The 72089-nt window shown below is 38.2% G+C and overlaps 5 protein-coding genes, 1 long non-coding RNA gene and 1 pseudogene across 9 annotated transcripts; 3 read left to right on the forward strand and 4 right to left on the reverse strand.

The window, feature by feature from the left end:
* Positions 1 to 5419: 5419 nt before the first annotated feature.
* Positions 5420 to 8011, reverse strand: LOC126633077 (AT-hook motif nuclear-localized protein 15-like). Its single transcript, XM_050303628.1, has one exon. The coding sequence runs from the start codon at positions 6753 to 6755 to the stop codon at positions 5787 to 5789; it is 969 nt and encodes a 322-aa protein (XP_050159585.1). The 5' UTR covers positions 6756 to 8011; the 3' UTR covers positions 5420 to 5786.
* Positions 8012 to 19527: 11516 nt separating this feature from the next.
* Positions 19528 to 32721, reverse strand: LOC126595754 (ARF guanine-nucleotide exchange factor GNOM-like). Of its 4 annotated transcripts, none has more exons than XM_050262244.1 (5): positions 32562 to 32721; positions 32319 to 32440; positions 30998 to 31762; positions 23857 to 23919; positions 19528 to 23710 (listed from the first exon to the last, which is right to left on the reverse strand). In XM_050262244.1, the coding sequence occupies exons 3-5, from the start codon at positions 31667 to 31669 to the stop codon at positions 20030 to 20032; spliced, it is 4416 nt and encodes a 1471-aa protein (XP_050118201.1). In that variant the 5' UTR covers positions 31670 to 31762; positions 32319 to 32440; positions 32562 to 32721; the 3' UTR covers positions 19528 to 20029. The 4 variants fall into 4 exon arrangements, with proteins under 4 accessions (XP_050118201.1, XP_050118112.1, XP_050118045.1 ...); XM_050262155.1 differs by having other exon boundaries at positions 30998 to 31766; XM_050262302.1 differs by lacking the exons at positions 19528 to 23710; positions 23857 to 23919 and adding an exon at positions 26392 to 30789 and having other exon boundaries at positions 30935 to 31766; positions 32562 to 32720.
* Positions 32722 to 34786: 2065 nt separating this feature from the next.
* LOC126626629 (thylakoid lumenal 15 kDa protein 1, chloroplastic-like) lies at positions 34787 to 37268 on the forward strand (annotated as a pseudogene).
* A 914-nt stretch (positions 37269 to 38182) lies between these two features.
* Positions 38183 to 42424, reverse strand: LOC126626622 (uncharacterized). Its single transcript, XM_050295999.1, has 3 exons — positions 41179 to 42424; positions 38778 to 39320; positions 38183 to 38512 (listed from the first exon to the last, which is right to left on the reverse strand). Exons 1-3 carry the CDS (start codon positions 42034 to 42036, stop codon positions 38399 to 38401), a joined length of 1515 nt encoding a protein of 504 aa, XP_050151956.1. The 5' UTR covers positions 42037 to 42424; the 3' UTR covers positions 38183 to 38398.
* LOC126626635 (uncharacterized) lies at positions 39700 to 40942 on the reverse strand. Its single transcript, XR_007624749.1, has 2 exons — positions 40514 to 40942; positions 39700 to 40483 (listed from the first exon to the last, which is right to left on the reverse strand). It is a non-coding gene; the product is annotated as an uncharacterized LOC126626635 (long non-coding RNA).
* Positions 42425 to 58699: 16275 nt separating the features above from the next.
* LOC126601407 (zinc finger protein 10-like) lies at positions 58700 to 59659 on the forward strand. Its single transcript, XM_050268146.1, has one exon. It carries the CDS (start codon positions 58700 to 58702, stop codon positions 59657 to 59659), a length of 960 nt encoding a protein of 319 aa, XP_050124103.1.
* Positions 59660 to 69932: 10273 nt separating this feature from the next.
* On the forward strand, positions 69933 to 71177 carry LOC126601328 (zinc finger protein 10-like). Its single transcript, XM_050268052.1, has one exon. The coding sequence runs from the start codon at positions 69933 to 69935 to the stop codon at positions 70932 to 70934; it is 1002 nt and encodes a 333-aa protein (XP_050124009.1). The 3' UTR covers positions 70935 to 71177.
* Positions 71178 to 72089: the final 912 nt, after the last annotated feature.

Genomic DNA, 72089 nt, shown 5'->3' on the forward strand with positions numbered 1-72089 from the left:
ATGATGATGGAGTCCATTGGTCTCCACCAAATCAAGGAGTTGTCAAGATCAATGTGGATGCCAGCTCGGTGGTAAGCGAAGGTGGGGGATTTACGGGAATGGTGGCGAGGGATGAGCATGGTCGTTTCTTGGCTGATTCTCGGCACAAAATGATGGATACTGGTGTTGCAATGGCGGAGACATTGGCTATCTGCATGGGTGTAAGCTGGGGGTCAATAAAGGATGGAATTCAATAATCGTTGAATCGGACTCCTTGGAATCAATCTCTTGCCTGAGGGATTTGGCAAAGAATGGCAGTTGGGATGCTTTTCCCATTCTCAAGAAGTGTTGTAGTTTGGGATTGGCTTTTCAAGTTTGTCGCTGGTCTTAGGTTCCAAGACTGGCCAACTCGGCTGTGAACCATTTGGCTTCACAGAAATGTAGGGAAGCATGTGATCATACTTGGGTCGATAAACCCCTATCTTCCCTGGTTCATGTTTTATGCAACGATGGTCTTCCATGCCCCCCTTAAATGTATCTAGTAGTGTGAGAAGAGACGTTATAGGATTAGATGCTGCGTCATGGTTTCCTTGTACCTTCTTGCACTACTTTTCTTTAGTAGTTGCTTCTGTTTCTTTACCTCCTTGTAGGCCTTCATGTAACCTTTTGGCATCTTTGCCTGGATAATGCACTTCCAGTTTCCAAAAAAAAAAAAAACTATTAGTAAAGGTGGAAACTATAGCATCGAGTTTCCCATCAATTACTTTCACCGATGGTGATGTTTTAATGTGGTAGATAGTATCACTTAGTACCACAGTTTAATGGTATTCTTCTTTACTTGTAAATGAGAAACATCTTAGTTTCGAATCTCGTAAACGATGAGTTTGAAACCAAATTATTTCGCCACACCTTAGTAAATATATCATTGTATATAAAATTTGTGATAAATAGTAAATAAGTGCAATATTCGACTTTGGTTACATCCTTCCAAGTTACTTGTGTAGAATATCCCATGTCGGCCAGAGAAAGGAAAAAAGAAGAGTTTAAATATCACAATTTTACTCTAACTAATACCAAGGTATTTTGTGATTAAACCCTACACCTGACGGATTGTATGGGTAATAATTATCAAGTTGAAGACAATATCAATATTATTGCAAGTAGATATTTAGCCCGTCTCTCTGATAATTTGACAACCAAGGTCTCTTGTAGTACTCATGATTGTATTGAGTAGCACTAAGGTTGTATAGGACAATTTTAATAACCACACAATATTAATATTTTGCATAACACATTTTACCTATATATATATATATATATATATATATATTGCATAACACAGGATTAAAGAGCTAGATTAATTGAACAATATCATTTTAATTTGCGTTTTCATATCCTAGGTCCGGTCTTCGAGTGCTAGGTGTTAGGTCGGAGTCTCAAGTGCCTAGTTAGGAAGTTTTGGGTTCGAAACTAGAGTTCAAAACTGTAAGATTGAGCCTTGAGTACTAAACATAAGATTACATTGAAGGTTAACCAATACCATTACTTATCCCCACCAAATGGTTTACAGCTTACCTAGAACGAGTGAAACATTATCGTAATATCTTGTACCGACGTCATGACAACGATATACCCGTTTCATGAAAATCCTTCGTCAAAAGAACCAATTTAATGCTGTGTAACCTACTGTTTGTACTATGACCAAGTCTGCTTAATAATGCTCTTGAGAGAGAGAAAGTTAGGCTAAACAAGATGATTTCATACTCAGAACATTATTGTTCTTGTCTCACCCGAATTAGGTCCAACTTACTCCGGAAAAAAAATGGGGATCATTGCTTGGTTACTCAAAGATAAGTAAGAATTTCTACTCAAATTATAAATTACTTTGTAAAGATCATCTCTGCAAAAAATAAATCAAAACTAAAGTCGTTTAATTAATTTATTGTAACAAATACATAAACGATTCGTAATGCTTTTATCAATTTTGTTCATATGTTTTTATATAATTTAATAACTAAACGAATTAATTTTAATTAATTTTTTATAAAAACGATTTTTATAGAATGATTTATATTCTGATAGTAAATATAAAATTTTATAAATCAACGACAAATAATTTTATGTAGACACTCTTACACAAACTTATTGGGCAGGCCAAAATTAGGTCCAGCCTAACCCACCTCTGTCAACCTCTCAAAGCTGCCTGACCACCAGACCCACGCTTTTTCGGGATATCCAACCAATTGCACTTTGTGTTGAGGTGGGCAAGAATCTATGCCAACTCTCTTCTGTTGCGGTTTTTGTGAATTTTATTTACGAGAATTAATCGCTTGAGTTTGATTTGTATAATACTTTTATTGTAATAGTATGAGCTTAATTTATGTAAAACTGTTCTTGTAATGATATGAGTTTAATGATTGTACAACAATATTGTAATAATGCGACAAAAAATACTAAAAAGACTTTCAAAATGAGGATTCTGACTCTCTATGGATTATTTGCTACCTTATATTTTTTGCACAATATTTTATAATATTAGCACAAAAATTAACCATAAATTATGTGATGATAGATAATTCATCAAAAGTCTCATTTTTTATAGAATCCCTTTAACATTTTCCTAGTGCAAATTTGATTTGTACAAACATTGTTATTGTAATAGAGATTTTGATGATTGTAGCCCCGTCTTCGTAGGGATCAAAATCAGGAAGATGCATCTCACTCAACTGAAAATTGAATTCAAATTTCTCGCTCCAATGTGCAAGTTTCATCCATTTTCAAGAATCAAACTCAAAATTCTCAAATTGTGAAAGTCCTTAAATACTTAAAAGGTTAGATATGCCCAAAACATAAAGGAACTTTAATGAAAAGCACCTGGTACTGTTCACGTTAACGAAAAACCACATTTTTACATTAAAAAGTCAATCCTGGTACTATTCACTTTACCCTTTATTTTGTCCTTATCATTAAAACTCAAAGTTTTCAAGCCATTTTCATTAGTTTTCCTAAACATCATATTAAAGTGAAAAATGTAATGCTAACATTAAGTGGTGGATTGGCTTATAGATAACTTTTCTCTTCAACCTACCACGTCCTGAATCCAAATTATCTCCATTTCCCTAATTGCTAGCAACCTTTTCATTGAAACCATCATTTTAAGTGTTGCACCATTATGACACATCGTCTATCTTCTAGGTTACTCTTAAAGATTACAGAAAAATTAACCAAATCTAAATGACTTAACCATTTTTGAAAAAAATGTACGATATTCATTAATACACGTATATCATTGAGGATAGGGTCATACAATGAGAAAATTAGAAAGAGAATGTCCAAATAGAAGGTTGCTAAGGTCATCTCCAATGGAGAGAGCTAAATGTTTAAAAGTAAAAAAAATAAATGGTTTGATTTATCCAAAAACTCATCTCCAACCAATGACTAAGCTATAACTCTATGGAGCCAACCAAACTTTATTTGGCCAAATGTAACCCCTTCTTAGCCCTTTTTTTTTTTGTCAGCTTCCCAATTATAATAATTGATTCAAATTCAACGACTAGATTTGAAAACATTTAACGGTAGTTTAACTAGGTTAACCAATAAATTTAAAGAATAAACATAAAATTAATACATTATTGAGAAGGCTATATTTAACCCCTTCAGTTGAAGATGGTATATGAGTATAACCCAATACTATTCATTTAAAAATATTTTTTAACAGAGCTATAGTTCTGGACTGATCTATATTTAACCCTTTCGGATTGGAAATAGCCTAACAACATCCTTTGCTATATATCCTGAGTCCTCACACCGACTCATTCATCTGTCATGTTATAATAGAGCACACCATTTATTTCCAGCAACTGAATTCTGTTCAATTCAGTTCATGCTGATATAAAAAATAAAAATAAATAAATAAATAAAGAAAAACATCTTTCTCCAAACAGTACAAATGCAGCACAATTCAATTGAACACATGGAGTTAATAACTGCTCCTTATCCTGTCCCTACTTTTCAATTGAGTTACCAACTTGGAGAAGAAGACTGTTCTTGTTTAACCACCCTTAACCACCCTTGTTTAGCCAAAAAAGGAAAACACCTCAAAATTTTGAGAACTACGTCCATGCCCCCGGAATGCTCATAGAATGCACGTATCTGTGAGAAAGTTAAAACGCATAGCAATGTATGACTAATCGAAGATACCGCTACAATTTTACATCAAATTTTCTATAGACTATTATATTAGGCCTACCTGCCATCCACACCAGAATAAATGAAGTTTTTCGAAAAACCCCTGCTAGTGGTGACAAATGTAAGAAAATTTTCCATCTTTTTTATGCCATCACCTACATAAATATATTACTTTAGAACAATTAAAAAAAATCCTAACAACTTCTAACAAATGGTAGTCTGTTTAGGAATTAAACGTAGTTTATATATGGAGAGGAATTTAATTCCAAATTTAGGTCGAGTTTGTTACAACACCTTCAATTATTTCTTCCACATTTGATGACCTAAAACAGTCAAAGTCTTGCTGCAACACCTTCAATTTTTTCTTTCACACTTGCTTAAAGAAACAAGTGTCAGGAAAAAGGAGTGCGCCAAAAACTGAAAGATATAGTTCCAAACCAAACTCCATCTAAAATTCACCTAAAAATTCTCACATCCATTTGCACAATGATCCAAAGTTTCTTGGTACTCAAACAACAATATTTGACCAATACTGCAAAAAATTGAAAGGAAAGCACATGCAATCAAAACTGAAGGATTCTATTAAAAAAAAAGGCATGCAAGTAATTTGCAATCGGCGTAGGCAAGTTCGCTAGAGCTCCAATCCCTCTCCCGTAAATTAATTAGAATACCGCTCCAATAAAAGAAACAACCAAGTAATTTGGATCAATGGAATCTGTGAACTATTATCTCCATGATCCTGAAGTGTCTCTAAACAACTTAATTAAAGCTATGACACTATATACTAATTCGTGTATGAGCATATCCTTTTGTATAAACAAGATAAACTCTCATGAATAAAAGAATCAATTATGTAAACAGTTCTCTAAGACCAAATGGAAAGTCTCTGCACTCTGTCAAATTGGTCGATCGACCCATCAAATCATACAACCCTAAACCCTAAAGTCCTGGCAAGCATAAAAGCATCCATACCAACTTGCTCTCAAGCTATCCACTATCCAGATGGACCTCAATTGATATTCTTGTAGGAGCATGCACATAACTGGAAACTCAACTTTCAATTAATTATGCATGAAACCACCTGTTTTTGGCATACATTATTGAATTTAACGGTTGCATACGCACTTAAGAATTCAAGGGAATTTATTAAGTGAACATTCGAGTGAACCGGAGACACTAAAGCAATGTATAGAAAAATTCTTGTAAAGCTTACCAATAAGGAAGAATTTTCACAAACATTTTGCAATGGAAATTTCAAGAGCTCCAAAACCCCTCCATTTCTTGACTATTTTCTTCTCCATTGCCTACACAATGATCAATATATTCTCCACAGAAGATTAAACCAAACAACGAACAAAATACATTCATACGATCCACCGGTTTTGAAACATAGCTACTGAGAAAGAAAAAATAAAACCTAATAACAAAACTAAAGAGATTTGAGATTTCACAAGCAAAAGATATAAACAAAATAGTCCTCCTCCTACCTTTGCTTGCTGTGCCTACAAAAGCTGTCAAACATATTTTTTTTCACAAAACCAAAAACAGTACCAAGTCAGTGATCAGACCAAGCATCTTTCTTTCTCTTTCCTTCTCTCGATCTCTAAATCTTTGGTGTCTCAGTAAGATGGAGGAGGAGGTCTTGGAGGGGGAGGACCCCAGAATATATCATGAGGGATCTGACCACCATTCGCAAGTAAATTTGAAGGCAAATTGTAAACAGCCATTGCACTAGTATGCTCACCCAAACCTTGGGAATTTGAATTTGCTCCTGTCCCTGCCGAATTCACACCTGATTGCTGCTGCTGCTGTTGCTCCAACTGCATTCCCTCTTCTCCACCTTGTTCCTCCTCAAGCGGCAGCCTCTCATATGTCGCGTTTGTGAAGGTAGCTGCTATAACCATCACTGGACCGGAAGCCACCAATGCTCCCATCACGGTGCCTCCCACCACCTGCCCCTGGCCGCCTGCCAAGTACACGGTCAGCCCTGTCGCCCCAGGTGGGGATGGGGAAGGCAGGAATGCTCCTGACATCGATAGTATCTCGAACCTTCCGTGCAATGTGATCACTCCAGTTGGTGCTGCTGGTTGTCGGAGAGTGACATTGGCGACAATGCCACTTCCGCTGAGAACCGAAACCCCTCTATGCCGCCTTTGGGCAAAGGTGGCAATGCTGTCCACAATGTCGCTGCCGCTACTAATTTCCAACACATGGCTTCGGAGAGCGTTGGGGCTCTCTTTGGTGATGACTATGGGGGGTTTAGGCTTGTTCTTCGACCCGGGCGGCCGGCCACGCGGCCTCCGGTTGCTGCTTCCAGGCTCGAGGCTGTCATGGCTGCCGCTACCAGTGTTGGGGCCCTGATCGTCGCCTTCCTGATCATTGTTGTCCCGGTCGTCTTCGTGGTGTTTCTTGTTCTGCTTGTGAGGGCTGGTGCTGCTGTTGGTGGGAGTGGTCGTGTTGTTTTGGTCGTCAAGCTGTTCCTCAGTGTTCCTGAGGTGGAGAGAAGGCGGAGTCGAGGAGATTGAGTCCACATGAACTCCTCCTCCTCCCCCCATGGAAACATTTCCAGCCCACCATCGATTCGCCATGGCCTTCTTCTAATTAAATCTTGTAAAATAAGTATAAAAGAAAAACCAGAACCCAATATCCAAATCCAAGCAAGGAAGGAAAGAAATCCAAATCCAAGCTCTTGTTTTTACACACTTTCTGTTTTTGGGTGGACAACGACAACCACCTAGCAAGCTAATTAAGGAAGGTAGAGATAAAATCTTTATCTTCTCTTTAATATTGCACCTCTCTCCCTCTTCTTCTTCTTTGTTTGTTTGCAGGAACAGATTGAAAGATCTCTCTCCAATAAGTAAATTAAAAAACAATCTCCAAATCCAACAGATAGAATCCAAAAACCCTTATCCCTTACTAGAAAACCCACCTATGCCTAATCTTCCTTTTTTTACTTGAAAACCCTAAAAGCTAAAAACCCAGAAATATTAGATCCAACAAACCGCATTTAAAACCCAACAACCCTAACCCCACTTCTTCAAAAACCAAATCTAACCTCAAAAATCTTCAAACCCCACCTCTTAAATACCCAAAGATTCACATATTTGAGCTCAAAACAGTAACATATATATAAGCGTATGTATTTTATTGGGTACCCACAAAGTGCATGCCTTGTGTACTTCTCTGATAAGCCTTTTGAGTTTGCAGCAGCATCTAGTTTTCTTCTTTCTTCCTTGGAGCTTGGTTTGCTTTCCTTTCTCTCAAGTCTCAATCAATGGGAAATCTTGGGTTGGTTAGTACGAGCAAACTAACCCAAGATTTTGTATTTTTGGTAGGGGCTTCTTTTCCTCTGTATTTTCAGCTCTCTCTCTCTCTCCTTCCCTCCCTCTACTGCAAGACTGTACCTTTTTACCACTTCGGAGGCTGCGGGGGGCGTACGTTAAGGGTCCCAACACTCCCTGGCGTCCGGTAACAATTCGTGCATCGAATCTCTCTTTAATAAAACTTGTAAAACAAAAAAAATATAATCCGAGAGGAAAAAGAAAAAGGCGGGTTTGCAGAGAGTGCCAGGTTTTTTCTTGTCCCTCTGGCTTTTGACTCTACAAGTTCCGAGCTTCCAAGTTGAGTGAGCTTTTCTCCTCTACAGCCAACACCAACTAGACACTCCAACTACAATCAACCACCAGGAAGAAAAAAGCATCTTTGTGCATCTAAATTTACCGTTGTGCCCTTCTGAGGTGACGTGGGGAATTTGATTTGACGGGAGGAGGGCAGAGGCGGTGGAAAGGTGTAAGGGGAAGTGTGCAAGGAAGCTTAAGAAATGGAGTTTATCTCTCCTTGTAGGGTTTTTACAGAGAGAGAGAGAGAGATAAAGAGGGGGGTTGTGGGTGCGCACTGCACATGGAGTAGTGGGAACACGTCATGGTCTGCCAGTCCCGACAAGGAATCGAGTGCCAATGTCTGAAAACATCACCGCCAAAAACCGCGCCCCATGACCCCCATAAGGTCCACGAGAGCAAGAGAGCACGTTTTAGCTCTCGTTTTTTAAGGTATTAATATTTTAATAAATAATACAATGTTATATTTGTCTTCATCTTCAACAGAGGATCAAAAGATCATAAGGCTCGTTTTAGTCATGTCATAAAAAACTGTTTCTAATCGAGAGCCAAAAGATCAAACATAATTTATTATTTAAATTTAATGTTATTTAATGTTGTTTCATATTATTTAATGTTGGTATAATAGATTAGGAAGTTATAAGAAAAAAAAAATAGAATTTAAAAAATTTTGTAAAAAAAAAAAAAAAGGCATACCTGACACGCTCCGACCCTGATATTCCTCAAATACCAGGATAGACACGTGATGACCGACACCCGAGGGTGACGAAAGCCATTAATTGATACAAAAGCTAAGAATAAAAAGTAAATAAAGGTTATGAATGTAAAATTCAAAGAATGAACAATTTAGGAACGTGTTCAGAACATACAACTAAACATAATCACTAAAAAGAATTAAGATAAAATTGAATGAATAAAGAAGTGGACCCTACATTGAGAGGATTCAAATATGCTGCTGCGGCAGTGTCTTGACGCTGGGATTATGTGCCTTGATCCTAAGTCCTAAATAGGGGCGTAAAAGAAAGGTGAGTGGACCAAATTCATATATACAATAATAATAAAACAATTATCAATGTACTAACCCCCATAGTTTTATATATAATGAAAACTACTAGCATAATAAGTTATGGATTTAATAAAAATCCTAGCATGCCAAAATATCTCAAAAGTCATAATGCAGAATAATATCGTAGAAATCAAAACAGTAAACGTCTCATAGATCGTCTCGTAAGCGCAGTGTGCTACTAGAAAGATCACTGAATAAATATAACTCTCGGCCCAATGCCTGCTCCGTGGTCTCTGCGCCCGTAGCCAGAGATTACCAACTCTCGGCCCAATACCTGTTCCATGTCCCTCAGCCCGTAGCTAGGGATTATTTCTCCCGGCCTAAATGCTAACACCAGATCCTCGTCCCAGACGGCATAGTGTCCTCTAGGTACGTACAAATAGTTACGCCTCTCATAAATAACCACCTCATAGTATAAAATCATCCATCGTCTATACTATAAAGATGGGTTTCTAAAACATGTTCTAGCATCCTATCGCCATCCATCAGATAGTCTACCAGATCATGGTTTTTATAGAAAATACGATATATTAAAATATAGCTCAAAATAGGCTAACAATTAATTCCTCACCAAAAACACGAGACGAAAATCAATAAATTCAGTAAACAGGCTTAACATAAATCGAATCATAAATTCATAGGCATGATAATCATTTATGCAATTAAATTATAAAATCATGTAATTTTAGAAGGGGTCCACTCACAAATACTCATCAGCAGAAGAGTTGTGCGAAAAAGGATTAAGAATTTCCCCATTCGCAACTTCACCTAAGCACCAAAAATGTAAGAAATAATAAAAGGGTCTCTAATGGATGAGGGCTTGAAATAAATAAAATAAAGGGTTTAGGTTGAATGGGTTAGAGCTTAATGGGTTTTTAGGGCTCTAAGGGTTTTGGGGTGAGGAATGGGATTTGGGCTTAATCCAAACCCATACACACACATTCACGCACCAGCCCACATAAACACACATGTACAGCACATACATACACACCCACACGTGCACAACACACGCACACACACACCATCAACACATCACACACCACACAAATGCATGGTATGGCCCAAAACAATCACACACATCCATGCACGGCCCACAGCCCAATTAACCAAAAGGGAAAATAGGCCAGTTCCAGGATTGGGCTAAGGCCCATGATGTTTGAGAAGGTCGAATGGCCTGGTGGCTTTGGGTGTGCTCGGTGCAAATCGGGGAAGAACACCAGAAGGGAAAATGCTCTGGTTGACGGCGAACAATTTAAACCACTACTAAAAAACAAGTACTAAAATGAAGAGGAAAGAGAGTGGAGTAATTTCCATACCCTAGTTTCGCCGTGAACGCTGTGAGAGCTTGGAAAGAAACCTCGAAAGTCACGGGTTCGCCGGAAAATATGGGTGAATTTCCCCCGTGCTGTTCCCATCCACAAAACCTTGGAAAAAACACATGGTTTTCATCACACAATGTCCAGAAACTAAAATGGTAAATTAAAAAGGTAATTAAACTTACCTAGTCGAAAGAAATGGAGAAATCCCTTCTCTGAGTTCCTCGACCTCACTGTGACGGAGAGGGAGAGACACGGGAAGAGGAGAGAGGGTTACGGGAGAGGTGAGGTAGAAGAGATAATTGAGAGAGGAGAGTGGAAGACCGGAAAACACAAAAATAAAACAAGGTGGGCCCCAAGGGCTCACCAATTAAGGACTAAAACCATTATTAAAATAAAAATAAATAAAAAAGTTGGGGTGTTTCAATACCATTCCGACAAGAATAAGTATAATGTTGTCGGATATAACCGACAGGAATAATGAAAATTCTGGCCACCCAGGGGCTGGCTGACTGACTGAGTTGGGCCAACCGGTTGGCCCTTTGACCCTTTTTTGTCCAATGGGGCTCACGAACCCTCTGGCCTAACCCTCAGTTAGAGACGATTTTCAAGCTATTTTTTGCCCTCTAACCCTTTAAACCTTTTGGTTGGAGATGGTCTAAGAGTCATAAGACCTGTTGGTCATTTACCAATCTTAAGAATAAGGCGATGTATACGTTGTTAAATTTAACCATATAATTTCTACCACAACTTTATGAGAATTAAAACATCTAAAAGTTGTACATGTGTACTTGCCATGTATTGTAAGAAAAATAATGTTGCTCGGCAATAACACGTGAATTATTGTAGGCATAATTTACTGAACAATTATGGAGGCCAGAGAGATAGGGAAGGTGCTGCAATAGTAGAGAGAAGAAGAGAGATATGTGTAATTATGGGTGTGTTCTATTCCATCTCATTATGCCTTTATTTATAGTAGTAGGGAAGGTTTATTCCTTACCCTTTAGGAGTACAACATTTAATAGGTAATCTACTCCTAATAGGAATATAAGAGATATTCCAAGATATACTAGGATTTACACAATCACATTCCTAATCTAATAGGACTGCAACATTCCCCCTTGAGTATGTAAATACTCAAGTAAATGGCGCATCAGGTCTTCAATGATGAAGTAAGTAAAATTGATGAAGTCGTCGGCACAATTAGTGAATGCGAGTCTCAAATCAACGGAAGAATGTATAAAAAGTAAAACTCACAAAATCTCACTATGGTAAAACCCAAGGTGGAAGAAAAACTCATAGACTAAGGAGAAAAGTGAGAAGTTGCATTAAGTCAAAACTATACGTTTTTTGGACGCAAGTATAATAGCTCACAAATGTATGATCAGCCCAAGATGAGTGCCTCCTTAAAACCTAGTTAGGTAGCAAAAACCCAGTGGGAAAAATGCTCCTAATCGTAGGGAAAAAGAGAACATTAAGATCAAGTGAGTATATTTCTGGATACTCCCCCTGAGTTTGACATAACTTCCCAATGAAAACTACAAACATTGCATATGACAGTTAGGCATACCAATTCCTCGGACAAGCTTCTAGAAGGTTGACTTCCACAGTGATGTCGTGTAGAGGTCGGTAAGGTTGTCTGAGATCGGGTTACATGACTTCAATCTCTTGATGCTTTGCTGATGTAGACGCAATATGTCTTGGCGTTGACTTTATTGATGTATCATGTCTTGGTCGGATAGATTCATGCAACATAATCTTCATGGATCGTCGTAGGGATTCAACGATTGATGAAAACACAGCAAGTACTTCGAATATGCCCAACAAGAACTTATAACCATGTCTCACTTGTGGCGTAATGAAGTAAGCTGAGTCTTGGAACGATTCGAAGATTTCGCAACATAGACCTCCAAGATATTGAGATATCCCTAACAGTAAAGACATAACCATTTACGGATTTTGCCTTGTGCAAGTTTGATAAGTAACATGCGTCAACATAACAAACAAGGCAAGCATCATTCCGAGGATTAGGGGGGTTATATCCACTCAAGATGTATTGGGATTTGCCCATGTAATACCTTCAGGGTAGTCTTTAATACCAATTTAGTGGTTGCGTGTAGGCGCAGTGCTGCATCTTTACCAAGATCAACAGCGAATGAGATGTCCTGTCTAAATACAATGAGCTAAGTACAACGAAGCACAAAGTTGAACTTTAGATATGGAATTTCAGATTCCATAACCTCTTCAAGGGTCTCATTTGCATATAATGTATGGACGATTATAGGTATACTCAAAGGTAACACATTTAGGTGTAGTTTGATTGGTAGACCAAAATACCGTCAGAACAATGTTTAAACTTCGGGTCAAAGTATAAATGAGTTTTCCTAAAATCCTTCATCTCATATTCCATATTCAGGTGCAAGGCAGTTTTCTCAAGCTCTTCCGGAGTCTTAGTGAGATTCGTGTCAACGACATAAACTGTAACTCTAACAATTTGGAATAAGACTTCATAGTTTAATACGTAAGGGCATAATTCATATCCCTGACTAATCAAATAATCACTTACACGGGTATATCACATCCGTCGGATTGTAAGTAAACGCCTTAAGCAAGTTAAGAGGATGTTCCGTGGTTTTAAAACTATTTGAACTAGTCCATGTAAATCTTCAAGAACTTATATGTAAATCTCTGTATCTATATCCTCATAGAGAAAACACTAACCACATTTTATAATGCTGCTATCAATCACAAGACATTTTGAGAGAAACCTGCGCCGTAAGGCGTGCATCATATCGCACTATTTCATTCATCTCAATATGCTTTCTTTCCCACTTGTAACACAACAGGGTTATCTTAGGCAGTGTAAGGACGGCAAGTCCAATACACACTTTGGTAAGGAGTTTGCCCTAGATTGTAACTTTAGTTGTCCAATCAGTTCTACATTGTCACTTAATCAAATGAACACGGTTAGATATTGTCGCTTTTCATTTATGTCGGTAGCTACCATATAATTGAAAACAGCATCGATGGTGATCTCATTTCAATTCCATTTTCTCATCCAAACTAGTATACTGGACCAAGAACTTTTAAGTATTGGGAGAAATCCAGATTAATCTCATGAGATGGAAATGATTTGAGACAGCGATTGAGTTTAGATTCATTGTTGTGTCGTATCTTCCTCTTATATGGAAGTGAATCCTACGAACCGAATGATCTGTTGTATTCCAGGCCAAGACAGATTGAATGGCTATCCACCGGTGTACTGGACCATCCAACAGTGGCGGCACACCCTCTAAGGATGTTGACTCAATGTTCGTTAAGTACGTATATCCTTGCAGGCATATTTGCAGCTGGTATATAATCTCGTCACTTTAGCAAGATTAGAGGAATATGTCTGGAGCAACATTCTGAAAACTATAATTTATCGCACTTGTGCGATATGGGGATCGAGATGAGACATAGTGGGCAACGTCCATGCAAATTCACGTCGTTCTACAGGAACGTTGACGTTCTTATCTCCACCTAACGGCGGGAAGACTGTCTCATTAAAGTGACAACTCGCAAATGAGCAGTAAAGAGATCATATGCAAGGGCTCTAAGAGAGCTAATACGAAGGAGAATCATGATCGACAAAAAATACACATCCTTCTTTGAGAACCCATGGTGGTACGTTGCGGCGGCGCAACTTGGCACATGGAATGCACACCCAAATGGGTAAATACGAAAATCGTCAGGTTCGTACCCAGTAACCAACGGTAATGTCATATAGGTTGGGTGGCAATAGGCCTCAATGCGAACCAACATAGATGCGTACAAGATTGCATAGCCCTGGGCAAAAACCAAAAAACTTGGTACATTTAACAAAATTCAAGCGATCATTTAAATTGCGTTTTATGATCGATAGGCGAGGCTATTTGGGGTGAACATGGGAATTCGATGTTCAATTATGAACCCAAAATACATGCAATACTTTATCGAAAATTGTTGATATAAACTCTCCGGCATTATCCAGTCTTCTGGACCTTAACGGATAAGTAGAGTGGTGAACCCTTAATTGGCCATAAGGTTTAGCAGCAATGTATGTGGACAAACATGTGACCAGTTTGTCGATTCATCAACCAAAATCATAAGTATTTATATGGTCCGCATTTTGGTTGGATTAGTCCACATAATTCCCTTGAATCCACTGTGAAAAGATAGTCATGTCGTATCTTTGCGAGGAATGATATGGAAAATCAATTTCCCTAATGAGCATGCTTGGCAAACTGTGCTTGTAGGCACAAGATCCTTACTTCAGGTAAGGAGATGCGTTGTAGCATCATTGTTCGACCTAAGTGTCCCAAAAGGTCATGCCAAAGCAAGTAAACTGCTCAATCATCATGCTCCAGGTCGACCATATATGGTGTATTCCCAGTTGGGAGACAACTTATTGGCCTCAAATCAAAGCTTCAGGCTCATTTTTGGAGGTGGTGCAAAGATATTTCACTCTATTTTCTTCAGTGGTTTCATTTATGATCATTGTCATCTCGAATATCCTTAAAAACTCAACGTCAGGGAGAATTTAAGGTCCCTTAAATGGTGATTTGGTACCATTCATACAATGAGGAGCGTGCCAATACTCTTAATCAGGTGGGATAGACATGAAGTCGTTGTTAGAGATGTGATTTAGGTGTAAAGTTAGTGTGCATAATACGCATTCATCCAAACAACTAACTTTGCCACATTCCTACCTAATCACGTGTTTAATTGAATCGGTCACATGTATGGAGAAACATGATTCAATTAACTCATATTCAAGGACAATATCAATAAGAGTATCCATAAGTAAAACATACACCAAACTTGAATCCAGGAACATGGAAAAATGTTCACAAAGTAAATGGTTTACTAAGGGGATTCGGCCAACAAGGCCATCCATGTCAAAATTTTACTCTTCCAACGGTGTTTGGTGGAGCAAAATTAGTCTCACATATTGACTACTAGAATGGTACTTCCTTAACAACATTGGTAGGGGCACAAACAGATGCATAACTAATGGTCTATTCCATCGAGACGGTAATAGATTATGCAGGGTTAAGGTTCAGGAATATTTTCCCTTATTCTTGAAGTTTTAGGTCTTATGTACCAAGGTTCATGCTATAGGCATCATGCCACATCTTAGCAGACCCTGATTCTACCATATGTTCATGGTAGTAATCAAATCCAAGAATTTGGTAAACTTCTGCTATCTACACTGCTGCTTCATGGGTAAGTTAGAAATAAGGAAGGACGAGAAAAATATTCTCCAGTCAAAATTTGATCAAATCTATAAACTTCAAAATTGTACTCATTCATAGACGTAATCATGGTGTGCTTCAGGCAATGTCTTTCATGATTAGACGGTCTGTAGAAGCGAGCCAAAGAGCCATGGAATCCTCGATCGGGAGGTATTTCCTTTTGTAATGCTTTGAGCATAAGTATTCGAATGAAGATCATAACAGAGGCTTATTCAGCTCTTCCATGCCATTGTTGGCTTTAATGGTTAGTCAAGTGGAGATTCACGTCTTATACCCTACATAAAGTGGTTTATATTAGAAACGTCCAAATCAGGAAAATCAAACTTGTGCCGGTTCGATAATCCATTGAATTTGAGGGAACAAGATTGTGATTGGTGCTATGGGAATGAATCATCCATAAGCATCAAAGTTAGAACACTCGAGTTCTAAGACATGGTTTTCATGAAAAAACATCGGGTTTTCATGGGAGTATTGTTTTATGAAAACTTCGGGTTTTCATGGGAGTATTGTTTTATGAAAACTTCGGGTTTCAAAGGCACTAAATTTGAAACTATAGGTTCAATTTAGTTTATGAACATTTAGTTCATAAAAGAGAGGTTCCTGCAAGAACACAGAATGCAATATACAACTAAGTGTAGTGGATTTGGGGTTGTTTCAGGAACTCAAGTGTGAGTGCTTCGGGACTACGAAAGTGGGTCAACGGTTCAAAGAATATAAATAAATTATTGAATCGTTAATGTCCAAAAGTGATATTCAGGTCAATAATTTTGGATTCATTATCAGATTATTGGACTGCAAGTCACTTTTAATTAATTCAATAAATTGGGACCAAACGGGATCGATTGTAGGAGCAAAAATAATAATAACATTCGGGTTAAAATAATAGCATAGGGTCGAAAAAGAATGCAGCCCAACACACTTTGGTTGGCTGCAATACACAGCCCTGCAAAAAAATTGCAAGCCTTTGGGCTTGGGTCAGGCTGCACGAGGGGGCAGCCTATGCAAGAAAGCAAGCTGCAATTGCAGCAGGAAAATGGCCGAGACAAGGACAAGCCTAGTTTGCAAGGGCTGCTACAGGTATGCCGGGTCACATGTGGACATAGCCCAGCCGCTTGGGCTGCCTAAGGAGGGACACGGGTTATGACATGGGGGCCTAGCAAGCAAGGCTTGCTAGCAGTGGACTTCGGTTTTGGACCAAGAACTTCTGGCCCATGCGAGTTCAACCCAGACCGAGACCTGATTGTGGTGCGATGGCAGCAAGCCTAAAGGGCTGCTGCAGGGGTCTAATTGCACTGCACGGCTAGGCTTCAAGCCAACAACGGTGCCAGCTGTGGTGCCCACGATGGTGTCGCAATGATTTTTTTTTTCGACATCCCTAGGGTTTGAAAAACCCTAAATTGCTTCTAATTTATTTCGAATTTTTGACTCATATATTCCACATAGCAATTTAATTGCGTAATGCATGAAAAAATATATATATATTGAAAAATATATGAACATATACAATATATATATATATATATATATATATCGGAAGGTAAATATAAATGTAGGTGGTTCGTGCATCATGGGGAATGTTTTCATGCTTCAAGGTCGTTTCAAATATCTTACTTTATTTTAAGCATACCTGATTGTCAGAAAATAATAAAAGTCTTTGAATTTGTAGAAGTTCCTTCTCGGAAAGCCGGAATTACATCTCCAATGCGTTGTATCACGTTCAATAAAGAAAAATTAAATTAAATCAATAGCATGTAGATCAATTCAAAACAATAAATTAATCACAAAAAGAATGATTAAAACGTAATATTTCCTTGATTGAAGAATAAATTTTCTTTAGCACAACGTCAAAAGCATGCTGATAACGTGTTGTAGGCATAATTTACTGAACAATTATGGAGGCCAGAGAGAGAGGCAAGGTGCGGCAATAGTAGAGAGAAGAAGAGAGATATGTGTAATTGTGGGTGTGTTCTATTCCACCCCATTGTGCCTTTACTTATAGTAGTAGGGAATGTTAATTCCTTACCCTTTAGTATTACAACATTTAATAGGTAATCTACTCCTAATATGAATATAAGAGATATTCCAAGATATACTAGGATTTACACAATCACATTCCTAATCTAATAGGACTGCAACATGAATATATTATTAATATTAAATGGTCGGACTAACTAACCGTTAAATTATTTTGTTAAATCATCTTACCTAAATTTTAAATGAATTTGGATTCTTTTTAGATTTTTTTTTGTGAAAATCCCAGAAATTCTTAAACCGTATCCGTTTATAGTATATCGTGCGGTTAGTTTTATCAAGTACTATTTATATTCAGTTTAAAAAAAATTAAAATAATCTTGATTTATGTTTGCTCTGCCAATGTTAAGCCTAGCAAGAAACTGCGGACAGTCTTTGGCCTCTGGCACTGTCACAAGTTTTTACCATCTTCTAGTATATACCCCTTTACCCTCTCTCTGGCCTACTAAAGCATTTTTACTCGTACCAACCTAACGTGATAAGATTATCTTCCTTCTCTTTCCGTCTCAATTTCCCTACTTTCACATTTTACTTTTTGTCTTTATCTTTATAAAAAAAAATCAATATAAAAAATTAAAATGATTTAATCGTAACCGTTCAAATAAAAGAAAAGAAAAGAAGAGAGAAACTAGGAGGAAAGATAATTCTCATCTTTCAAAATAACCCATCTTTTAGTATCAAGAATTTTTTATTTGCTCATGAGATTTCAAAATTGCACTAGTTGGAATTTTTTTTCTTGTCTATTTGACTGTCTAATTCTCCCGTTACGGTGACGAGTGTGAAATGTTTGACTTGTTTATAAACTACATTTGCGCCATTATGATCAAACTTTGCATCTAATTGTCGTTTAGGGATACGAAACATCAATTGGATAAAAATTAATGTTTCGTGATAACTTTCATCAACGTAGTGTAAAGGTAACTTCTATGTCAACTCAAAATTGAAATCCGAAATCGTTATATTATCACATCATCAATGTAACAGATAGCAACAAAGTCAAGCTAATATAAAACATAAATTGTTACGATTTTAATATCCCGCAAAACCTACTTATTACTCCATACAAAACAAAAGGTCATTTTCTCAAACCCTTAAATTCCCAACAATTCGATCTACTATTAAGCCTGTAAAAAAGCAATCAAACTTTCAAGCCTTGTGTGCATGGAGTCGCTGCGTCAGCTAATTAAGTGGATGGAGAAGGGTGAGAAAATGCAGCTGCCGAACAAGCTCAGTTATCCATGGTTGTTTATACTCCTCCCTCTTACGAAAAAACCTAGTTTTAAAACGATATTACGAGCATTTCCGACAAATTCTTTAACATTATGTTTGATGAAGTTTAAAATTATTCAGGAATTTTAAAATGATGAAAATTAAATTGACGGGATTTTATTTTCTATAATTTATGAATTTTCTTGTTTGTTAACATAAAAGAACAATGAAATTAATTACAGAATTTGTTATTTTTAAGCTCTCGATCATATAAATTGAGAAATGACACATATTTACATAAAATTTAAATTTGGGAATTTGAGGTCCCAAATTTCAAGTTTTTTTTCCACGCGGAAAATTTAAATTCCTATATTTGTGAATCCAAATAAGGAAATTAGTGCATGTCAATTTATAAATTCTGACTTTTATCCAAATCTCAAGTTTATTTCCCTTATCCAAACATAGTGTAAATATCTCTTCTAATACAAATTTGTTGACCTTTACAGTTTGAAGACCAGAATTTACTACTTCCCAATTTTACGTTCCAACATATTCTACAAATTTCAATATTTTAGAGGCCAACTTGGGAGAAAAAACAAAAATCGGGGTTAAAAAACGGAACAACCCTTCATGTTTGGAAGGCAAATGTGCAATTAGTCCTTCAAACATAAAATCGAAAAATATGAGCAAGGTGAAATCACCAGCGGAAATCAGGTAAGAATTTTGCCTACAAAAACAGATCCTCTGGTAAACACAATAGTCTCTCAGAAATCCATTACAAAATCCCGACGATGTCACGAACTTGCAGTTCATCAAACAGAACATATCAATGTCAAACACAAGCACAAAGAACGGTACCGCGCCCGAGTAAAAGTACTAGTTAAACTAGCAATCAAGTTCTGTACATTGTTCGACAAATCAAACAAAATATTTCACCTTTCTCTTTGGCAAGAAATGAATCATTCCCTTCCGGATTTTCTCGACGCAACAAAAAATTAGGGTGTGGGGAGTTAAAATAAGGGCATAGGTACCCTACTACAAAACACGACATATATGACATCTTTAGACAACAAAGTTATAGATGGAGGAGGTAAAGATGAAGATAGTATATCAAGAAAGTTGAAGATGATTACTAAGATAAAGTTCGATCTGCTTGGGTTTCCCGACCACCAGATATAGCAGTTCCCACTGTGCTAAATCCCGCATCTTGCAGCTATACGGCCAAAATTAAGAGGTCGCCTGCCAGAACAAGACCACCTCCCTCTGTACTACTCAATGGTCGCGACCATGTGTGCTTACTAATATGCCTTAAAAAACCAGATCCAGTTGCAAAGACTATCCAGCATTTTAGCCTCCACTGCTGGAACCTTCAGCAGCAGCTGTTTCAGTTGGAATTAAAGTGCCCGTCGCATCAGAAACTCGCCCTGATTCACCCTGCTGCTTAGTATCTGACTGCTCTAAAATTGGATCACGGGAAATTTCAGACTGCAATAATGGAGCAATTTTATTTACATGTAGCCACGTCAACTCCCACAAGCTATCATCTCCTCCGTCACTTTTCTCCACAAGAACTCCCCTTAAAATCATTACAAGTAAGGTGTTCTTAAGTAGCTCCGGCACTTGGTCCCGTAGCTTCTCACATTTTCTCCCTCCAACTTTCACCTTCATATAATTTTCCATTCGATTGAGAACACCCAGCCATAGTTTGCTGAAGTTTGTTAGCTGTGATAGCTCGGGTAGTAGCTCCAGAAAAACTTTGGACAGGAGCTTCAAGGCTAGGATAAGCGTGCCTTCCATGTTGCGGTATTCCTTTGGGGAGTGTCCCTGTGCAATTTCAAGCAAGTCATCAAGCATTGTGAAGATCACCATGTCAAAGCACTGTAACCATAGACCATGTGGAAGAGGAATCCCATCCACTCCAGTCAAACACCTCCGTAAGATGGACAACGCATGATTCCTAACCTCTTCTCTCTGGTCCAAACAAACTTTTCTCAACCCTTGAACAAGCCGCAACCACATTTGCCCAATATCCTGAGACATTTTCAGAGCTACTTCCTCATTCATAGATTGCTTAGCGTCGCAGGCCCACCTTGCTAGACAATCAATAGAACCTGCCATAAGATCCAGTGCGCACACAGATCGCTCCACCTCTCCAACACGAGACTCAGCAAACTGCCTTGACGCATCAACACATAGAACATAATTGGCAGGCAACAAGTGAGTTCCTTCAGACATAATGAAGAACAGTGCATCGAATCCAGCCTCTGAAGCTTCTAGGTGCCGAGCAGTAATGGAGAGTAGTGATGTAACTATGCGCCACCCCAATGGTGATCTTATGTGAGAGGCATTTGCTTTCACAAGGCGACCAACTTCCTGCGTAATTTGCTCACAGTACGCATCAGCAACCCGAGCATCAAGCTTTAAAACAAGTTGCAATGATCGCAAGAGTTCATCAGCAAGGTCCTCTTTATAAGGAAGCAGCCGCTGGCAAATCTGAATAAGTCCAAAAACAGCCTTCTCTACCAGGGCACAAGGCATCACAGTAGACTGAACAATGTTCGATATGTGCTCATACACAATCTGCCAAAGAAGCATAATCCTATCCCTATTATTTAGGGTAATAGCTATCAGCAACTCCAAGCAAAAAACTGCAGTATCTTCATCCTCAGGTGAGCTGCTTCCTTTCTGGGGTCGTCCTCCAGCCCAGATCAGTGCCTGTGCAAGCTGTAACAGGGATTCAGCCTGCAGAAACTTGCTCTCTGAAAATATGCCATCAATGTGGCACTTTTGAATTGTCTGAAGGGTGCGCTGATGAGCAGCAAGTTCTTCTTCAGTAGGCTGTGATCTCGGCTCCTCTGTGTCAAGAGATAGGAGCTGACTAAACCGGCCCATAAATCCAGAGGATTTCCTAGGAGTACTCACAGGAGGCATAGGAACAGATGATAGAGAATTGGTTATGGGCTTGCCATGACCTGTGTCAGCAGAAGACTCTGAATCACCAGCTGCTTCACTGGCCACAAATGCCGACAGAAGACCAAGTTTGTGTAATCTTAAGATACATTCGAGAACATTTCTCCAGCCTGTGCGAATGTAATCACCATATGTATTGGCAAACGTGAAAACTGTCACAGTTGACATTCTAGCTTTTGGGTCATCACCAAAGGCTATAACAGGTTCCTCATAAGATGATGGGTTTAAAAGGGTTGTAAACTTACAAAGAGACACAACCAGATCGTCGAGCACATCTTCAAGATGGTAGCACGCTGCAATCTTTGCAACAGATAAAAATCCATCAATGCATGTTTGGTAAATCTCTTCATGTTCTGCATGATCAAATACCACAGAAATGGCAGCAATTGTGGGGCCTGACATTATAGCAAACATATCCTGGTCAAGGTAGGCTCTGGTATCTGATACAATGAATGGAGCACTCTTCTTCGATTTGTGTATTAAATCAATCCAACGGCTTGGGTTCATTTCAGGATAACCAGCACCTTGTTCTGGAGTTGTGCGGATCTCATTCTTGCATATTGAGTGGTAAAGCTCTGAAAGGAATTCTCGAGGTAAATCATCACCTCCATTGATGTGTCTATTATTCCGAATGAAATCCTCCTCTGTCATCTTCTTCTTCACCTGAACATTGTGCTGGTCAGTGTTGAGCATTATGATTGAATATGATAACAGGAGAGCAGCATCCTTGTTAGCAAGAATTTGTGGTGATTGCTCATAATATCTCTCTGAGAATGCTTCAAGCACCCTTTGTATCTTTTGTGATTCTCCAGGCAATCGAAACGTCTCCAGAAACAGTCGCAGTGCAGTATCCAAATGCATGTCTTGAAAATCAAAGGTACCAGCGAATTTATTAAGAACCTGAATGCAAAACTCATCATGGTTTCCCAGGAAATCCCCAACAAGATTCTTGTCCAACCCAGCAGTGTACCTGAAAAAACAGGCCACACTTTCAGGATCAAGTTTGTCAGGCAAGAGATGGGTTCCTTGGAGGAACTCCAGCCCTTTCTTTGGGTCATGGTTAAAATGATCGGCTCCAATCATCAGCCTTCTCTTTATGTGCTTTCTTCGGCGAACAAATGGAACCCAATGATTCGGATCACTGTAGTTGTCACATTTCATCAGCCAAAATGGAGTATACTCATCAAGATTCGTGGGGGGAGCCTGAACAGCACTAACTGAGCCATTCCCTGCCCTCTCTGCCATTCCCTGAATAATAGCAATAAGACCATCCAAAGCAAGAATGTGAATTGAAGACAAAGGCAAACTAACAGGGAATGCACTCTTTGACAACAGATTAGCAAGCTCTTCAAAGACATTATTGCATGTTATGTCGCAATCCAAGTTCGCGTACATCTCCACCATGAAAGTTTTCTGCCGGCAGAAGTCCACAACGGCCTCCATGGCAACCTCCTGCTGCTGATAAGAAGCCCCATACCTGCTTTGCACAAGCCTCAATATCACACATGAAAAGAAAGCCTCAAGCTGTAGCTTAAGTTCAGTGCGGAGATGGTGATACAGATTGAGGACAATGCTGCATACCATTGAAAGAATAAGTGGACTTGTTGACAGGCCAAACTGCATCAGATTTTGAAACAATTCATCCTGAACCAAACTTAATAACTTGGGGTGATGCCGAATGGAGGACCCACTTAACTCTATAGCACAATTAACCAAACCCAATGCAAAAAGGGGTACATCTTCATCAAAAGCTATGGTATTAGACCTGGGACCCATTCCTACATGCTCAACCACATTTAATAAAGAGCACAGGAAGTTAAATATTTCCACCATGCAGGGAACCCCAAATGGCTCAGCCATGAGTTGCACGTCATATTGACCAGCCTCCTTCCCACTAGAAGCACCAGCTGTCTTTTCATCCATCCCAGATTCTACAAGACCTGAGGAAGTGTTCAAAGCAGGATTTGTAGATAATAGCTGATTATCAAACTCAGAAATCATGTTGCCATTCTCCAATTGTCTACTTCCAGAAGCATGCTCATTATTTTTCCCTGCAATCTGCACAACAGCAAAAATTCGTGAATAAGAAGAGTATTTAAGACTGGACATCCGCAAGTACAACTTATTGTTTCACTCTCGAGAATTAACAGACCACCTCTATGCTAAGACCGAATAATACTCGTCAATTTTGATATTAGTAGTACCTCTCCATTGATGGTACTGCTTCCATTTGGCAATGCACGTTCAGCAGGTTGAACATCTGGAAGGTGTGAGAAAATGCATCTAACAAGTTCATGCATTGTGTGGCGAGCTATACGCTGCAACAACTCACCTTTTGTTCCCGCTTGATGGACAATACGGAAACATGTGTTCACTAGAGTGCAAACATGCTGATTGGTCAATATAATAGATGCTTTACTCTTCATGCAAGCTAGAAGAACCTGCAGTATCTTCATCAATACCACTTCTTCTGATGCAGGATCAGTCACCTCAAATCGGCAGCCAGTGATCGCATCAACTAATAAGTGCATGGCATCTTCAACATTTAAGGAATTTTGATCAATTACATCAAGTGTTAAGATATTGTAAACAGAAGACAACGCCACACCAGTAATTGGTGCACCAGTTTCATCCGACCTAATCACATCCAGAAATGGCTGGAGATATTCAGAAGGATTGACGGAATGCATATGGTGCTTCCATGAAAAGATTTGCTTGCGCAGTGCCTTCAAAGACTGGATTAGAGGGTGTTCCAGCTGATCATCGCCAGACATATAGCGTCCTCCCCATCTCACATTCCTCCTCATAACCGCTAATACAGTGCCTATTTCCGAATTAATGATGCATGCTAAAGTAGCATGATTAGGATACGTTGCATCACATTCCCCAGGTTCTTCCCCAATTGCCTGGATTCCACTTTGCAGCTTCAGACGCCCCATCTTTCAACAGAACCCAAGTTCTTTCGGTATTTACCAACTTCAACGCACAGAAGCAAACAAGTCTAAAGGTATTGCATACCTTCACGGTCTACGAAGCTACTAAAGCATACCTAGTAGAAATTCAACACATCAAATAAGCTGAAGAACCAGAAATCAAGAAGCCACATTTAAAACTCCCCCAATCATATCATAAGCAGACAAAGAAACTGGCCATAAGTTCACAGCTATTAGTCCCAAATTCGAACAACCACTCCCACGACCCACACTCATTGCCAATCTACCCAATTCCACACCCATAACTTGGAATACAGTATATTTATTTGCATAACACAAAATTTAAAAGAAATGACAAGAAAAGTATGATTCATGCATAATCTCAACCAACAATTGAAAACAAATTACAACAATAACAACAAAAATTAAGATTCAATGGAATCCTACAATGAAAAAATGAAGCTTCGCACAGCCTTGAATTATTCGAGAATTTCGATTCTAAAAACCCAAGATTTGATGATTAGAAAGCTTTAAACTAAATTAAATGCTAATCAGCTCAAAAAGAAACGGGAGAGAAAGAGAGGGGGAAGAGAAGGTGGAGATTCGTATTGATCTTGTCATTGGCGCGGCGCTTCCAATGTCGAATCCACAGATTTGGGTGAGAAAAAGGGGAATTTGAGTTGGGTACTTACCCGATAGTTCTCCTCCCTTCGAGGTCGACGGCGATCTCATGCCGGAAGCCTCTGAAATCCGGTTTCGCGGCGGTTGCCGGCCCTAATTGTCAACTTCTGGTTCGACCCGTTCACCAACCCACTTTTGGTACCAGATCGGCTGTTGAACTGTAAACAAATACGTTCCGTTCTTTTTTGGGGGGCATAAAAACGAGATCTTCCAGTATATAGACACTCTTCAAATGTGGACCGTCTGATTTCTTTCATTTTTCTTGATTCCCATCAAAATAGTATTTTCGTTTAAATCAAAAAATAGAAAATAAAAAAATATTGCTCTACAAACTCAAAAGGTGACTAACAAAGAGAGATGGCATCAAGGAAGAGTTTTTGTGAATACTTTTAAAATGATTGAAAGTATTTTTGGTGAAAATATTTTGAGCATCAATCTTTAGTAAAAACGTAAGTAAATTCTTGTAAAACACGTTGAAGTGCTTTCTGAAAGAAATATCAGTCTTTTCATTAGAAACTAGACCACTGTTTTCACACAGCTTAGTTTTAGACTGCTCTAAACCTTGATCACAGAGAACCTTAGATGGCAAGGATGGCACAATGTTCTGTGCTTCTTCCATGAAGCATTTCAATTTTCAAGTGCTTTTGAAATCCAATAACTTTTTTTTAAAGTGTTTTTAATCATTTTAAAAGCACTTCCAAACAAACTTTTAGTTATTTCAAAGATATTTTATCAAATGACAAAAGCTCTTAAACTATCAAGTTTTTGCTTTGATTTTTCTTGGTTAAAAAATTGTTTTCTTTGTTGTATATTGGGTAAAAAACAGATAAAATATTAGGAAAACTAATGAAAAATACTTGAAAACTTTGAGTTTTAACGACAATGACAAAATAAAGGGTGAAGTGAATAGTACCAGGATTAACTTTTTAGCGTAAAAATGTGGTTTTTCGTTAACGTAAACGGTACCGAGAGCTTTTCGTTAAAATTCCCTAAAATATTTGCTAAGATTCAAGAAGTCTACAAGGAATTACGGAAACCAAGTTATGTACAGCAGTGTGCTCGCCTTTTACACTCAAGTATGAATCCATCTCCTCGTAGTTTAAATTAGATTCGAACATCGCTTGATTCTGAAAGCATCAAAAGTTTAATTCAAAATTGATTACATTAAGGTCCAAAAGTGGATGGAGGGGGAGAACAAGAAGAAGATGAAAGGTTAAATGACAAATATGATGGGGGAAGACTATATTACACCACATGAACCTGTAATCGGATGCTCCTCTTACACAAGGCTCAACAATGCATCAGCAAATACCAACTTTCGCAACAAAACGTCGGCAATTTGCGATGCAAGAACTCCAAACTATGTCAAACATGGCACGATTAGATGCCGAGTACAAATACTAGTTAGAAGCAGCAATCGTCGAGTTCTGTACATTGATGAACAAGGCAGTACAAAATATAGAAGGATTCACTAGCAACCGCCTAGGAGGCCAAACACACATGCTACCTTTAGACAAAAAGTAGTATTTATCCGGGGAATACGCTGCAACAGAAGTATCTGGAGGCGAAGTTGAGGACACCGGTTGAAGGAAGATGAAGATGAGTACAAAGAAACGACCAATCCGCTTGGTTTTTCAAACAACCAGTATGTATAGCAGCACCCTCTGTAATAATCCACATCTAGCAGCTCTACAGAAAACAATCAAAGATGTCTTCTGCCGGTTTCTGCAAGATAAAGATTTCACAACAAGATGCCTCCTAAAATAACTATTCAGAATCCGGGATCATGCGTGCTTATTAACATGCACGAACAGGACCAGTTCTAGTTGCAAACAACCATACAACATGCTAACCTGCAGTGCCAGAAACTTCTGTCGAGGCCATTTCAGTTGGAAGTACATTACCCTTTTCTTCAGAAACTAGACCTCCGTTTTCACCCAGCTTAGTCGCGGACTGTTCTGAACCTTGATCAGGGAAAACCTCAGATTGCAAGGATGGCGCAATGTTATTGACATGTAGCCATGTCAGTTCCCACAAGCTATCTCCTCCTAGAGCGCTCCTTTGCACGAGCACTCCCTTTAAATTCATCACAAGCAAGGTATTCTTAAGTAGCTCGGGTACTTGGTCCTGAAGCTTCTCACTTTTTTTCCCTCTAACTTTCACCTTCATATACTTTTCCATTCGACTGAGAACACCCAGCCATAGTTTGCAGAAGGTTGTTAACTGTGATAGGCCAGGAAGTAGCTGTAAGAACACCTTGGACAAGAGCTTCATGGCAAGGATAAGTGTGCCTTCCATGTTGCGGTAGTCCTTTTGGGAGTGTCCCTGTGCAATTTCAAGCAAGTCGTCAAGCATTGTGAAAATCACCACATCAAAGCACTGTAACCACACACCATGTGGAAGAGGGATCCCATCCACTCCAGTCAAGCACTTCTGCAACAAAGACAAAGCATGATTCCTGACATCTTCTCTCTGGTCCAAACAAACTTTTCTTAGTGCCTGAACAAGTCGGAACCACATTTCCCCAATATCCAGAGACATTTTCACCGCTTCATCCTCGTTCACAGCTTGCTTAGCCTCACGGGCCCACCTTGCTAAACAATCAACAGAACCTGCTATAAGATCAAGTGCACAAACAGATCGTTCTGCCTGCCCAACGCGAGATTCTGCAAACTGCCTCGAAGCATCAACACAGAGAGCATAGTTGGTCGGCAACAAGTGGGTTCCTTCTGACATAATGAAGAACAGTGCGTCAAACCCAGACTCAGAAGCTTCAGGGTGCCGGGCTGTGATAGAGAGTAAGGATGTAATTGTGCGCCACCCCCCATGGGATCTGATGTGAGAGGCATTTGCTTTCACAAGGCGACTGACTTCCTGTGTAATTTGCTCACAGTAAGCATCAGCAACCCGAGCATCAAGCTTCAAGACAAGCTGCAGGGACTTCAAGAGATCATCAGCAAGGTTCTCTTTATAGGGAAGCAGCCGCTGGCAAATCCGAAGAAGTCCAAAAACAGCCTTCTCTACCAGAGCACAAGGCATCACAGTTGACTGAACAATGTTGGATATGTGCTCATACACTCCCTGCCAAAGAAGATCAATCCTATCCCTATTATTTAGGGTAATAGCAATCAGCAACTCCAAACAGAAAACTGCAGTATCCTCGTCCTCAGGAGAGCTATTCCCTTTCTGGGGTCGTCCTGCAGCCCAATTCAGTGCGCGTGCAAGCTGTAAGAGGGATTCAGCCTGCAGAAACTTGCTCTCGGTAAATATGCTGTCAATATGGCACTTTTGAATTGTCTGAAGGGTGCGTTGATGAGCAGCAAGTTGTTGTTCAGTAGGCTGCGATCTTGGCTCCTCTGTCTCAAGAGATAAGAGCTGACTAAACCGACCCATCAATCCAGAGGATCTCCTAGGAGTACCTATGGAAGATACATGAACAGAAGAGAGAGAATTTATTATAGGCTTCCCAGGCCCTGTGTCAGCTGAAAACTCCGACTCATCGGCTGCATCACTGGCCACACGAGCTGGAAGAAGGCCAAGCTTGTGTAATCTTAAGATGCAGTCCAGAATATTTCTCCAACCTGTGCGAATGTAATCACCATACCTATTGGCAATTGTAAATACAGTCACAGTTGCCATTCTTGCTTTTGTGTCATCACCAAAGGCTAGCACAGGCTCCTCAACAGATGATGGGTTTAAAAGGGTGGTAAACTTACAGAGAGATACAACCAGATCATCCAGGACATCTTCAAGATGATGGCATGCTGATATCTTTGCAACGGCTAAAAATCCATCTATGCAAGTTTGGTAAATCTCTTCATGTTCTGCATGATCAAATACCACAGAGATAGCAGCAATTGTAGGGCCCGACATTATAGCAAACATATCGTGGTCTAGGTAGGCTCTGGAATCAGACATGATAAATGGAGTGTTCTTCTTAGATTTGTGCATTAAATCAATCCACCGGCTTGGGGTCATTTCAGGATAACCAGCACCTTGTTCTGGAGTTGTTCGGATCTCATTCTTGCATATTGAGTGGTAAAGCTCTGTCAGAAATTCTCGAGGAAGATCACTGCCTCCATTGATGTGCCGATTATTCCGAATGAAATCCTCCTCCGTCATTTTCTTCTTTACCTGAACATTGTGTTGATCTGTGTTGAGCATTATGAGTGAATATGACAGCAAAAGCGCAGCATCCTTGTTAGCTAGAATTAGTGGTGATTGCTCATAATATCTCTCTGAGAATGCTTCAAGCACCCTTTGTATCTTTTGTGATTCTCCAGGCAATCGAAATGTCTCCAAAAACAGTCGGAGTGCAGTATCCAAGTTCATATCTGCGAAATCAAAGGTACCGGCAAATTTATGAAGAACCTGAACACAAAACTCGTCATGATTTCCCAAGAAATCCCCAACTAGATTCTTGTCCAACCCAGCAGTGTACCTGAAAAAGCAGGCCACACTTTGTGGATCAAGTTTGTCAGGCAACAGATATGTTCCTTGGAGGAACTCCAGTCCTTTCTTTGGGTCACGGTTAAAATGATCAGCTCCAATCATTAACCTTCTCTTTATGTACTTCCTCCGGCGAACAAATGGAACCCAATTACTAGGATCACTGTAGTTGTCACACTTCACCATCCAGAATGGAGTATACTCTTCAAGATTCACTGGCGTATGTGCAGAAACTGATCCATTCCCCACCCTTTCGGCCATTCCTTGAATAACAGCAATAAGGCCATCCAAAGCAAGAATGTGAATTGAAGACAAAGGGCAATTGACAGGGAATGCACTCTTTGACAACAGATTAGCAAGTTCTTCAAAGACATTGCTGCATGTTATGTCACAATCTAAGTTAGCGTACATCTCCACCATGAATTTTTTCTGCCTGCAGAAGTCAACAAGAACCTCCATAGCAACCTCCTGCTGCTGATAAGAAGCTCCATATTTACTTTGTGCAAGCCTCAAAATCACACAAGAAAAGAAGGCCTCAAGCTGTAGTTTAAGTTCAGTGCGCAAATGGTGGTATAAATTAAGAACAATGCTGCATACCATTGAAAGAATAAGTGGACTCGTTGACAAACCAAACTGCATAAGATTTCGAAACAATTCATCCTGAACTAAACTCAATAACTTGGGATGATTCTGAATGTGGGATCCACCCAACTCTATAGCTGAATTAATCATAACCAAGGCAAAAAGAGGCACATCTTCATCAAATGTTATGGTATTAGATCTGGGTCCCACCCCCATATGCTCAGAAACATTTAACAAAGAGCACAGAAAGTGAAATATTTCCACCATGCAGGGTACCCCATATGGCTCAGTCATGATATGCAAATCATATTGAACAGCCTCCTTCTCAGTAGAAACCGTGAGTACACTTTCATCAATCCCAGGTGCTACCAGGCCTGAAGAAGCATTTGAGGGAGGACTTGTGGATAATGTTTGACCATCATACCCAGAACTCAAATTGCCATTCTCCAATTGTCTACTCCCAAAAGCATACTCATTATTTAGCCCAGCAATCTGCACAAGAAAAAACCATCACATATTCACAAACAAGTTCTTGACATTGGACGCTTGTGTATCAACTAATAAGTTTACACTACGTAATCAGCAGATCACATCTAGGCTAAGACCTAATGCATGTAAACTTTGATAGTCACAGTACCTCTTGTTTTCTTGTAGTACTTCCATTTAACAGTGCACGTTCAGTGTCGTGAACATCAGGAAGGTGTGAGAAAATACATCTAACAAGTTCATGCATTGTGTGGCGAGCTATTCGTTGCAACAACTCGCCTTTTGTTCCTGCTTGATGAACGATACGAAAACACGTATTCACTATAGTGCAAACATGCTGGTTACTCAACATAACAGATGCTTTACTCTTCATGCAAGCCAGAAGAACCTGTAGTATCTTCATCAGTACCACTTCCTCTGATGCAGGATCGGTGACCTCAAATCGACAACTAGTGATGGCATCAACTAACAAGTTCATGGCATCTTCAACATTTACGGAATTTTGATCAATCACATCAAGTGTTAAGATATTATAAACAGATGACAAAGCAGCACCAGTGATTGGTGCACCAGTTTCATCAGATCTAATCACATCCAAAAATGGCTGGAGATACACAACAGGATTAATGGTATGCCACTGATGCTGCCATGAAAAAATTTGCTTGCGCAATGCCTTTAAAGACTGGATTAAAGAGTGTTCCAGCTGATCATCACCGGATATATAACGACTGCCCCATCTTACATTCCTCCTCATAACCGCTAATACCGAACCTATTTCTGAATTGATGATGCATGCCAACGTAGCTTTATTTGAATTGGCTGCCTCACAGTCCTCGGGTTCTTCCTCAATTGCCTTGATGCCAGTTTGCAGCTTTAGACGCCCCATCTCTGAACAATATTCTTTTGAACAGAACCCAAGTTCTAGCTGTATTTACCAGCTTCTATATAGAGAAGGCAAAGAAGCATAGGCAACGCATACCTAACTGAAATTCAACATACCAAGTAAGCTAACTGATGTATAACAATTAATCGAGAGGCATAATTCAAGACATTCGTAATCAAATCATATGCAGACATTTAGACTCCCATAACCACTCCTACTAATTTTCAACAACCATAACTTCCCGTCTCGCTCTGTAGTTTAAATGTCTTTACAAGTACACATACCATCTAAACACACTATAAATGACACAAAAAACCTACACTACCTTCACTAATAAAAACATAGGTTAAACTTCATACATAAATTCCAACTTAAGAGTTGAACAAAATTAAGCTTTCACGCAACGGAGAATTACGCAGTCAATTTCCATTCGAAAACTAAAGATTTGATTCTAAACAACTTAAAACCTAAAACAACACTAAACAGCTCGCCCCAAGAAAAAGTAAACCAAAATTGGCTCTGTTTGGTTCCATTGATCTCGACATTGGCCCTTCAAAAGCCGAATCCGAACTTCGGACGCCAAATGTGCTCCAAGCATCTGATTTGTCCGAGACTAACAACTCAAATTCCAAATTTTCGTTTGGCTACTTACCAAGCAGTCCTGCCTTCAACCTCGCCTGCGATCCCAAGCCTGACACCTCCCAATCCGGTTCCTTCCTCTCCCCCTCCGGTTCAAGCCCAACTGCAAGCTTCGGGTTCGACCGCTCCGCTTCTCTGGTAACAGATCCGGCGGACCGTGCGATCCATTAATATCAGAAAAATAAATAAAAAATAAAAAATTGATATGCCAAGAAGATTCCATGCGAGTGAAGTTACGTGAGAGAGAAGAATTTACCTTGCTTGGAAAAATGGAAGAGCGAGGAGTCCGGCCAAGGATCTAGGGGAAGAAACAAATGAAATGAAGAAGAAGAAAGTACACTGCCAGTAAACAAGGAAAAGAAGATGAGTCCACCACCGTGTTTTATTTTTGTGTTTTAATAATAATAACATTTTGATGCCGATCAGTATTTACATAGCGGTAAGTCATATATCTTAAACTCGATTCTCGTCAAATTATTATAAATATATATCTAGATCATTGGGAGGTTTGTCTGATTTATATTCTTGTTGTAAATAATATCATATGTATCAAAAATAGTATATGTCACTATTTACTATTATGTTTCATTTAACACATTGACATGAACCTTTAATATAATATAGGATTTGTACTTTGTTACTTGGTGGAATAACATATGCAATATTGACCTTATATGTGCTTAAAAATAGTTAACATTCTTAGGTTGATGACTTTCACTTCATAAGATTATAAGTACGAGGTTTTATTTGGCTTCTCTTTTCGTTTAGCTTAAACTAAACTGTATTGCACCGCTTAACGTTAATTGGTTGAGTTGTAATTTTGCAATACTAAAATCGATCCAAACATAACCGCACTCACCATACAACTAAGACAAAATACGTGTTATCACAAAATTTGCTTATTCAAATATATAAAAAAAATGAATATAAATGAGTATCTTTAACAAGTGTGCAAATAAGATTTGTTATTACGATATGATATTCATTTCCACTTATTAGAGCAGCTCCAGCCATGAGAGTTGCCCAGGGGAGAGGAAAGGGCCCGAGGCCCTATGAATCAACTCCAGCCTTGAAAAGCCCGAGCTGGTGAGAAGGCCCGAGCAAAAGGCTTGTCAACTTTTGATAGCCCGTGAGCCCGAGCTCCAAACCTTTTTTTTTTTTTTTCTGTCAGGCGCGTGCACCCCACTCGCACGTGGGGGCACGCCGCCCGACAGCTTTTCAGAAAAGCAGTCCACTTTTGCAGTGGTCTCAGTTACCATTGGGAAGCCACGTGACTTCCCACGGTTCGTTCGATTTCAACGGCTCCTTAATTTGGATCGTTGGATCTCAACGGTAAAAAAATAAAAAAAATCTTATTTAATATCAACCGTTCGATCTGAGATCAATGGTCGATATTAATATGCTTTATAAATAAAGAAAAAATAGTTTTAAAATTAATAAAAGTTACTGTTGTGACACGTGGCACAATCTGAAGTGTTGGAATTCAAAATTTTTAAAATCCAATGGCAGAGATTAATTATTTGAAATTTTTTTTTTTAAAAAATGGAAAAAATCCTCTTCCATCTCATTTTCGGCTATCTGAAGGTTGAACATTCTTTCAGATTGGTTAAACAATTCTTCCTCTTACTGATCGATTTCCCACTTCATCCTTGATGAAGAAGAAGACATTGTAAGGATGGATGGTGAAGAAGAAGCAGAAACTATGAATAATGAGATAGAGATGTTAAGAAAATTGGTGTGAGATTTGTGAGGATGGATGGTGGATTATATAGACGATTCAGAAAGGATCGGATTGTAGATGAGGCCACATGGCATGCCATCATTCGTTAAAAATTTGATCGAAATCTATCCTCAAAGATTCTGAAAAGATAATGACACGTGGCACGATCGTATTGGATAAAAATCTTATCAAAATCGATCTCCAATAATTATCTTTTTTCGGATAATGACACGTGGCGCAATTTTGAACGAGTTCAAAATCTAATCAAAATCTATCATAAAAGATTCTCAAAAGATAACGACACGTGGCACGATGATATTGGATAAAAATCTTATCGAACTCTATCGCTAAATAATTGTTTTTTTTTATAAAATGACACGTGGCGCAACGAGAACGATTTAAAAAATCTTATCCGAAATTACAAATAATTTTATTTTGTATTATTTAAACAAACAAAAAAAACTAATATTTTATTGCCTATTGCCAGAGGGAGGGCTCTAAGGATAGAGATGCAAATGGTAATTACTGTTCATTAATAGCAGTTACTATTCATTAAAGACGGTTATTATTCAATATGGTGGATTCAATAGTGGATTGTCAAGATGAGGGTTCCATGGGTGGAGTTGCTCTTAATATGATGTTTACATTCAACGTACCTAATTGGCAAGTCAATACCTAATAACTCAATCATTGTGTCGTTGTATATTAATAGATAAAAACTATATTTCAAAATTCAAATCGTAGGATATGGGGATCTCACTGATAGGTGTGAGCAAGTTTGCAGAAACCCCGGCCCCATAATATTGAAGGCAGATTCTCTCTGCCCTCCCATTTTTCGTGTCTCTTGTTTGTGCGGTAAGGATTAGTCACGTTAACATTTTATCTATTTTTATCTTATTATTTTTATAAAAAATATATATATAATATTAACGTGATTTAATTTGATCGCACAAAACAGGAGGGACGGAAAGTGAAAGGGGGAGGGAAGAGAATCTGCCTCCTATCCAAATTCAGATCTCACCGTTATCCGCTGACACAAAAGCAAGGGAATAAAAATTCCGACTGAAAATTCGCAAATGGCGCTTCTCAACGTCTCCACGTGCTCTTCCGAGCTCCCACCAAAACCCTCCCTCTCTCCCCAACAAACCTCACCCTTCCCGCCAACACCTCCCTCTCTCCGCCGGCTATCCTGCGCCCCAGGTACACTGAGCACCTCGTCTCCTTCCCTCCGCCCTTCGTCCCCTTTCTCTTATTCATTTCAGCATATTGCGCGCTGCGCACACCTCGCGTACGTCAGCCAATTCGCTCTGATGATTTCTCAGTTTTCAAATTTCTTTCGCAGGTAGTAAAAAATCGCCTCGAAGCTGCTGGAAGCTCTACATTGTCGCTGGGAGAGTCCGTTTGCAAGGCGAGCCTGATCTGCTCTCCGCTGCTGTGTTCGTAGCCGATCCTGCACTCGCCTTTAAGCTAAGGCTTCAATCCTGAATGCTAATAATCTGTTTGGTTCCCGAGAAAGTGACGGAAAATAAATCAATGTACTTAAATACCGTCTCGTTGTTGATGAAAGGGTGGAGGTCCATACGGTTAGGAGGTGGCTAGGGGCCAGGACCTCACTGGCAAGGGCTTTAGCGGCAATACCTTGATCAAGCAAGACTTCAAAACTGTCCAAAATCAATCGATTTTGTGAAATGTTAAGTGTTTGATGTTTATTGCATTCGAAGATTTTGAATTTGTGTGTGTTGATTTTGTCGCAGTCGACGTTGAGGCAAGCGAATTTCAAAGGCGCCAAGTTATTAGGTGCTAGCTTCTTTGATGCCGATTTAACAGGTACATATGTTTTCAACAATTTATTATCACAAATGCTGTAATCTTCGAATGACATTGGTGCGTATTTCAAATGTTTAGGAAGGACAAGGAAGAAGGAACTTTTTATATGCATTGGCTTGAATTCGTTGTTTTATTTACTATGATATTCTCTCTCCAGGGGCTGATCTTTCTGATGCAGATCTAAGAGCTCTGGACTCTTCCTTGGCCAATGTGACAAAGGTGAAGTTTGATGGAACATTTAGTTTACATTTTGATTCATAAGAACCCTAATTTAGATGCTCCGCTGTCAGTTTCGTTGGTAAATTACTAAATGGTGAAAATTGCAGAGAGAGTGATAGACTGGAATTTTCAGTAATATACTAATATGTGTCGACAATGCGTCTGAAGCTCCCATTTCGGAGAGTTATGGGATTACGACGTGGAATAATAAGCTGAAGGATGAGAGAATCCTGTCTGGGATTCATTGGTAGTAACAGTTGATGTTCAAGCAAAAAAATGAAGAAATTTTTATCATAGTGTTTCTCAGTCCTAACTTCTCACTCACACATGTACCACTTCTGCAGGCAAATATGAGCAACGCTAACTTGGAAGGTGCAGATGCCACTGGCAACACATCTTTCAAAAGGTCAAATATCATGGGTGTAGGTATGTGGAAATTTGCTTAATGCTAACATTGTTTATAGCTTGACTTAACACTTGCCGCTAGGAGATTTCATCACTAGGTTGACTCCAATCTATGCGAACTAGTTTAATACTACAGTGAAGATAGAAAATTAGAAAACAAAAAAAAAATATGAGTTTTTCTTCTTGGTGTACTGTCTAGTTCTCTCTCCAGTCTCCAGAGTAGCTTCAGTTTTCTTTGGCCAGTTTCCGTGGAAAAAAAGAAGATAATGGAATGTTTCCATTTCGTTGGGGGTGAACCAAGCATAGAGTGAATATTTTCTAGGCGGTGTTACTTACAATCCAGTGAACTTAATCGATTTTGGATAATTTGCCTTCTGTGTCGACGGATTTCACAGATGTGCCTTTGAGAGAAGATCAACGTGAATATCTTTGCAAAGTTGCTGATCGGTAAGAATAAAAGATTACTTTATATCTATGCATTTATCTTCACAAATCTGCTCAGTTTTACAGTAAAGCCACTATTTTGTTAACAGGGTGAATCCAACACGCGAAAACTTGCTTTGCAATTAATAGATCATTGATAAAATATAGGATTACATTTTAAAGAGAAAATTTGGATTTGCAGAAGCTGCAATTTTCATGAATGGAGCTTGTTACTAAATGTGAAGTAACTATTGTATGGTATGTAAGTAATTGTGCCTTCCATTTGTTCAGATGTATACATAAACACACACAACTATTTCCAACCAGCTACGATCTAAAATAAACACTTTTATCTTTTCTTTTTCTGTACCTTTTACCTGGTATTGCCTATTACATTCACTGAAATTTCGGTTTTGTGTTAATGACCATTGTCGGAGGCTTAGGTGAGCAGTCCGCTGAACTCTTATCTGTTCATTGTTTCTCCCCATGGACAAGTAAACCATTATTGGCCTCAGCTTTCACCAGGTATTACGTCTTAATTTATCACTTATTTTGTTCAGTGAGATCATCATATTATGCTTTTGCGTCTTAACTCATCACTTTTATCCAAATAGATTAGCTCCACTGAGAGATTATCAAATAGCAAACCACATTAAACATGTTAACCCAATGCTTGGTGTAGTGATGATATTCAACTGATCCACAACGTTTGATCGATTCCAGTCTGTTTTGCTTTCAATATATTAATTCCCCATTAGCACTTAATCAACCTCCTATCATTACAAATTGTAAACTTTTCCCTCAATCATAATAGCTCCACTGCCTTTTTTTCCTTTACCTTTCCCTCCTTTTGTTGCTTTGTCCGTAGACCTTTCAAAACCACCAAATATGCTTTCAACCTTTCTTTTTCAATTTTTTCTCCTTATTTTCACCCTTTGAGTAGACAAATGCAATGAGTTTTGGAGTGGATGGGAAAGTTGTGGATTTATCGTACCCTTCTTCATTTGCTAGTGCGGCTGCTTTCAGGCCATTTGGTGTGTGTCTTGCTACAATTGGTCAAGTTGCAAGTGCAATTTTAACCCTTGTTGATATGAGCCTAGTGCTTCCTCTACCACCACTGAAACTAAAAAGCCACCCCCGTTAAACTTTGAAAAATTGACACATCACTCACACGTACAAGGACAAAGAAAAATGACACGAAGTCGTCGACTAATTATTGTGCAAATCACGAGTCTGTTGGATATATCAGATTTGTCGTTCATCATCATTAAGCACAAGTAGACTAAGTATATCAAGTGACTGCATTTTATTACTACGCAATAATTTTGCGTTATATGTGTGAACTAATCTAAGCCTTCGTATTATTGCTTGATTTGTTACATAAGTGGACCGGCTGAATGGATCTATATGAGTAGTATGCTAATAAGGGCCCCCCGGGGGGGCCCCCCAAACCAAAAAAGTGGCCTCTATAGTGCAGCATTGCATAATTTCCTAAACATCTACATAGTAATTGACTCCTTGGGTTTGCATGCCCTAATCCTAAGCCCCATGCCTCCATTCTTTATGCTTCCTCGGTTCTTAATCTCACAGCACTCTCTTCGTGGAGCCTCTTCCTACAAAAAAAACACAACCTTTAATTAGGCCACTAATCACGAAATTAAGCTCAAAAGACATGCACTAATCCAATGCGTTACACGATTAGGCCAGTATTATAAGCTAATCACATCGTACTAAAACACAATATACGTAATTGACTTGTGATACTGTCACAATGACGTCCTAATGCATGGAAGCTTTCCTTGTGTAACACTCAACACATATGTAGGACCCATACGTATGAAAAAGGAATACTATCATTGTGAAAAGAGCTAGGGTTACCTTTGTCCAATAGTGAGGGTCCATCTTCTCTGAGGAGACTTCAATCCTCTGCACTGCCATTGCATGGGCATACTCTTTTTGCTTACATTGGTTCCCCTCATTGGCCACAAACCTCTTGTAAATAGTCACAATCCCACTCTTGCCGACAGCAACCTGCTCCAAGAAGTAAATGATGGGCTGCTGACACGGGTCGGAACTCACGGGTCGGGTATTGAACGTGAAAGGTCCATTACTCCAGCTCCGCCATGTCTTGAACGTCTGCAATGGCATCTGAAGATCCATAGCTCCGATCAATGACGGGTAAAGCTGAATGGTATAGCCCCATGAAATGGACATTGACCATTTACGCCGGTGATCGTAGCAAAAGCTCTGTTGTAGGATCCGGCCCGGGTCGACCCGGTATGCACGAAGAAGGGATTTGAGTGAGTCTAAATGGGTCTGGTCTGGGAACATGGGTTTCATGGAGTCCAGATGGTGAAGTGACACTAGTGGTGCCAATGGGTGCGCTGCTAAGACACCATAGGGGTCCCCTCTGATATCGAACTGAAAAATGGAAAAATTACAATAAACCAAACGGGTCACATTCATATTCTATAGTCAACAATGACAAAATATTGACGGAACAATGTATTGTGACCGAGTATTACTAGACCAAATAACCGTATTTCAAAATAGATTATACATCCCATACAAGATGGGTTTCTTAAAACCTAACAACCTTAATTTCGACCATACAATTATATGGTGAAAGCTACTACAGCCTTATCAAAAACTCACCCACCAACTATCTTGCGTAAATGGTTGGAAAAATTTAAGTGGGCAGTACACAAGGACAAAGATGACCCGGTATTGTCACCGGAGCCACCAAAGAAACCTCCAAAACATTTTGACAAAGTCAGTATCACATGTACGAACAATTAACTTATTGTTACGATCAGTGTTTTATGAGACAAACTTACACATATAAAATATACGATTATCTTTATTTCAAACCTACATAAATTTTTACTTTTTCACGTGTTAGTGCGATGGTACAAGATTGATTTAAGATATCGGTGTATGAAACTATGAAATGTCCTCACTCTTACACCAAAAGTGTGGAGTGGAATTCTTTACACCTGGCGGGTGGGAGCATAGCTACCAACTTTTTCCAATTCCATGGCGCCATAAACGCCACAAAAACAGGTGTAGTAAACGATGCGTATTCCATGTCTATCAAAGGCAATTGCTTGCTTAAAGACAGAGGAGAGAGATTTAGGCCACCAACGCTAATCTTTGTCACAATAAATTAAACAGAATGTTCATTAAAGTAATCCTGTGAAGAAAAAAAAATGTAAATTCAAGGACACGTATTCAACTTTTTGCTATGAGACACGACGTCGACAATCCAAACACATGCATGCAGCTTTTAAAAACGTCCGGATCTCTTTCATCAAGGAGATTTGATCAAGTGATTCGGACCATTAAAATTTCATCAAACATCCTATATGTTTTGACATCTTAAAAGTTATAATAATTTTTAACCGTTGGATAAAATTTCAAAGATTTGGATCACTTGATCTGGTAATCTTGGTGGAAGAGATGGATCTCTTCTCTTTAAAATCAAATATTATTCGTACAGAGTAACTATAAAACCTACCAACAGTAACATCGCATTGCAGGCATGCTTTGCCACGTGTCATGATAATAATATTATACTTTAGGACCTTAAAATAAACAATAATATAGTTTAGGACCTTAAAGTAAACAATAATATAATTTAGGACCTTAATATAAACAATAATATAGTTTAGGAACAATAAGAGAATCCACATCGTTCTAAACCTAGTGCGTTTTGCACATACTTTTGTCACATTTGTATAAGAATAAGACTACTAAATTTGTTTTCAATTCCGAGTCAATCCTGTCTAAATAAGGACGGGACCAAGATTTTTTATACGAATGAGCTACATGAAGATTTTTTAACGTAGGGTTTTTGTTTTTGTTTTTTTTGAAAACTTTTAAGTAGGGTTTTAGTCTTTCTAAATACAGAGAGAATTATCACTTCACCAATAAACTTTAGTTCTAATCATTTCAAATTTTCTGATTTGAATTTTCCAAAAATTTGACTCTTGAGTCAATTAATTAAAACCATTTTGTAGTATGATTGACGAGGTAAGGTGGCAGCTCACCATTTGGTCCTCCAACACAAATTTCAAAAACCCGTCCTCTACTCCACACACGTGGCGCGAACCCAATGACCCGCCCACATTTGCCGTTAAAAAATGCGTCACGAACAAAACCAAAAACTGTTGACCCACCGCCTCCGTATTCCGCCACCCCTTTCCCCTGGCTGCTAAGTAAAACAACCAAACGCCGCCACGTGTAACCAAAAAACAAAGCAAGAAAAGTATCGACGTACCTGGTGGAACCCAGCGTGTTTAGTGAGCGGCACACCCATCTCGCTGACGCAGGCCCACACCCGTTGATCGGAGCCGTAGAAATTGTAGTACCTCTCCAGACAGCCGTCCATCATTTCGACCAGCCGCGCCGCGAGGGGGTAGCTGATCGCGAACCCGCCGCCGCCAAACGCCATGTCGTACGCGTGCATCACGTCCTGCTCCACGCTCTCCGAGTTCCCGCCAATGTAGTACATCCGGTCGTGGTCGTACCTCGCCAGCACCGAAACCAGGTTCTCGGTGAAAAACACCGTGTCGTCGTCCCCCATCACGAACCACCGCACGTTGGGCAGCCCGACTTTAAAGCTCTCGTACACAATCCGCGCGATACGAACCGCCGATTGCGAACTCGAGTACCTGAAGCGGGTCCAGTCCTCCGACACCCGGTACGGAATCGAACCGGAGAAGTCCGTTTCGTTTTTGGGTTTCGCATCGAGCCATACGAAACCGCGGGTTGTGTTGGGGTCCCACCAGAGTTCCCCTGACCGGCTCCGGTCGTGCCAAGTCGTGAGGGAGGCGCCGATGCCGAAGAGAATGTGGGAGGTGTTGGTGGGTTCTGGTTTGGGTTCGGGTTCTGGTTGGGGTCCGGGTCCCGGTCCCGGAGCTATGAAGTCGGTTCGGGTCCGGGTGAAGTCCGGCATGGGGAACCAGTGTGACTTGGTGTAGAAGGCGGAGAAGAGCGCGAGTGAAATCGACGCCAGGAGGCATAGGAGGAGGCCCACGCGCAGGCAGAGGGCCAAGTAGTAGCCGATTTTTTCCGGGAATGCGAACAAGTTGGAAGCTTTGAGCTTGTCCAGCCCAGTCGGACTCGTTTTCTGCATTTTTTTTCTCACTTTTACCCAAAACCCCCTGCACAAGTTCTAATTTGGACTGTGGACGTCCCCGGGGAATTGGGTATTTATGAAATTGCCCCGGACTGCAGAAAATCTCTCCTGTACACCCAAACCCAGAAATTCTCCGGTATCAGAGAGCTTCTCGTTGAGAGACGATGAAAGGGTCAGGGTAGGAGGAGAAGTGGGAATGATCGGCACAATGATAAAGCGTAAGAAAAAATAGTAAGAACAACTGGGTTTTAGAGAGAGAAAGTATGGGGAAATGGTTGTGGGACGAAGAAAGAAGCAAATATATGGAGGAGGAGTGAGAAAGCTGGCTCTTACTGTTTACAGTTTTACAGAGATGGGATACCTTGGCCTGGTTAATTTCTGCTGGCACAGGTAACTATTTGTACGCAATTTTAGAGGTGTCGTTCATTTGCTTTCGATTTTTTTGATAGGTGTAAATATTGTAAATATGGAAAATATGAGATGCGGAGTGAAAATATATAGAAATTTGTACAGTGTATATTCCACTTTAGATATTTTATTTTGTTTACCTTCAATTTAGATTTTGAAGAATTTTAATTCTTTTAATGAATTTAAAGGTATTCAATCAGAATTTTAAGTGATTTTCTAAAATTCAATGTGTATTCAATTAGAATTTTAAGATAGTTTATTAAAATAATTAAAAATCCAGGTGTATTCAATTAGGATTTTAAATAAATTTATAACATTCCATGTGTATTCAATTAGAAATTGATTTTAAAAAATTTGAGAAAGTTGAGGAATTAGAGGAATTGGAGAGATTTCGTAGTATATTTTAAGCATCCACGAATCTCACATATTCCTATGAGATTTCAAGGAAATTGAATCAAAATTTTATATGAAATCTCTACAAAATTAAACTTCATAAAAATCCATGAATTTATAAATCTATTAAAGTCTTTCAAATTATCAATTGAATACACTCCCTTAATTTGTCTTGTTTTTAGGGTATGTAATTAATTGGGAAATAAGTTTGTATTTTAGCAATTTTGTCGAGGGAATTGTGGTTCATATTTCAAAGAAATCGTCATGCATTATTTCATGATGATTTTTTATAGTTGCCAGTTAAAACTTCAAATTTAACATATTAACATGAGTCATATGATTGGCGAAAACAAAAAGTTACGTAAAATAAGCAACCGGCATTTATGGACATGGACATTCTTTTGAGAGAAAATACAACATATGACATACATTTTGACTTTTAAATGTTAAACACTCAATTTCTTGGTTTAAACATTATTACCATCAAGCGGCCAAGATTCGCACGATACTTTGAAGTTTTAACCATCATTGGTCATTTATGTTCGCATGTTTGTGAACGACTCGAAAAAAAAAATCAGTCTAAAATGAATCTCGGTGTAGCAATAAACGTTGAACGACTTAAGTTATGAGTTTGGTATCAATCATGTGAAACTTCATAGGCCCATGCATTGTCCACTATCAATATCACTGATAATTTAACCACCTATTATTTAGTATTGAGTTTTAGCATAAAAGGCATTGGTGGTATTAGGTGTGAAAACTCTAATATATTAATTGTATAAAATTTGTCATATAACCGATGTGGATCATATTCTCCAACATGCCTCTTCACGAGTGACCCTACATAGGGTTACAAAGGAAACCAATTCCCACATCATAAACTAGTTAAGTCATTATACCGGAGCTAACGCAACTTTTCGAGAACCTGATCATCATTCAAGTACTAGGGGTAACGTAATTTTTCGAAAGCCTAATTATTTATTATCCTTAAGTTTGAGCTAGTGCAACTTTTCGAAAGCCCAACTTAATGAGGCAAATTCGAGCTCAGTAAATTAGGCCCAAGACATGTCGAAAAAATAGCTTGCTCTGGTACCATATGAAACTTTATAGGCCTAAGCATGATCAGCCACCAGTATCATCGATATTATCTTAACTTAACCACCTATTATTAAGTATTGAGTTTTACCACGAAATGTCTCGGTAATACTAGGGCTAGAAACTCTCATATATTAATTTTATATTATTTTGTCATATGACCAATGTGAAATCCTATTCTCCAACAAATTTGACCAATTTGAAAGATTTTTAATGGATTTTCTTTTACATTAGAGGTTGATGGAGTTTGTGGTGAACTACCCTCATCACCCACCCAACACAAGCAAGTCTTTAATTCTTAGTAAAAAGACAGATTCGATGAAGAGAGAGAATGCCACCTCGTTGCTAGTGAGAAATTTTTTATTATGATGAGAATACGGATAATACATCACGTATTTTTATGTAAGTGATGAAATATTTTATTTTTTAAATTATTAATTTTTTAACATATATATCTCATAATTTATATAGTAACACGTAATATATTACTATGTATTTCGATGATATTAAAAAATCTCCCGTTGCTAGTTCTTCTTTTGTCCTTTTTCCCAGCAACAAACCCTTTTACTTTATTAGGTGTTTAGGACGACGGACCCAACTAAATGGAATCATGAGGGAAGGCGATTCCTTAACATGGTTAATAAAAAAATCTGTACACGTGTCTCCGCATACACCAGGATTATTGTCTAATTAATTGTTTCTACGATTAAAATATAAGAAAATTTAACGAAAAGTTTTCGGTAATGTTCACTTTAACGAAAATCTATATTTTTACATTAAAAAGTCAATCTTGATACTATTTATTTTACCCTTTATTTTGTCCTTATCGTTAAAACTCAAAAATTTTAAGTCATTTCTATTAATTTTCTTTAAAATTATAATGGTTTTGTATTTGTCAGAGTTAACAAAGCACTCACTCAAGCACCAAGGTTGCATAATTCAAAATTTTTTCTTAATAAAAGGGGACCAGCTGGTCGCGACCACGTCAATCCATCTTTTGGAGACAAGAAAGATTTTACAGAGGTGTTTTAGCCTTTTTCTAACCACTATCGTATTAATTACAGAGGCATTTCAGTGAAATTGTTTGGTCCAGAGTGTGAAGAAGTGTATTGACTTCTATTTGATTGGTAATCCATATGTAGCCTTATCCCTGTGGGCCATGACACTTTGAGTCCACTCCGGCACCGTGGACTTGATTTCGGGTGTAGGATGTAAAGAGTTGCCGTGATAAAATAATTAAAAATTATTGTAAGAACTTATAAGGATGTGCACTAGTCACTTGTAAGGACTAATCAATGTAGACCACTTTCACTCACATGTGAAACTTAATAATCATGTGTTTTGCATTATGATTAGTTACATGCTCTTAAGATTTCAACCTTAACTGTCGTCAAGATATCATAACATGTTCATCCATATGTGAAATGCGAAACTCAACAACCACGCATACTTTACGTCAACCAATTAAATGGTTTTGAGATCAATATCTCAATTCCTTCACATTATCAGGGTGTGTTCGACTAAATGTGAAGCCCAACAACCAAATGTAACAAATCAATTGTTTAAACAAGGGTCTAATTATATAAATAGTGCCTGTGATAGAATCTTCGGAATATATCTACCATGGTTTTAAAAAAAAAATTAAGAATCAAATCCTTGTGATGAACTGTTTAATTGCTAACAAATTTTATCACCAAAGTTTAAATCTGAATTGTTTTACTATTGAAATTATAATCCGATTATCCTATCATCATGATGACCATTTATCCATTTATTCAAAACATCTCCTATTTGTTATCAAAGATGGAAAACTCTTCCTTTTTTTGCCTGGCCATTTCAATAGGGAACAATCATTATGCTGCAGTTTATGCAATGCAGGCCGTCTAAAAATGTACAACCAAACTGGACCCAATGACTTAAAATGTTATGGTCCTTCGGTTTGGGCCCTCTTTTCAGGTCCTAACGAACCATGTGCAGCACCACGTTCTATTGTCTAGCCATGGATTGCAAAAAGGAAGTGATTTTATACAGGCTTCTTTTTATTTACGTTTTTTCGTTTGATGTATTCAACTAAAATCACATTCAAAGAAAATGAGCAAAATGCGTAGAAGGAGATAAGGAGTTCGTGAAAATCATTTCTCATTGCAAAAGTGTCTCGACAATGATTAGAAATTATCTACGAACTATAGATATGGGATTGAATTCTATATTTACTACGTTTCTATGCTTTTTCTTTAGATATGAATTTAACTAAGTTGGCTAAAACAGTGTGCTACGTGCTTAAACTCAAATTTCCTCCATGTAGTTTAGATGAATATATAGTATATTTATTCTCTCATTGTCAATAAAAAACCCCTTCATTTAAAAGAAAAAAGAGAGAAAAAAATAAAGAAAAATTTTAAAATTATATTATTGATTTCTTGGGCCGCTGGCATGTTGAAGAAGACCAAATTATCCGGTAATATTGTCTACGGCAAGAACAAATAAACAAGTCACAAGTGGTCTTTTACTACAGGTGAAAAGGTGTTGAATCATTGTATGATGGCGTAAATTCAAACCCCATCGGTGGCTATTCTAACATTTAATCTAATAAAATTTATCGTTTGACAAAAAAAAAAAACAAATAAACAAGCCCATCCTTGAAGATTTATAATAGTATTTGTTTGGTTTTTTTTTGTGAGTACAACAATATATTTTTACACTAAGGGAGAGAGATTTCGGCTAAGCCACACAATGAGCAACCTAAGTTTGTATCGAATTTTCCATCCATGAGATTCGAACCTAAGACCTCTCACTTACAAATGAAGAGGAATACCATCAGATTGTAGTACTGAGTGCATTGTTTAATGGGATAATAAGCATGACAATTAAATATTGATTAGTGTCAATTTGAACTTATAGTTTGGGCTTATAGTTAAAGTTAATTAGCATGACGATTAAATATTGATTAGTGTCAATTTGAACTTGTAGTTTTAATTATTTTTCAAATGCATTTTAAGGTGAATTAATCCTTCATGTGCGGACACCCAATACAAGTTAGCAGTGTTTGCTTTTTCCATTGGCCTTATTAGATATTGCATGTCTTTGTTTTTAGGGTAACAACCTCTTAACTTATTTCCAATTCTTTTAATAATCGAAAAACCTCTTATAAGCATGCTCATGTTAGATCCTAAAACAATTACTATACTTCTCATGATATATTAACAAGGGAAGACAGCTACAAGAAATATAAGAAGTAAAAATACTTCTCATGATATATTAACAAGGGAAGACAGCTACAAGAAATATAAGAAGTAAAAAACTACTACTACTACTACAAAAAAAGTAACGGCCTCGTGATATTTGTGTCCTTATTAGTACTTATGAAAGACAGTAGAAAATGGTTGCGTTGGACGATCTTAAAATTGTGCCATACTGATTTTTATTTTTCTTAACTATCAAGATTGGTAGAGAGAGAATCGAACATGGTAATGCTATTGATTGGTTTTACTCTTGATTATGGTCCATGATTAATTACTTGTAGTCGTTTACTATAGGTTTATAATATAAATCGAATTAGACCTGATCAAGAATCTAGAGCTTGTTTGGAAGTACTTTTAAAATGACTTAAAGCGCTTTGAAGCCAATCCTTAGTTAAAATGTAAGTGAATCCTAAAAGAGTATTGGAAGTACTTTTAAAAAACACTTTAACCAAATATATTTTTTCAACCATTTTAAAAGTAATTCTAAATAAATCCTAATATTTATACTACATGAATTACTCAATATTCAAACGTCCTTACTTAGTTAAACTAGTGCTTACTTCTTCTTCTTTTAGTCCCCAGGTGTCACGCCATATATACGAGTCTATGACTGGATTTTATCTCAGTCGGCACATAGAATATTAAAGTTACAGATCTCTAAACAATTAGGTTATTCTTAATTAAAAAGGTTTATTTATAATTATTTCCTTGTTGTTTTGTAATCAAAGTCATAAATATCAAACGATTATCGGGATCTCATTCAAATTTTCTTGTTTCACAAGTTGAGAATGAAGACATTTTAGATAGAACCCTACGAGTAGGAGACAACCCTAATATATAGTATTTTATGTTTTTGTTTATCAAATTAAATCAAGAAGGCATTCATGTACGTAGTCAATGTTCTAATTTTTAAAAATTTCGGGGAAAATTGGCGACATATAGACAACCTTAAGCCTGAAGGACTTACGCGTCATTTAAATGCTAGCTGACATGGATATAGCTTGACGTAAGAATTTACAGATCATCCACCAACGAGAACTGCTGGCAACGGGAATCGAACTTAGATAAGGAATTAACCACAAGCACGACTTTACTAACTGAACCAATGCGGTTACCAACTTGGATTGTGATCAATTAAATGGAGCATGTTTTATGTTGCGTACTTTCTGTAATTTAATTTTGTGTTTTTTGATGTAAAGTTGATATTACATTACTGAAGGAGAATAAACAAACCCGTACAAACAGAACAACTAGAAGTAAAAATCAACGGAATGCGGTGAAGGGTTAGGCCAGTCGAACTACTATTACAAGTTTACAACCTACTTTCATTCCACTCATAGCAATTATATAAAAACCAAACCTCCGGATGGAGTACCTCTTGTTAGGGCTGGGCACGGGCCAAGCCGGGCATTACAATTCTGAAAATAGGAACCGGACCTTACCCGGCCCGGTTAAAACGAGCCGGTTCGGTCTGGGTACACGGTCCTTTTTTTTGTTTTGCTATTTAAAAATCCTTTTTTTTTTTGCTGTTTAAAAATGTTTGCTGCACAGATTCCAGTTTACAGTTTACACATTCCTATAGGAAACTAACTTTAAGAGATACAAGTTAACATACATAGTTGCACCTACTTTTTAAGAAAACAGAGAGCCTCTACCACTGGAACTCCTTCTTCTTGTTAAAAACCACCTGAACAGAGTGAACAAAGTAAATAAACAACAAACATGCTGGAAATTTGACTGTGAAGAAAGGAACAAACAAACAAACATTTGCATGAAGATTAAGGGGGACACTGAAAAGAAACAGAAAGAAAGGATTCACTTCTACTTGACCAACCCCATTGAAAACATAATGGCTAGACAGGGGAAAACTCTATGATAAACTTTAGGAGACTGTCAATATATTTCCCAAAATACAATAAGGAGCCATAAGACCATTAGATTGTTAGATCTTTTCCAGTAATTACTCGATTATGAAAAACGAAGTGAGTTGATTGCATGCAGCATCACATCTTTGCCAAATAATAGCTATTAAAGGAAAAAAATTGATGTAAAGATTTTAAATCCCATAAAATGCCAACGAATAAAAAACTAAAGACGTAAAATTTACACTTTAAAGGATAGCAAATGGATTAGCAAAAACCATATGTACCCCAGTATACAAAGGGGAAATAGAAACAGTGAAAATGAAGATGGGAAGAGACCTAAGACGAGATCTTCCCCAAGGCTGCTCGTAAGCTCTTTTGTATCTGTTTAAAATCTCAGCCTCTGAGTACTCCACTCCATATTTCTCGCCTATCTTCCTATATATCTATGAAAATAGAAAAATATTCAATATATCAGCAGTCATAAAGACAGATACACGCAAGAAAAAGTTGAAATCCCAAAACCTGCAAAAGTTACAAACAGCAACCAAAATGTAATTTTAAAAGGATAATTCCCAGGAATCCATTTCTATCACACAAAACCCAGAAATTCAATACATGCATAAATAATCAATATATATTATCTATACTCCCATGATTGAAATATGCATAAGAAGTTTTTGGACTTTTACCATTCATGTACGAACATAACCCAAAACACCAAAACGGAAAATGAAAGAAAGAAAAAAAAAAAGACACAATATCCAAGAATTTCTATGCAGTTAAACACAAACCCAGAAACCCAAAAGTTCAATTCATATACATACAAACCCAGAAACCTAAAGGTTCATTACAATTTACATGCATAGAAAGAAAAATTGAGAAATGAAAATGTGAGTGTGCATGTAAAGCGTTAAGCCCAAACCCGAAGCAATTTTTTTTTTTTTGAAAAAAAAAAAAAAAAAAAAACCCAAAGCAATTTGACTGTGCACAATTATCCCATCTGCGAAAGCACTTTCAACAATCAAATTCCCCTATAGGCTATGGCTAACACGAAGAAGAGTGCTGAAAAATTAAGCAGATTTAAGCAGAAGCACCTGATGGTGGTAGCGACGGCGGAGGTGGTGTCGTTGTGTTGGTCGCGACAGCACTGTGAAGTCTGAGAGTTAAAGCTCGACGGTGGTGATGAGGTGAGTGATGGTGGTCGCAACGGTGGAGTTGGTGGTGCTGTTGTGTTGGTCCCGACGACGGTGAGCACTGTGAGTGAGAGTGAGAGTTAGAGTCGAGGGAAGGGATAGGGAGAGGGAGTCGAGGGAGAGTTTGAGAATCCGAGAGACTGAGGGTGTTTCTGGAACTCAGGAGGTGGAATTGGCTAGGGTTGAAACTGACGGTTGAGATTGGATGGAGATATGATATCTTAAATCTCGTCCGTCCATTGTAACACAAACGGGCCGGTCCGGGTACTCGCGGTTCCTATACTTTTGGAACCGGCCCGAATCGAAAACTTCAATTACCCGGCCCGCCTCGCCCCGATCTGTTTTTACAAAATTAAGAACCGGCCCGTACCCGCCCCGTACCCGTATTACCCACCCCGACCCGCGGGTCCAGGACCCATTTGCCCAGCCTTACCTCTTGTCCCTCCAACACAAATACAACTAAGAAATATTATCCTGTATTATAGCCTTACTCTCTGATTTTTTTAGGGTTTTAGAATTACACAAATCTTGACCAAACCCAATTAACAAAAAACAGTCTTTGAAATACGACATTTGGCCACTACCAAATGAAAGGGAATCAAGTCCAGCAAATTGTCTCGCTCTAAGCTCCTAGCCTCCTAGCTTGATCTTCAGAATCATAACATACCTACCATGCATGAAAGCTTTTTTGTCTAATCTGCTGCAGCCTGGAGTTGAGCAAATTGTATTACTCTAATCCAGAATTAAACCAGGGATTAATTTGGCTGTGTTGTCCTGAAGAGTAAGTGGATTTTAAAACTAGAGCTTAAAGATGTTTTAGTTAGCGTGAGTCATAAAGAGTATGTAAAGATTATGTAGATATTATAGGGGTTTTCTTTTAGGAAGATTAGAGATTGTGTCCTTTTATGTTTCCTTGTGTAATTAGGACTGGATGTATATATAATATACTCGTGAAATAATAGATGAATAATTATTGCCGTATAATTCAACTTGGCATCTGAGCCTGGTGTGTCGTAACCCTAATTCTAATAAGGCTAAATAGCCAAAATAGTTCCTGAGATTTGCATAACTCATCACTTTGGTCCCTAACATTTCAAATCAATAAAAGTGATCCCTGAGATAGTCCACCATCCATCATTTTGGTCATTCCATTAAAAACTCCGTTAAGTGTCCCAGAGCTATTGGCCGGAAGTTTGGGCAGTTTTCAAAGCTTCGTAACTCAATCGTTTCTTAACCAAATTCGACCCATAATATATCAAAATGAAGATGAAAAAGTGTAGAATAAGATTATACCTATTTGGAAGCCCAACGGATGCCGGAGATAGCCGGAAAATAACCTCAAAGTTGACTGGTCCGAAGGAAAACTGAATAACTCGCCAGAAACTGGGTAAATTTAAATGTTCATAACTTCTTCAATACTCAATGAAATCAAGTGATTCAAAAACAAAAATCATACTTCTTGACGAGACGAAGAGAATTGTAGCTTTTTTTTTATAGCTAACTCTCAGTGGTTTGGCTGGAACATGGCTCGAAAGTGGCTGTCTTGGTCTCAAGTTAACCACTTTCGAGCTGTTTTCTGGCCAACCCAAGACAATTTTCCATCTAAAAAGATACCATTCTCTTCATCTCATTGAGAATTATGATTTTCATTTTTGAATCACTTGATTTCATTGAGAATTGAAGACGTTATGAACGTTTAAAGTTTACCCAGTTTCCGGCGAGTTTTCCAGTTTTCTCTCGGATCAGTCAACTTTGAGACTATTTTATAGCCATCTCCGGTAGCCATTGGGCTTCCAAATAGGTATAGTCTTATTCTACACTTTCCTATGTTCATTTTGATAAATTATGGGTCAATTTTGGTTAAGAAACGATTGAGTTACGAAGCTTTGAAAATTGCCCAAACTTCCGGCCAAGAGCCCCGGGACACTTAATGGAGTTTTTAACGGAAGGACCAAAATGATGGATGGTGGACAATTTCATGGACTACTTTTATCGATTTGAAATGTTAGGGACCAAAGTGATGAGTTATGCAAATCTCATGGACCATTTTGGCTATTTAGCCTTCTAAAAAATTTCCATCATGCTGCTACTGCTGTGATTCTGCAAGGGCTGTGTTTTTTTCTCTTGTCGTGTATATTTATGATGATGCTCTTGCCGTGCCCTTGTAGTTGTGTTGCAGTGAAGGAAGCGGTTGTAAGGTTTGTTAGACGTGTTGCGTTTTTATGCGTAACACATTAAGAAGATGGGAGCTCGGGGCAGAAGCCTGGAGTTGGTGTTGGTGGTCCAACTAACAATTATGTTCTGAACTCTGTGGTAATCCAGAATTATGCCTCAGCAGTGCCGAGTGTGGTGAAACTTAATGGATCAAACTATCCTATTTGGTCCAAAGCATTGGAGATGCATATCGCATGACGTGGTAAGAAGGGTTTCATGACAAGGAGCATTAAGGAACCCAGTGAAGATAATACCGAGTTTGAGACATGGGAGACTGGGAATGCAATTATGAAATTATGGTTGATTATCATGAGTTTTTTCATTCACCTTCGTATTGCCAAAGAAGTGTGGGAAAAGGTTGCTTGAACGTACTATGATGGCTCTGATATCTCTCAAATTTATGAGTTGAAGGTTAAGTCATTTCGACTTCGTCAAGAAGGGCGTCCAGTTGGTGTACTATGTTGATCTCAAATTCTTGTGGCAGAAGTTGGATTAACGAAGGCCAATTAAGATAGAGTGAGCCCAATATTTGAAGACTATACGAAATGAGGTCCAACTGGACCGAGTGTATACCTTCCTAGCAGGTTTGGATGATGTCTTTGATAAGGTTCGTAGTGATATCTTACGAACCCAACCTCTACCGTCTGTCAATGAGGTGTTCTCTATGATGGGTGGTAGTCCTGTTGGCAGCTAAGGAGGGGGACCTGTAGCGGCTATGGTGTCATGGCCTCTTGCCAGTTTTCATTTCGGTGGTTTGTCAAACTTATCTTTGAATTCCCGTCATAATTTGAAGTGTACTTTCTGCGGTCAAACCCGCCATACCGAAGATATATGCTTTGCAAAGCATGGAGTACCCGAATGGTTTCCGGAGTCAAAGAAATGGTTGTGTGCAAAAGAATGTGGGAACAATAGCTTTAGTGGCGGATATGCATCCTTAGCTGCTGCCACACCGAGCAACAATAAACAAGCCGAGGTGCAATCTGGTGAACCAAACTAATCTTTGTTGACTCGTACTACTCTTGCTGAACCCTCTTCAAATATAGGTATTGTAGGACATGTTCTCTTAGCCTCCGACACTGCTCATCATACAAGTTGGATTCTAGACTCTGGTGCAACGGATCATATGACATATGATAAGAATTTGTTTCAGTATATGGTAACGCCTCGTAGAACATATATGAAGACTGCTAATGGTACTACTGCTTCTGTTATTGGAGCAGGCACCGTATGTCTTACGCCATCTCTGTCACATCCCAGTCCACATAGTAAGATATTGTCCGCTTTGGGCCATGCCTTCACGGATTTGTTCTTGGGCTTCCACCCAAAACGCGTCTTACTATAGGGAGGTGGGCATGTACATATAAGGCACATCACCCTCTCTCCCCCGGGCGATGTGGGATCTTACAATCCACCCTTCTTATAAGCTCGACGCCCTCGTCGACATACTTCCGACTGGGGAGTGGCTCTAATACCAAATTGTCACATCATAGTCTGCATATTAAGATATTGTCTGTTTTGAGCCACGCCCTCAAGGATTTGTTCTTGGGATTCCCCCCAAAACATGTCTTACTATAGAGAGGTGGACATGTACATATAAGGCACATCACCTCATCTTCCACGGGGGATATGGGATCTTACAATCCACCCCCATTAGGGGCTCGACACCGTCATCGGCATAATTTCAGTCGGGGAGTGGCTCTAATACCAAATTGTCACATCCTAGTTTGCATAGTAAAATATTGTCCGCTTTAGGCCACACCCTCACGGATTTGTTTTTGGGCATCCACCCAAAACGCGTCTTACTATAAGGAGGTGGCCATATACATATAAGGCACATCACCTCCTATCCCTCGGGCGATGTGGGATCTTACAATCTCTTTTTTTGCATCACTGCTTATTTGTTCCGCTCTTATCTCATCATCTACTATCTATACCGCAAGTTACGGAACAATTGGATTGTGTTGTATTAATGTATCCATTTTTTGTCTGCTTTAGGATATTCAAACTAAGGAGATAATTGGGCGTGGCACTAAGAGAAAGAGGTTGTATTATGTGGATGATGTCATTATGGGAAGAGTTGCTGCGGTTCGGACATCGATTGCTAGTAATTTGAAAGAAGTATGGATGTTGCATCGCTGTTTGGGCCATGCCTCTTTTGGTTATTTAAGGCGTATGTTGCCTAGTTTATTTCATGAAATAAATGAATCGGACTTACATTGTGAAGTATGTATTCTTGCTAAAAGCCATCATGTTTCGTTTCCTCCAAGTATGAATAAAAGTTTGTTTCTGTTTGATCTCGTGCATTCTGATGTTTGGGGTCCATCTCCTGTAAGTACGAATTTTGGAGTTAAATGATTTGTTATATTCGTTGATGATTGCACTCGTATGACTTGGTTATATGTGATTAAAAATAAGATTGATGTTGCTATGGTGTTTCAATTTTTCTCTCAGATGATTAAGACACAATATTCCTCTATTATTAAAGTTTTCCGCTCTGATAATGGAGGTGAATATATTACTTTTGAGTTGTCTCAGTTTCTCTATGCTCATGGGATTCTCCATGAAGCGACGTGCCCTCACACTCCACAACAAAATAGGATTACTGAGAGGAAAATTTGTCATATCTTGGAAATTGCTCGTGCATTAATCATAGGCGCCTCCATTCCTAAGCGGTTTTGGCCTGAAACTGTCACTTATGCTGTCTATATCATAAATCGTATGCCATCAAGGATTGTGGGATTTCAAACACCACTTCAGGTGCTCAGTAAACCTGCCCATGTGGTGTCCACAAATACTCTCACCCCTCGTGTGTTTGGTTTTGTGGCGTGTGTTCATATCCAAAAAATTCATCGTAGTAAGCTTGATCCGTGTGCACTTCGGTGTGTCTTTGTGGGTTTTTCCACTCAACAAAAAGGATATAAATGTTATCATCCTGGAACCCGCCATATGTATATGACTATGGATGTTACATTTTCGGAATCCGAATATTTTTATGCTCCTACCCGGTCCACTTCATATCACCAGGGGTAGAGTGAGAGTATGGGTGATCTTGGTTGGTTAGATTGTGATTTAGGGGGAGATGTGGGTGGTAAACTCGAGAATGGTAATGCATGAAAATGGGTGACTATCATAACAACACATATTGCCGTGTATAGCAAAGACGGGCAATAGGTCATGATTGCCGAGAATGGTGATTAGATTCAGTAAGTCACTGCCGAACCCAATGCTGCACCACAGCAGGCTGCTGCCGAGAAGAGTAATCAGGTTCTGTAAGCTCCTATCGAACCCATTGCTAAGTTTAGTAGCGTATTATCCCTTCTTTCTAGTTCCACAGTGTCGTCCAATTCATCTTCTCTGAATATACTTGAGGTAAGTACAGTAGATGATTATACAACTAATCCAAATAATATTGTAAGTACATATAAGTTATCACCAAGGAAAAATCGAGGTGTGTCTCCTGACAGGTTTTCTCCGGAAGGGAAAGTGAAGTATCTAATTGCCAGCTACGTATCCTGCAAGAACCTTGCACCTGAACATAAGGCTTTAGTAAATAACATAGAGTCCATTAAAGTTCCAACTCAAGTGGAGGAAGCTCTGAAAGATCCAAAGTGGGTGAAAGCAAAGGATGAAGAAATGATGGCTTTACAAAAAAATAAAACCTAGGAAGTAGTGAAACTACCTAACGGGAAGAAGCCGGTTGGATGTCGTTGGGTGTTTAGAATTAAATATAGGGTTGACGGATCCATAGATAGATACAAAGCAAAGTTGGTAGCGAAAAGGTATACTCAAACGTATGGTGTAGACTATCATGAGACTTTCTCTCCAGTAGCAGAGATGAATACAATACGTGTTCTTATTTCTTTAGCTGCAAACATGAATTGGCCACTAAAACAATTCGAAGTGAAGAATCATGGAAGTTTGGAGGAAGAAGTATATATGGTTTTTCCTTATGGATATGATGTAGGTAGGAAGATGGGGGTTTGTCGATTGCATAAGTCACTTTATGGACTTAAGCAGTCACCTCGTGCATGGTTTGACAGGTTCACTCAAGCCATGAAGAATAATGGATATTGTCAGAGTCATTCCGACCATACATTGTTTGTGAAACGTAAATTGAATAAAGTAATTGCTTTGATTATCTATGTAGATGACGTGATTATTACAGGGGATGATTCTGATGAAATATTAAACCTTGTGGTAGAATTCAAAATGAAGAACTTGGGAGACTTAAAATATTTTTTGGGAGTTGAAGTTGCCCGTTCATCCAGAGGTATTTTCTTATCTCAGTGTAAATATGTGTTGGATTTGTTAAAGGAAAATGGTAGACACTCCTATTGTTGAGAAACATTATCTGGGCATATATTTGGATCAAGTACCGGTTGATAAAGGCAGATATCAGAGACTTGTAGGAATACTGATTTATTTGGCTCATACTCATCCTGACATTGCCTATGCCTTAAGTGTTGTGAGTCAGTTTATGCACTCACCAAGTGCAGAACATATGGCCACGATCATGCGTATTTTAGCATATTTGAAGTCTGCACCGGGAAAAGGAATATTATATGGGAGACACGGACATATGAGAATTGAAGGTTTTACTGATGCAGATTGGGTTGGTGATGTAACTGATAGGCAATTGACATCTGGATACTTTACTTTTGTTGGAGGTAATTTAGTTACGTGGTGTAGTAAGAAACAGAAAGTGGTCTCACGATCGTCAGCTGAAACGGAGTACAGAGGTATGGGGCAAGGAATTTATGAGATTCTTTGGTTGCGTAAGCTTTTATGGGGACTTAGGTTCAAACTAAAGGATACTATGAAGTTATATTGTGATAACAAGTACGCAAGAGATATATCGGACAATCCGGTACAACATGATAAGACGAAGCATGTGGACACATACATTTTATCAAGGAAAAACTCGAAAGAAAAATTGTATCTTTTCTGTTTGTGACTTCGAATGAGCAACTTGCAAATGTCTTCACTCATGCAGTCACTCATCAAGTTGGGCATGTGTGATATATATGCATCAACTTGAGGGGGAGTGTTAGCGTAAGTCATAAATAGTAGGGTAAATTACATAGTAGCCCCTCAGGTTTGAGGTCTATTACAATCTCATACAACATCTTTACAACATTTCACTTTCATACCTCACGTTCTATTTTATTTCAAAATAATACCTCTGTTACATTTTCCATCCATTGATCCGTTAAGTGCTGACGTAGCTATCACATTTATGCCACGTGGCTGCCAAATGTGTGCCATGTGGCAACAAAAAAAAAATTAATTTTTTTTGAAAAAACCTTAATCTTCTAAATAAAAAAAAGGTTAGAAAATCCAAATCTCATCACCCCATACCTGAGCCTTTAAGGAAAGAAGAAGAAGAAGAAGAAGAACCAAGAACTTGGAACCATGATCATCTTCCATCCGTTGTGCGCATCCATCCTCCACCTCCTCCTCTACACCCATCTCCACCTCATCCGCGCACCCATCATCCCATCTTCTGCTCCCTCAACCCGAGCCCAACCTACAACCCAGAAAGAAGGAAGAAAAAAAAAACCCAGCGCACCCACCCCTTCCTTAAATCCACACTCATTGGAGAAGACGGGATCTGGGTTGCAAGGAAAGGGGGATGGGTTTTTTTTTTCTTTTCTTTTCTAGGTTGCAAGTAGTGGGTGCGGAGGATGAGGTGGATGATGGGTGCACGGTGGGTTTGGGGAAGATAGGAGGGGGAAGAAAGGGGTGGGTTGCAAGGAAGGGGGGGTCGGGGAAGATGAAGATGCGTGTTTATATATATGTATATATATATATATATTTTTTTTTTTGCCTCTCCTCTTCTTCTGGGTTGCGGGTTCAGCTTTTGTTTTTTGTTTTTTTTTTTTAATTTAGAAGATTCAGGTTAAAAAAAATTAAAAAATTATTATTTTTTGCCACTTAGCATACATTTGACAGCCACGTGGCACAAATATAACAGTTATGTCAGCACTTAACCGATGAAGATAACGCCGGTCTATCATATTAAAGCTCTATTGCCCACATTGTACTATTTAAATTTATAAAATTATTGTTATCGATCACTTAAGTTATAAGTTTGGTCCACGGATCAGAATTTGTTATTTAAGTTATTCTCCCTTAGTTATATATTTCAACTCATGGTCTCATATATACCTCTACTTTAGTCTTATAAGGCTCTCTCTCTCTCTCTCTCTCTCTCTCTCTGTTGCTCTTTTTGGTGGGCTAACTGTTGTGGATGGAACAAGTTCAGTGCTGGGGGTGGCTAAACAGCAGGAAAGAGAAGATCTTCAACTCACCATCATCGTCATCGATGAACTCATCAACACTCATGAGTGGTAGCTCATCAACATGGGAAGAGAAGGCTTTCGCTGAAGATGCGGCAGGGCATGGTCCTCTTGGTGGTTGCATATGGCCTCCAATATCTTACTCTTGCAGTTTTTGTATGAGAGAGTTCAGGTCAGCTCAAGCCCTAGGCGGTCACATGAATGTCCACAGGAGAGACAGAGCTAGACTTAAGCAATGCCTTAACCATAATACTACTGTCACTACACATGATCCTCATCATGTCCCACACCATTATCATATCCATGATGCACATGATCATCATTATGTTCCACATCAACATCATCAGCCTATAGCCTCCACAGTTCACAATCTTGACCCTAATAACATCTCGTCAATATCATATCCATTTTCTTCACCTTCTTCTTCTAGGGTTCCCTCGTCTGCAGATAATTTACTAGCTATTCAAAAGGAGAATTCAGGTACTGAAGAACCAACTTTTTTTCTCTCTCCTCCTTTTTCATCTACTACTGCTGCTACTGTAGCTCCATCTTGGTCATCAGATAATTCAAAACCCGATGACCAATTGGAAAAGGAGAATATGATCAGGGAAGATGACTCCGTATCACTTCTAGGTAATTATGATCATGGTGATCACTATAATGTCGAAACCGATTTGTCGATGGGCTTGAATATCTCGGTTGTTAGCAGAAGTAGATCACAAGGAGGGTCTTGTGGGGAAGAAGCAAGCATGAGTTGTAAGAGGCCTAAGACTACAACTAATGCAGCTATTTCTTCATCATTTCCATTTTCTCTGCAATCAGAAATAGAGGTAACTGGAGCACTTGTGGCAAGCTCCATGGAAGATTTGGATCTCGAGCTCAGGCTTGGTGACCCTCCAAAGGTGAAATGAAAGTATAGTTGGCCTGGGCAATTGGCATGCAGTTGTATTATTGGCTAGCTAATCATCTTGATCATATTAATTGTTGCAATGCTTTTTTTTTTTTTTTTTAGGAGAGAATTAGAAGAAACTGATCACTTTCAATTTCCTTTTTCCTTCATCTTTTTCCATCTCTTTCTTGGCAAACCCTTAATTAAGGATTCAAACTGTGCACATATTAATTGAATTCAAGATAAATTGATTGCACTTTATTTTCTTAATTATCTGCCTTGTCAATCAAATATTCATTTTCCAGTTCTGATCAATGGAGGGTTTTCAGCATATTAGTTTCTATATATTGCTATATATTGATGTGATGATACCATGTTATGCTTGAAACTGGAAGTTAAATGGCAGAGAGCACACTGAAAAAGGTACAGTAGAAGTTAGAATTTTATATCTCTTGATGTGGCAGGGAAGATATGATGATTAAAAAAACCTTAATCTTCCAAATTAAATAAAAAGGTTAGAAAATCCAAATCTCATCACCCTACCCCCCACCCCCATACCTGAGCCTTAAGGAAAGAAGAAGAATAAGAAGAAGAACCAGGAACTTGGAACCATGATCATCTTCCATCCGTCTTGTGCATCCATCCTCCATCTCCTCCTTTGCACCCATCTCCACCTTCTTTGCGCACCCATCTTCGCATCTTCCGCTCCCCCAACCCGAGCCCAACCTGCAACCCAGAAAGAAGGAAGAAAAAAAAAACCCAACGCACCCACCCCCGCCTTAAATCCACACTCATTGGGGAAGACGGGATCTGGGTTGCAAGGAAAGGGAGATGGGTTTTTTTTTTCTTTTCTTTTCTGGGTTGCAGGTAATGGGTGCGGAGGATGAGATGGAGGATGGGTGCACAGTGGGTTTGGGGAAGACAAGAGGGGGAAGAAAGGGGTGGGTTGCAAGGAAGGGAGAGTCAAGAAAGATGAAGATGCGTGTTTTTATATATATATATATATATTTTTTTTTTTTTTTTTTTTTTGCCTCTCCTCTTCTTCTTCTTTTGGGTTGCGGATTCAACTTTTGTTTTTGGTTATTTTTTTTTTTAATTTAGAAGATTCAAGTTTTTAAAAAAAATTAAATTTTTTTTTACCACGTGACATACATTTGGCAGCCACGTGACACAAATGTGGCAACCACGTCAGCACTTAACAGATTAATAGATGAAAAAAGTAACGGATGTATTATTTTGAAATAAAATAGAACGTGAGATATGAAAGTGAAATGTTTTAAAGATGTTGTATGAAGTTGTAATAGACCTCAAATCTGAGGAGTTATTATGTAATTTACCCTAAAGAGTAAGTAAAGATTATGTAGATATTATAGGGGTTTTCTTTTAGGAAGGTTAGAGATTGTGTCCTTTTATGTTTCCTTGTGTAATTAGGACTAGATGCATATATAATAAGGAAAACTAATGAAAATGGTTTGAAAACTTTGAGTTTTAATGATAGGGACAAAATAAAGGGTAAAGTGAATAGTATCATGATTGACTTTTTAGTGTAAAAATATAATTTTTCGTTAAATTTAACAGTACCGGGAGCTTTTCGTTAAAACTCCCTATATAATATACTCGTGAAATAATAGATGAATAATTCCTACCGTATAATTCAACTGTTTTACTTCTTGGATTTGATAGATTGACTTCATTGGTTCCGATTGTTTCTTGTTGTATTTATCCTTCTTGGCTTAAGTCAAAGAATCAAAAAGCATTCTGTTCGTATTGACCGTCGTTGTTCCACAGTGGAACAGTTACACAGTACCAGCCCAAAGGTTGGACAATTTAGAAGTACTACGATCAAACAGGACATTTGACCATTCAATAACCTATTATTTTAGGGAACTTTAACGAAAAACACATAGTACTGTTTATTTTAACAAAAAATCATATTTTTACACGAAAAAGTCAATTCTGGTACTATTCACTTTACCCTTTATTTTGTCCTTATCATTAAAACTCAAAGTTTTCAAACTTTTTTCATTAGTTTTCCTATTATTTTATCTAATCTTAGATTTATATATATACACACATACACGTGTTAATTAAATAACTCAATATTATGATCTCGTGATATTTTTTTATATTTGTAAGTGAGAACAAAAATTTTAAGTTCCAATCTTATAAATATCGAATTTGATATCAATGTATTATCGCATTTCTTAATATAAATAATTGTAAAAATATACATTCAAGGGATTAGTCTGGTAAAAAACGAAAAAAAGTTTCAAACTGTCAGCTCGAGTTTGGAACTCTCTCACAGATACATTCCACCAATTGCATGAACTACATAAAAAGGGCGTTTAGTACGTCATCGACGTGTGATAAGATAGTTTTCATGTTCATGTGTGTGTACATATATTTGACATTTGTACATATGTATTAACTAAAACAGTGCTTACTCCACCGAATACGTTAATTTATTTGGTCATTAGGGTGGCAGGTGGCCTCATGCACTGGCTTGTCAACTTTTAATTCTAGTCCCATAATAAAATATAGAATAGAAAACTCCATCTGTCGTTTGGCAATTAGCTTAACCCTGTGAATGCATGGGGCAAGGCATCCGATACTTCTGGGCAAAGTGAGAGATAAAATTTAGAAAAATTTAGAAAAATTTAGAAAAATTAATTAAAATAACTTGAAAATTTTGAATTTAACCGATAACAATAAAATAAAAAGTAAAACGAATAATATCATAATTAATTTTTTAGTGTAAAAATATGATTTTTTTCTTAAAATAAATAGTACTGAGAGCATTTCGTTAAAGTTCTTATAAAATTTTGGGTACCAAAAATATAATCACTGGTATATTTTAGGGAACTTTAACGAAAAACACCCGGTATTGTTCACTTTAATGAAAAACCATATTTTTACACTAAAAAGTCAATCCTGGTACTATTCACTTTACCTTTTATTTTGTCCTTATCATTAAAATTCAAAGTTTTCAAGCCATTTTCATTAATTTTCCTTATATTTTATGATCACGTGTTACATATAAAGTTGGATATTACATCTCACTTCTGTGATATATTAACAAAAATTATATTTATGTTACTATGTATTATTTTTGAGTAAAATAATAACTTTTTATGTGGTTGTGTAAAACTTTTTTTGCACTGAGGATATATCTTTAATATTGGAAAACCAAAAGTCCAATTTGGGATTACAAGGCTTCACTACACTAAAAATAAGTAGACTAAAAAGTCCTTGAAAAAAAAAAAACCAAAGTTGATTAAAAAATAAGAGTAACGATAGGAAGAGTAAATTTATAGACTAAGTTTTGTAAACTAAATGATATGAAAATTGACAATTAGATTATTGCTTGGATAATGTTAGGGAGACAAATTTTTAAACCAAATTTTGTAAACTAAATGATGTGTTTGTGATGATTGTATTATTACTCAAATGTTGATTAACGTGCCTATTTCCTATTGTTGACACATCATTTGGTTTACAAATTTGATCTGAATGACGCATTACTTGGTTTGTAAATTTTATCTATAAATTTAGTCTCCTAACATTATCCGAAAAATAATGTAATAAGCGTAGCATTACTAAAAAAATCGACGTGCTGAACCCCTCAATCGGACTACGACCAAAAGTGTGTGGTAATAAGGTAATATTTTTTAAAACGTCCCGCAATTCATGCATGCGACTTAATTAATTTTTTTTTTGTACATTTTACTACTTTTGTTAACTTGGTCTTTCCATATATATATATGATCATATACGTGCTACGGCTAGACATATATATGCAGCTTAACTTTAGTCATTTGCACCTAGCTGGCTGGGTTAACTGCCGCATATTTTAAAGAATATTGACAACTGATCACGCTATCAGAAGATAACTAATTTTATCAATTTTATAAGAGAATTATTATTGACACTCCAAAAATCTCATTTTACAATCCAAACTTTTTATATTTGGAAAGAAAAATACACTTGTGAGGAATGTAGAATGAGATTTTTGGAGTGTCAATAATACTTCCCTTTTATAATTATATAAGTAATCCGTAAATTGACCTTTTAAACTTTTTCTTCAAACCCAGTTCACCAAGAACAAATTTAATTAATGGATATTTTAATATTAACTTAGACAACGAAAATATATTTTGTTGATGCACAAAACCGGAGGTCTTGGGACAACGTAAATCCGACCGTAAATCTGCAAGAAAGTAAAGAACACAAAATATATCGTGGTTCACCCCAATGTTTGGGCTACATCCACACTGATATATTTCTCTTCTCTGTATGAATGTATGGATTACAAGTGTGAGGGGGAGAAAGAGAGAGTTTGAGAGAGCCTCTGTTTAGGGGATGTGAGTCCTAAGGTTTATGAGGGTGAGAAGTCCCTTTTATAGATTAAGGGCTCATCACTTATTACATATTTGCCCCTACATAATTACATTTGAGTCCTCCGAGTATTTATACGAGGTCTAAATACGGAGGTCCTAAGTATGATACAAACATATTCAAACGCTTGTCTTAATCTTCTATCAAGATTATTTGATGTAATACATAGTTCTGTATAATAAAGTAATAAATATTATTATTTATGTTCAACAAAAAATGTCATATTACATATTGACTAGCTAACTTGGCGTGATATGGAGGAAAATTACGAAGATTCTGCACAGAAGAAGAAATTGAAATGATCAAATCAAGACTGGGTCTTTCAAATGAACAAGCATCACCATGTGGAATTTATGAAAATGATACTTTCACCACCATTAAATTTATGTGCCCATAAACCTTGATCCAACATGTGACTTTGGGTTAGATGAGGAGCTACTACGAGTAGCGTTCCTCTAGGGTTGTGTTCTTTCATGTAAAACACAAAAGAAAACAAAAGGAAGACGACATGAAAATTTGAGTTGTATAGTATTGTATGCATCTTAATTAAGGGGCTTATTTGAGATTAAGAGAATTGTTATTGACACTCCAAAAAATTTTTTTTTTTACTTCAAATTTTTTATAAGTAGAAAGAAAATACACTTGTGAGGAGTACTTAACGAGATTTTTAGAATGCTAATAATAATCCAAAGATAAACTGTAATTATATACAAAACAACATATATGATGTGAAGTGATGGTAATCTCTAACTAGGTAGTAAGTTAATACATTGTTATACCATCTCCAAAGGAGATGCCAAATCTTAGGTGGAATGCCCACTAAGCACTTTTGACAACAAATATTGCTCTAACTGAACAGTCTTTTAGCTGACCTGGAATGGCAGCCAAGCCTCAGAGTATCTCCAAAGGAGATGTCAAAATGTCCAAATCAGCAATAACAGTAAAAAAAGACAGTTGCAATGTTTTCCAACCGAGAAGCCAAATATAATGTGGCATGACATGGAATAGCAGCTCTCCCCTTGCTGTCAAATTTGACAACAGCGTCAAATATTTTTTTTATTAATTTTTTTATCAGATTTGCATCTTTTAATCAGGACGAGATAGAAATAGAGGTCGTGGAGGTGTTGTACGAGATGAAGAGGCAGAAGCAAGAAATTACAGCCACCGATTCGATTAAGTTCGAATCCAGAGAAACCAATAACAAATTTACCAGCGACGCCAAATCGAGAGTTTCGTCGCCGATCTCGAACTCGCCTTGTGTGGTTCCTCAGCAGACGTTGCCCTTCCCTCAGAATTCTTGCTTCTTCATCACTTCCATGTCCGCCGCTGATGGGTATTATAAGCTCACTGAGCTCTCGGTTTTGTTCATTTCGTTCTGGGTACCCCAAATGCTCTGTTTGATTGCTGAGAGACTGAGAAAGGGGATTGAATTAGTTTTTCGGTGAGCAAACAAAGCTAGGTTCTTTGTGTTTTTATGGTGTGATGAAAATTTAGTGTCTTGGTTTGAATCTGCAGCACCTAAGAGGAAAAGACCGCGATCCATGAAGTATGAAGATGAGAACCCATCAATTTTTGCAGTTCAAAACAGTCCCATTTTATCTATGGCCAAAGTGGTGGCTGATCAACCTTCAAAGGTTGAGACCCAGAAAATAATAGTTTAATAAAATAAAAAGAAAATAAAATAGTGTAATAAAATGATATTTAATTTGGCATACTAGGTGGACAGCAAAATTTTGAAAGATGTCAAAATGCCACATAGGCTTTCAAATTCAAATTTTTTGTTTAAAATTTGACATCTCCTTCGGAGATGCTCTCAGGCGTCAATTTTGACGCTGCCTTCATTTCTACTTTATTGTTTTTTTAATTTGTGAGGCCCGTAATCCACAAGATAAAGCTTTAAAAATGATTTTATTGTTTATTTTATTTTAAAGTGGGCCATATATGATATTAAAATAATAACTAACATACCGGTTAGGTCTTTCCTCACCTCTGGTCGCATTCTCAAGTAGTTAAATTATACGGATCTGGATCCTCTCCTGAGCTAATGGAGAGGATCCTCCTGATCAAGTGTTATGAGCCGTTGGATTTTCATCTAACGGCTATAATTATTATAACTTTAAAAGGACCCACCTGTTTTTAGCCGTTGGATGAAAATCCAATGGTCCACAACAATTGGTCAGGACCCACCTGTTTTTAGCCGTTGGATGAAAATCCAACGGTCCACAACAATTGGTCAGGAGGATCCTCTCCATTAGCTCAGGAGAGGATCCAAATCCAAATTATACCGCTGTCTCTTTAATTCCTAAGGTCCTTGAGCCGACAAACATGACCCAACTACGCCCTATAGCGTTTTTCAATGTTCTCTACAAAATAGGGGCCAAAGTCATTGTGAATCGCCTAAAAGGTCTGATTGATGCTATTATTTCGACTAAACATGGGGCTTTTCTTCCAGGAAGATTGATTTCCGACAATTCCCTTATAGCCTCTGAATTGGGTCACTATCTTCATAATCTTCGACGAGGTAAACAGGGGTATTTAGCCTTGAAGCTTGATATGAGTAAGGCATACGATCGTGTGGTGTGGAGCTTTCTCAAGAGAATTATGTTGCAACTCGACCTTGACCTGCACTGGACTGTGTTAATTATGAGCTTTGTTAGTTCGGTCACTTACTCTTTTTTGGTTAATGGTGAAGTTACAGGTTATAAAGCTTCAACTCATAGTATTAGGTAGGGGGATCACCTATCCCCTTATTTATTCCTCCTTTGTGTGGAATGCCTTACTAGTTTGTTTGCTCATTATGAACGGCTTAGCTTTATTCATAGGGCTTTTATCTGCCGTGGGACGCCTAGCATTTCTCATGTTCTATTTGCCGACAATAGCTTCCTATTTATGAGAGCATCTTTTAAGGAGTGTTGGTTCTTAAAGAAAGTTTTGCATCTCTATGAGGAGGCTTTGGGACAGTGTATAAACTTTCAAAAGTTGCAATGTCGTTTTCGCCAAATATTAGCTGCGTATATTGGGGTTATGCGTGTGGATGTGTAGGATCGTTATCTTGGCTTGCCTATTGTGCTTGGGAGAAATCACTTTGAACGGTTTTCTTATATTAAGGATCATCTTTGGAAAAAAGTTGAAATGATGGAAAGAGAAATTACTGAGCGCTGCGGGCAAAGAGATTCTTATTAAGGTTGTAGGGCAGTCTTTGCCTATTTACTCGATGAACTGCTTCTTCTTTCCGAAGACCTTCTGTGAGGATCTCCAGCGCATACTTAGCCGGTTCTGGTAGGGGGATGGTGAAGATTTTCATCACATCCATTGGATGTCATGGGAAAATATGTGCCGACCCAAGGAGGAGGATGGTCTTGGCTTCAGTTCATTATATGATTTCAACCTTGTTCTCCTTGCTAAATAAGGGTGGAGGTTGATTCAAAACCCAGATTCTTTGGCGTCTCAGTTATTAAAGGCTAAGTACTTCACTTATCACTCTTTCTGGCAATCATCTCTTAGGTCATCTCTTTTTGTGTGTTGGCGGGGTATCTTTGAAGCTAGATCGATCCTTGAAAAAGGTCTCGCTGGCGGATTGGGAATGGTACCTCAGAGATGACCATTTTTCATGGCAGTTTGCGCTACTGCTTATGATTATACATGGCATTTGGCGTGCTAGAAATGCCTTGCTTTGGGAGAATAAAGTGGCGAACCCGCCCTTAGTCTCTCATATTTCAAGTTATAACTGTTGGAGTTTATTAAAGCTAGGCCCGGTCCTGTTTCACGTCCCTTGCAGGTGCTGACACGTTGGAGTCTCCTTCTAGCTGGATGAGTGAAAGTCAATGTTGATGGTTCTTTCCTTTCTGGTCGAATGTAGGCAGTGTATAAGAGGAATTTCGTGACGAAGTTGGTAGCTATGCTGGAGCTTTTGTTCGCCAAATACCTTCTGCATCATGCTCCACTATGGTAAAGTTTCTAGCAGTTCGTGAGGGAATTTGTTGGGAAGTGGAAAGGAATTTGGATCACATTATTGTGGAATGTGACTCGTTGTAGGTAGTTCAAGTTGTTGGTAGCCGATTCCAGGGGTCTTCTCCTATGGATCTTTTGGTGGATGACATTCGTGCTAGTTCGCAAACCTTTGTGGAATCTCAGGTTTGTTATGTGCGCCATTCTGCGAATGTTGCAACACATGGTATGGCCAAATTGGCTATGTCTTTTCCTATTGAGTTTTGTTGGTTTGAGGAGCCTCCGGATCCTATTGTGGAGGCCCTCGTTGATGTTGTTTGAATTCTGTTGATTCAATAAAAGCTATCGTCTCTCTTCAAAAAAAAAAAAAAAAAAACATACCGGTAGGAATATAAAGAAATTTGACATCATGCTTCAAAATGCCACATCAATCATTAATTAAGAATTTGATAGAAAAAATTGACATACCCATTAAAGATGCTCTTAATTAGGTATTTGGTGCAGCCGTACCGTTTTACCTCATAGCTTACGCTTAGCGTTAATTACTATACCATGTTACAATGATGGTAAGTTATCATGATAAACATGTATTTATATAGTAATTATGAGATAAAATTTGCTAAAAGTGGTTGACAAGTCAATCTTCTCCTAAACAATTGTCTGGATAACTTCCTATGCGCTATGAAAAGGACTAAATGATTAGGACAATTTGCACTGAAAACCATTAATTTTCAAATTAATTAACTACATATCTCATCGAACTAACAAGAGATCCAAGAAAGGGCACCAGGTGGACCATGTTAACTATATCATCGAGATATACATAATTATATATGTTATATCAATTTCTCCCTCACTTCACAGGTCTTTGTCTTGTCTGTGGAACTCTCTTTCTCCTCATGGATTGGTCTCCCTTCCCCATATTCTTCTAGTCTCCTTACGAATTGGTCTCCTTACTGCAAATGCATGGCTCTTATCCTACATATTCTTCTAGTCTCAAAATTAAATGGTTCCCATAGAGCCATCATGCTCTTCTTCTTTTTCCTTTCTTTTTCAAAGAATAATAAATCCCGATTGGTTGATGGGTATAAAGTATAAACTTGGAGTGAAATTTCATTTCTATATTAACAGTTTCATACTTTGATCAAAGAATATTTATGGCACAGATACAATGTCATGTGCAAATATCTCTATATAACATTGTGTCATTGACATGAACTGTCATGGTGTAGGAAGCTGTTATCTCAATCCAAATTAATTTGGTGCATGTCTAGCTACCTATAGGTAGGTTGCATATAGCTTAGGCATTTCATTTCGATCATTATTTGCGAATATTTCTATTGTTTTCCTCTTTATACATATCAGTTATCAATTATCGACAGTGTCTTCATGGTGTTTTCATGCATGTGGATCAAAGAAAATGCATGATAGTTGCTCCTAATTAATTGGGACCCTCTATAAATTTCCAAGATTATACTAGAAACAAGGACTGTGGTAGCAAAAGAGCTAAAAACCAAAAGAGTAGCTTCATTGCTAGAGCCAAAATAGAGGAAATTAGGAAACGCACAGCTTAAAGCTAATACCAAGACCCTTTCAGCTGACCTCTTTCTCTTACTCATATGTTCTTGAGTTCCCACCATCGTCATCTTTACAAATGAGACCAAAATGAGAGAGAGAGAGGAGATTTAAACTATGATATTCGGTGCGAAGGTAACGCCGGTCTATCATATATATTAAAGCTCTATTGCCCACATTGTACTATTTAAATTTATAAAATTATTGCTATCGATCACTTAAGTTATAAGTTTGGTTCACGGATCAGAATTTATTATTTAAGTTATTCTCCCTTAGTTATATATTTCAACTCATGGTCTCATAAATACCTCTACTTTAGTCTTATAATCTCTCTCTCTCTCTCTCTGTTGCTCTTTTTGGTGGGCTAACTGTTGTGGATGGAACAAGTTCAGTGCTGGGGGGGGCTAAACAGCAGGAAAGAGAAGATCTTCAACTCACCATCATCGTCATCGATGAACTCATCAGCATTCATGAGTGGTAGCTCATCAACATGGGAAGAGAAGGCTTTTGCTGAAGATGCGGCAGGGCATGGTCCTCTTGGTGGTTGCATATGGCCTCCAAGATCTTACTCTTGCAGTTTTTGTATGAGAGAGTTCAGGTCAGCTCAAGCCCTAGGCGGTCACATGAATGTCCACAGGAGAGACAGAGCTAAACTTAAGCAATGCCTTAACCATAATACTACCGCCACTACACATGATCCTCATCATGTCCCACACCATTATAATATCCATGATGCACATGATCAACATCATGTTCCACATCAACATCATATCCATTATACACATGACCATCATCATCATCATCAACATCATCAGCCTATAGCTTCCACAGTTCACAATATTGACCCTAATAACATCTCGTCAATATCATATCCATTTTCTTCACCTTCTTCTTCTAGGGTTCCCTCGTCTGCAGCTAATTTACTAGCTGCTCAAAAGGAGAATTCAGGTACTGAAGAACCAGCTTTTTTTTTCTCTCCTCCTTTTTCATCTACTACTGCTGCTACTGTAGCTCCATCTTGGTCATCAGATAATTCAAAACCCGATGACCAATTGGAAAAGGAGAATATGATCAGGGAAGATGACTCCGTATCACTTCTAGGTAATTATGATCATGGTGATTACTATAATGTCGAAACCGATTTGTCGATGGGCTTGAATATCTCGGTTGTTAGCAGAAGTAGATCACAAGGAGGGTCTTGTGGGGAAGAAGCAAGCATGAGTTGTAAGAGGCCTAAGACTACAACTAATGCAGCTATTTCTTCATCATTTCCATTTTCTCTGCAATCAGAAATAGAGGTAGCTGGAGCACTTGTGGCAAGCTCCATGGAAGATTTGGATCTCGAGCTCAGGCTTGGTGACCCTCCAAAGGTGAAATGAAAGTATAGTTGGCCTGGCCAATTGGCATGCAGTTGTATTATTGGCTAGCTAATCATCTTGATCATATTAATTGTTGCAATGCTTTTTTTTTTTTTTTTTTAGGAGAGAATTAGAAGAAACTGATCACTTTCAATTTCCTTTTTCCTTCATCTTTTTCCATCTCTTTCTTGGCAAACCCTTAATTAAGGATTCAAACTGTGCACATATTAATTGAATTCAAGATAAATTGATTGCACTTTATTTTCTTAACTATCTGCCTTGTCAATCAAATATTCATTTTCCAGTTCTGATCAATGGAGGGTTTTCAGCGTATTAGTTTCTGCTATATATTGATGTGACGATACCATGTTATGCTTGAAACTGGAAGTTAAATGGCAGAGAGCACACTGAAAAAGGTACAGTAGAAGTTAGAATTTTATATCTCTTGATGTGCCAGGGAAGATATGATGATTAAGTAGTGTTGCATTAGGGTTTATGAGAGGTGTGATATATATTCCATTCCACATGTTAGATAGCTAGATAGATGGAGGTCCAAAGACATAAAACTCCCATCAATTTTTTCAGATCTACTAGGTACCTGTTCAGGTTGTAAGCAGAAATTCAAACAAATACACAGTAGTTACCATTAGTTGACTGCCAGTTCTCAGACTACTTGAATCATGAGAGAGGGAGGGAGGGAGGAGGTTTCTTTGTGCTTGTTTTTATGTTTATTTCATTTGTTTCTTACCCTTCTGCCAAAGAGAGGTGGAAACTAGGGAACTTTTAACTGTATCTATGAAGTTGTAAATTGTTGAAAGGACTGACTAGTAACTGACATCAAAAGTCATTTCAGCTACAATATCCCAAAGTACTGAGAGAGTTCAGAGATCAATTAATAACACATTATAGTATAGGGGTGTGATATCACAACATCATTTTTTACTTCTCACATATCCTTCTAATTTTCGGCCGTCGGATCAAATGAATTGAAGAAGATCAACGGACAGAAATTAACAAAGGGTATGTGAGAAGTAAAAAGGGATGTGTGGATAACACATCCCATAATATATAATCAACATGAAATCAAGTCAAATCCCTTCTTAATAAATTCTAAGATTTTAAGAAGCACTTCTATGGAATATGGATCTGTTGATCTCTTGTGTAATTCTATGCTCC

This window comes from Malus sylvestris, chromosome 1 (genome assembly GCF_916048215.2).
Source record: "Malus sylvestris chromosome 1, drMalSylv7.2, whole genome shotgun sequence".
Taxonomy (NCBI): domain Eukaryota; kingdom Viridiplantae; phylum Streptophyta; class Magnoliopsida; order Rosales; family Rosaceae; genus Malus; species Malus sylvestris.

What these genes read in the sequence shown, in the direction of transcription:
- LOC126633077 (XM_050303628.1), bottom strand. Translation starts at nt 6,755, where the DNA reads ATGGCGAATCGATGGTGGGCTGGAAATGTTTCCATGGGGGGAGGAGGA.
- LOC126595754 (XM_050262244.1), bottom strand. Translation starts at nt 31,669, where the DNA reads ATGGGGCGTCTAAAGCTGCAAACTGGCATCAAGGCAATTGAGGAAGAA. An exon ending in TTAGATGTATTTTCTCACAC is followed by an intron (nt 23,920 to 30,997) that starts CTTCCTGATGTT and finishes ATTTTCTCACAC; the next exon opens with CTTCCAGATGTTCAACCTGC. An exon ending in GCAGTACCATCAATGGAGAG is followed by an intron (nt 23,711 to 23,856) that starts GTACTACTAATA and finishes GCTGTTGTGCAG; the next exon opens with ATTGCAGGGAAAAATAATGA.
- LOC126626622 (XM_050295999.1), bottom strand. Translation starts at nt 42,036, where the DNA reads ATGCAGAAAACGAGTCCGACTGGGCTGGACAAGCTCAAAGCTTCCAAC. An exon ending in AACACGCTGGGTTCCACCAG is followed by an intron (nt 39,321 to 41,178) that starts GTACGTCGATAC and finishes TCCATTTTTCAG; the next exon opens with TTCGATATCAGAGGGGACCC. An exon ending in ACCCTCACTATTGGACAAAG is followed by an intron (nt 38,513 to 38,777) that starts GTAACCCTAGCT and finishes TTTTTTTTGTAG; the next exon opens with GAAGAGGCTCCACGAAGAGA.
- LOC126601407 (XM_050268146.1), top strand. Translation starts at nt 58,700, where the DNA reads ATGGAACAAGTTCAGTGCTGGGGGTGGCTAAACAGCAGGAAAGAGAAG.
- LOC126601328 (XM_050268052.1), top strand. Translation starts at nt 69,933, where the DNA reads ATGGAACAAGTTCAGTGCTGGGGGGGGCTAAACAGCAGGAAAGAGAAG.